The 72,089-nt window shown below is 33.6% G+C and overlaps 2 protein-coding genes, 1 non-coding gene and 1 pseudogene across 4 annotated transcripts; 1 reads left to right on the top strand and 3 right to left on the bottom strand.

Annotated features, from left to right (window-relative positions):
- Positions 1–10,093: 10,093 nt before the first annotated feature.
- On the bottom strand, positions 10,094–10,200 carry LOC148763075 (small nucleolar RNA R71). Its single transcript, XR_016026126.1, has one exon. It is a non-coding gene; the product is annotated as a small nucleolar RNA R71 (small nucleolar RNA).
- Positions 10,201–16,435: 6,235 nt separating this feature from the next.
- EMB2656 (ARM repeat superfamily protein) lies at positions 16,436–25,922 on the top strand. 2 transcript variants are annotated; one of them, XM_088805987.1, is made up of 13 exons: positions 16,436–16,909; positions 16,996–17,199; positions 17,335–17,480; positions 17,579–17,853; positions 18,805–18,890; positions 20,645–20,792; positions 20,874–21,286; positions 22,106–22,620; positions 22,729–22,789; positions 22,909–23,187; positions 24,530–24,791; positions 25,117–25,462; positions 25,590–25,922. In XM_088805987.1, the coding sequence occupies exons 1-12, from the start codon at positions 16,538–16,540 to the stop codon at positions 25,449–25,451; spliced, it is 3,096 nt and encodes a 1,031-aa protein (XP_088662113.1). In that variant the 5' UTR covers positions 16,436–16,537; the 3' UTR covers positions 25,452–25,462; positions 25,590–25,922. The 2 variants fall into 2 exon arrangements, with proteins under 2 accessions (XP_088662113.1, XP_017975069.1); XM_018119580.2 differs by having other exon boundaries at positions 18,793–18,890.
- A 6,163-nt stretch (positions 25,923–32,085) lies between these two features.
- LOC148763074 (uncharacterized) lies at positions 32,086–45,399 on the bottom strand (annotated as a pseudogene).
- A 213-nt stretch (positions 45,400–45,612) lies between these two features.
- On the bottom strand, positions 45,613–46,086 carry LOC148763073 (uncharacterized). The gene has a single exon (XM_088805417.1). It carries the CDS (start codon positions 46,084–46,086, stop codon positions 45,613–45,615), a length of 474 nt encoding a protein of 157 aa, XP_088661543.1.
- Between the last annotated feature and the right edge of the window lie 26,003 nt (positions 46,087–72,089).

Below are 72,089 nucleotides of genomic sequence, written 5' to 3'. Positions count from 1 at the left end.
GAAAAAATGAATGAGAAGAAAAGATTTTATAGAGATTATAAATAGAAGTTGAACAAGGGATGGAAAGAAAAAAAAGGAAGGAGAATAAAAGATTTTGTAGAGACTAGAGAGAGGAGAAGCTAAATGCATAATGAAGAAAAAAAAAAGGAAGGAGAAGAAAAAATAGGGATTACTAGAAAAAAGAAAACAAGAAGAGTAAATGTGACATTTGGTATTTTGCTCAGAATATAATTATTGATAATGTGATTGCAGGGTATGTAATTGCTGGAAATGTGATTACTGGAAAGATAATTTTGTAACATTTAATATAACATGGGAAAGTGTTGATTGCATGAAATATGATTGCTAGGAAGATTATATTGTAATGTTTGGTTTAGAAGTATTTTACTAGGAGTGTATTATAAATTTACAAAATTACCTTTATATATGAAAATATAAAGTTGAATAAATTTACATTATTTTAATGTAAGATTTTAAATTTTCATTTTTATCCTTTAAAATGATAAATAATAGGGTAAAATACCCCCACTCTCTAAGTTTTGATCGAAATTACACGGAAGTCTATTAGTTTTCAAAATGAACACTCCATTTCAAAAAAATATCTTTCGCTAGACATATAAATCAAACCATTAGTCAACCGTTAATGTATCCATTAGTTTGACGACATGGCAATATTAAAAAGATAATTTTACCTTTTATTAATTTTAAAAATTACTATTATATAATTTTATTAATTTTTTTTTAAAAAAAAACCCCATCGAGCTCCCTAGGGGAGCATTAAAGCTCCCTTAGGGAGCCTGATCCCCGACTTGGGGCTCTTAAAGGAGCAACAAATTTGGTGCTCGCTTAGAGAGCCCAATCAAGGCTTTGGTGCTCTCAAGGAACACCGATCTGGTGCACTCCATAGGTGGTCGACTAGTGCAAGGTGTCACATGGGGGTTCTGCAGATGCCCCAAACCATGCGACCTTGGGCTCGCCCTTAGCTTGGCCTCCAAACCCAAGTCAGCCTAATATGCCTAACAGTTGATTTCTCAAGGCCACAAGGACCAAGAGGCAACACAATAATGCAAGATGCTATGCAGACTTACCAACCCACCCACACAAGGCTTCCGGGCCCCAGTGCGCACCCCTCACCCGCACATAGCACAGGCAGCACGCACCCAGCACAGACAGCACGCCCCCCAGCACAGGGTAATCGGTTGGCAGACACACAGCACCCTCACCAGCACTTTGGATAGTGCACACTCACACCAACAAGCAGGAAATGGCCCCAGGCCAGCAAGCACACAAGCAGCAAAGAAAAGAGAGGAGAGTGGGAGAGAAAGTTAGAGAGATTGAGAGTGAAAAAGTGTGTATTAATTCCCAAATTTGTTATACAACAATTTACAAAGCCTATATATAGTGTGTTTCCCTTCAAAATTTCCCAAAATTCTCCTCAAAAGTCAAGGCAGCTGATGGGATGGCTTTTGGCGAGAAACTCTAAAATTTGGACACTGTTGGGCGGTTCAAGCAGGCTAATTGCTACAGTAGGCGGGTTTGAGTGTTGGGCCCCGCATGGGCAGGTTGCTTGGGCGTTGGGCAGGCAGGCTGGACTGGACCGCGCACAGATTGTCTGTTTGGGTTGTGCGGGCTGTCTGCTTGGGGCTGTGCGGGCTAGCTCGCCTAGGGGCCTGTGTTCTGCGCCCCTACCAGCTGCTTCATCCTAACTAGCACACCCTAGAGGGGTTCATCTCCCAACGATACTCCCTCATGTTTCATCACTTTGCCACACCTCCGAGCACCATCTACGGGTCTGAACTGCACCACGTGATACCCTCCCTCACCTAAGCTGGCAGCGCCCTCGCTGCCGTGAGGAATACGTCAATCCAGTCTCGAAACTGCCATCAATCTTCCACGAACCACTATCTTGTTTCACCCTCAGGCAGTTCCCTTTTCACCTCATGTGGGCTCTGACCGGTCCTTCTCGACATTGTTTGTGGGCTTAGCGCTGTCCTTCAGTGCGCCCCGCGTTGCCACTCTGCTGGCTCGGCCATTCGAGCTCCCTACACGCTGACTTTGCCCACTTGTGCGCCCAGGGGGTTTCTGTGCCTCTATGCCCCACTCTGCTCCTCCTGCGTGTCCCACTGCTTGGGCTTGACAACCACCTGTCGCCACACTCAAAACTGGGGCCTAGCGCTCCCTCCCAGTCACTGATGCGCTGCAGCCTGTAGTCATGCCCTGCTGCTGAGCCACATCTCTTCGGTGCCTCACCCTAGCAAACCCACCTCGGCTATGCTGGACCTCGTTATGCCCCTCAGCTCTATCTGCCTTCGTCGGGTGGAAGGTAGGCATATGCGGAAGGCCCTCCTACCTCACGCTCGACACCCTTTTTACCGGCGAAGTAGGCCGGTCTGGATCCTTGGTTGGCACCTTGCCATCAGACCCTTCGTTGATTCTCGGACCCTTTGTTGTCCTCAGCGTGTGCCTTGCCTTCGGGTGTTCTAGCTGCGCGCTCGTCCGCGTGGTGCCCCCTCGGCTCTCCTGGCCGTGCGCACACTCATCGCGGGAAACCCTACCTCGCGCTCAGGTGACTGTGTTTTGTCTCGCCGCACCATCCGACATTAGCTTCTGCCTCGCACGCCCTCGACGACTGCGTTTGCACGACTTGCCCTGCTACGTGCCAACACTGCCTGTCCTAGTCGTCTGCACGCCCCAGCGTGAACTAGCGACAGTAGATTTTCTGCGGGCCATGTTGCTCTCCCTCGAGCCAGCACGCCTAGTGAAAGGTGGGCGTGACACTGGTGTCCGATGTATCCCCGAATGTCCCGCCCCACAAATGCCGTGGCATTCCCTCAGCGACAGCTTCCTCAAGCCCCCATGCTGCGGCTCACGCGACCTGTTGACTTTGGCTCACCCCAATCTGTCACTCACTTGGATTCGCCTAGCCTCTCCTGACTTGGCATTCTCCCGGACTAGCTGCACTGTAGGGTCGTGTGCCTGGCCTTCCTTGATGTGCGGTAGCAGCTCTGCGCGCACCTTACTACTGGCTGATGGTGTGGCCTCCTTGCTCGACTCCCTAGTCACTGGATTGGCACCACCCAACTCATGCTCCGACACTTCCAACACCTCATCCAGGGCCTCAATTATGCTGTCTGGGGTGTCCTCTAGACTCAGTACAGCAGCACAGATTTGCTCACCCTTGGCAAGCTATATGGCAGACAGTGTTTTAGTTGGTTGAGCACGCCCCCATCGAACTGGCACTAGCACTACCCCTTTGGGCCTACGATGCATATGCAGTCATTGTATGGCACGAGAAGGGCCTGAATCTTGAATCTGCTCCAGGAAATAGAGCCTCATCACAACCTCATAGTCATCCATCTGGATCACTTCAATATCCTCTGTCTTGTGCCACTCTCCTAGTTGTACATCGATTACCTTGACAATGCCTTTCGTGAAGACCCATTTGGAGTTAACAGTCTTCACCCAACTTTCGGTGCTATCAACTTTTATGCCTAACTTGGCGGCAACTTGTTCCTCGTGTCCACCAAGGCCTCCACTTGCTGACCTGCCATCACCATGTCTGCATACATGAGCCCCTTGGCTCGCTTGCCACCTTTGCGTACTACTTCCAGCTGCATTGACCCCAATTGGACTGCCTCATCCCCTTACTGTTCTTCCTCCTTCAAGGCAATAGCCACTAGCTTTGCTCGCTGTGGGCAGTCTCTCACAAAGTGCGGGCCTTCACATAAGAAGCAACTCTTGGGTTTGTCTTCCTTGCTGCCAGAAGGCTTCCCCTTCCATGACGATTGTGGCTTGCTATTGTCACCGTCCTCACCTCGAGACTGTTTTCCCTTGTCCTCCCAACCCTTGCCTTTATCCTTTGGCTTGGCTGACTCGGTTCTGTCCTTGTCCAGGCGAGAGTAGTCGATCAAGCCCTCGGCCACTACCATAGCATGCGTGAGGTCCTATACACCCCTACGCTGCAGCTCCTGCTTAGCCCACAGCTTCAAGCCATCCATGAAGGTGAAGAAGGCCTCCCTCTCGCCCAAGTCAACTTGCAAGGCCAACTCACTAAACTCCCGAACATCACCCTTCTGGACCAACCGACGTAGCTTCCCCCTCGCCTCATCCATGGCATACTTGGGGTAGAATTGCTTGCGTAACTCGGTCTGAAAATCGACCCAAGTGCGTACCGGAGCTCCCCCGAGCCTATCGTCGCATCGGTGCCTCCACCACAACAACGCGGTGTCGCCTAAGTACATGGATGTCGCGGTCATCCGGTGGTCATCCGTGCTGATCCCGGTCACCTTGAAGTACTGCTCTAGCCCCCACAAGAAGTTATCGATCTCCTTGGCATCCCTCTTGCAGCGGAACTCCTTGGGCTTTGGCACCTCAAGCCTCACCTCCGAGCGGGCAGCAACCTCGTAGCCACCCTCAGCTCTTGCCACACGGACTTCTGCCCTCAAGTCCTCCAACTCGTGCTGCAAGATCTCCACCATACTCTCAAGTTGAGAATTCCGCTCAGCCACATTCTCAAGCATCTCCCGCACCATCTCCTGAACCTTGCCCTTGAGCTCCTCATCTAGGCCATTAAGCTCCTCTAGGTGCTCCTCCTGCACGTCCAAGCGATCCCTCATGTCGCCCACTGTCAATTTCACCCTTGATAACCTCGCGTCCAAGGAGGATATGAGGTCTCGGGAGCAAGACTTCCCCTTTCGACTAGCACGGGTTTCTCTACCTTCGGGCACCAGTTCTGGCAGATTAGACCCACTGGTCGTCATCCTCTCCACTTAGTTACCTTTGGTGCAGCTTGCAAACTGTTGGTACACTGCTCACAAACTGACCCCCAACAACACTACTCGGCTTGCAACAGACCCAACAACACTGCCTGTCTCTCCCACTGCCTGGCTCGCAGCTGATGGCCTAATACCACCTGTCACGTGGGGGTTCTGCAGACGCCCCAAACCGTGCGACCTTGGGCTCGCCCTTAGCTTGGCCTCCAAACCCAAGTCAGCCTAATATGCCTAACAGCTAATTTCTCAAGGCCACAAGGACCAAGAGGCAACACAATAATGCAAGATGCTATGCAGACTTACCAACCCACCCACACAAGGCTTTCGGCCCCCAGTGCGCACCCCTCACCCGCACATAGCATAGGCAGTACGCACCCAGCACAGGGTATTTGGTTGGCAGGCACACAGCACCTTCACCGGCACTTTGGATAGTGCACACTCACACCAACAAGCAGGAAATGGCCCCAGGCCAGCAAGCACACAAGCAGCAAAGAGAATAGAGGAGAGTGGGAGAGAGAGTTAGAGAGATTGAGAATGAAAGAGTGTGTATTAATTCCCAAATCTGCTATACAACAATTTACAAAGCTTATATATAGTGTGTTTCCTGCCAAAATTCCCCTTAAAAGTTAAGGCAGCTGATGCGATGGCTTTTGGCGAGAAACTCCAAAATTTGGGCACTGTTGGGCTGTTCAGGTGGGCTAATTGCTACAGTAGGCGGGCTGAAGTGTTGGGCCCCGCATGGGCAGGCTGCCTGGGCGTTGGGGGCACAGGCTGGATTGGGCCGCACATAGACTGTCTGTCTGGGTTGTGCGGGTTGTCTGCTTGGGGCTGTGAGGGCTGGCTCGCCTAGGGGCCTGTGTTCTGCGCCCCTGCCAGCTGCTTCCTCCTAACTAGCACACCCCATGGGGGTTCGTCTCCCAGCGATACTCCCACATGTTCCGTCACTCCGCCACACCTCCAGGCACCATCTACAGGTCTGAACCTCACCCCATGATAAAGGGACGTTGTAAGCAAGCTTTAGAGAAAGAAAACATTAGAAAAAAGGAAAAAATGTATTTTAGACATTCATATTTAACATTAATGTTGTTTAGACGTTTGGGATGAAGTATCCATTTTGAAAACTAATGAACCTCTATGTAATTTTGATTAAAACTTAAGGGAATTTGGGTATTTTACCCCAAAAAATAGCATGGAAAAATAACATAATATTAAATATTATTTATTAAAATATTAAAATATGTGAAATTATAAAATATTTATTTTTAATAAGTTAGTTAACTTTTAAACAATTAAATTAGTTAATTTAAATTTTTTTATAAATTAATTAGTTAATTAGTTAATTTAAATAATTAATTAATTAGTTAATCAATCAATTTAATTAATTAAAATAGTTAATCAATTAATATTAATTACATATTTATATAATCAATTATCATTTCTAATTAATTCATATGCTTTTCATTTTAAAATTTATATATGATTTATCAATTATACATTTAATATCTTTTATTCAACAACTAAAATTAATTTGTTTGACATGTAAAACTCCACGTTTCTTTTTCGTTTTCCTTCTGTTTTTCTTTTTTTCTCTCTTTCCTTCTTGTGCCCCTATCGTTAGATTCAATAGTACATTCCTTAGGTAGTGTAAAGTCTATCAATAACAAAACACCCAACACATAGCAATTCCCCAATCAAAACTCCATTAATAGTAAACCAAGACAAAAAAGAAAATAAAGACATAAAAACAGTATTCAATCAGTGATGAACAATTAGATCTAATAGACAATCTGAAAGATCTCAACTTCAATCAGTGACAAAAAATCAGATTTGATATCTGTAAGATCTGGGAATATGAACCACAGATTAACTAGCCATATTCCTCTTGAACCATAAACAGTAGCAAATCTAATACAAGTGAGCAGCTAGGGTAAGAAGAAGAAGAAAAAGAAAAAGAAGAGAAGGTCAGGCTATGGTAAGAGAATTTGGGGAAAAAATATGCAACTTTCCCTTTGAAAAAGAAAAGTTACTTTACATCCGTGATGGAAAGGAATCACATACGTTTTGCCCATTGTAATCACATTACAATGAGAAGACTTTACAATGTGTTTTAAACAAACAAACGCTCTAAAGTGTATACATTCCTTTAAAATATAAAGAATGTTCCCCACATGTAGCATACTAAGCACCCAAAGTGTGCCAATAAAGGATAAAGAAAATAGAGGAGTAAGGGGGTTTTAGGTTGTGGTAGGGTTAGAGAAAAGACAATATATATTTATTTAGTTAAGGAGGAGAACAAATAAATATAACTTCTTGTTATAGAATGTCAAAATTGGACTTGGTTAAATTGACATTAATGCTCTTGGTTGTTCAAAGGAATTGCCTAAGTTCATTCCCTTCAATCCCCTTGGAAACATACATATCTAAAACCCAATTTAGGAATCAAGTATCCATGGGATAATACTCGCACTCTACCTGAAATCGTGATAAGTAGTATAATTTCTACTCGAACCCATCTTATCCCAAACTTAAATATAAGATACTTGAATCATATGTAATTGGGTTTAATACCTACGAATACCCATATATGACTTACATATTGACATTCCTAAATCATTTGATCCATTTTATAAAATAGTATCTTTAATCAAGCCACTTTTATCAAGTCTTCTATTTTTTAAGGGTTGAGGTCACAAAATCACATTTTGCCATTATCTATTAAAATTAATTGGTACATTTGATAAAAATTAACTGTGATAGAAGAGAAATTAACAACCCTATTTTAATGCACCTAAAAAATCACTTTTTAGGATAATTTTAATATGTTCTAAACTCTACTTAAATTTTGACACACTCACTACATGGATGGAAGAGAAAAAAATGATGATTGGAAAATAAAATTGAAGTTGTGTTTTGAAATACAAAAAATGTTTTATGATAAAATATGGACAATATTTTTTTTTCAATTTTTTTAGGGAAAACAAAAAGACTTTTTATATTTTTTTATAAAAAATGTGAAAAACATATAATTTTATTTTGACACATTTTGGGGGCTTAAGTAGTTAGATTTTTGAGATTTTAGATTCTAATTATAGTATTTTAGATGTTTTTCCTAGTTAAATTTGATTACATGTTGATTAGTTTAATTTAAGTATTTTTGTTTAATTTTATGTTATTTTGTTTTAAAGTACTTTAAGAATAGTTATTGTTGATTTCTCTAATTGTCTTTGTAGGAAATTTGATGAAAAACTACACATGTATGGTGATGGCTTTATTCATATATACTACAGTAATTCAAGGATAACTTAAGCTACAAAAGTTCAATTGATGTGATTCTTGCTCCATTAGAAAGCTAAGAGACTGGGATACAATCATATTTACCATTTTACCCAATTCAGATCAGATCGAGGTGAAAATCATATTGAAAGAGGCTAGACTACTGTAGCTCGACACAAGGTAACACATCAAATGAAGGTCATGGCCTTGAGTTGCTCAAGGTTGCGGTGTTGAGGAGGCCAAGGCTGTGGCATTGAGGTGAGTGAGGTCGCGGTGTTAGTTGAATGTGCATCCCCATAGCGCCACCTGAGAGCAAAAGGGTGCAAAGTTGAGGAAGTAGCATTGTAGTGCTATAAAAGAGGTTACGACACCACAATGCCAAGGACAACAAAGCTGCGACGTCAGGAAATATTTCAAAAACAAATTCTTTTGTGGAATTTAGAAATTAGGGTTTTTGGAGCTTATTTAAGAGAATTTTTTCAAAGGGTTTTATAGGAGGACGACAAATAATTATTTTGGAGAAAAGAAGCCAAAAACAAAGTAAGAGTTTGAGAGAGAATCAAGATCATAAAGCTTCAACCATTAGGTGCTTTCTTTACTTTTGTGTTGCTTTTAATTTCTTTTACTTTGATTAATGGTTAATTTTCTTTGGATGATGTTTTTATTTGATATTATGAACTAATTTGCTTTTCTAAGACTATGGTGGATTTCAACATGTAATCTGAATATTTATTTCTCTTTTATTTATTATAAATGGGAAAGTTTTGTTTATTCAAATATGTTCTTAATACTTTTAGTTGTCTGGCCAACAATCAACTGATTTGTGAATCTAATTGAGGCTCAACAAAGTGATTTTAGATTGGACTAAGATTTAAATAGTGTATGTGCACATCACTACAGTGATCTGATTCGCAATTAAGGTAGACATACGCCTAAATGCCATACATAGCCAAATTAAAACACTAGCTTAATGAATCTTATTTAATTGATTACTATAGATAAATAATGACTCAATTAAGTTAGATATTTGTGCAAGCATCTCAACAGAGACTTGTACATAATTTTGGATTCTAGATTAACAAAACCATCCATGAAAGTAGATAATAAGAAAAGCTAGTGCTAGATGAAATGTTGAATGAACCCATAATCCTAAGTTAATCTACTACCTTTCTCAAGTGAATTTCTACTTTCTGTTAATTAGTTTAGGGTTTGATTTCATTTAGTTTTAATTAATTTTCTATAAAATGAGTTACGTGAATAAGATTGATTTGTCATAATTTTGGTACTTAGTGAACAAATAAGAGCAATTCTCTATGGGATACGATTTTGAACTTACTGTTTATATTACTTGTTCGATATGTATATTTGCTTGTACTAAATTGACAACAAGTTATTGGCATCGTTGCCAGAGAATTTGTTTTTCCTATTTAATTCACTAATATTAAAATTCAACAGATTAATCTTAATTTGAGTTTTTCTTCTTTTTTTTTTTTGTTTTTCAGGTTTAATTTGTTATTGTATGAGAAGAGCAAAAAGCTTGGAGATTGTATATTGTGACCTAGAGATCGAAAAAACATTCCGAAGACTTCGATGAGAAAATTAACAAGTTTGTGCTCAAATTGACACAATGGTTGATCAACAAGCTTAGTAGAAAAGTCTAAGAGCGAGTAATGGAAGAGAATTGTTATTTAAGAGATTATGTTGTTCCTTTAAGACAAGGGATTCCCTCAAGCATTAGAAACCCGACAATTCAAGCCAATAATTTTGAGATTAAGTTAACCATCATTACCATGATCCAAACTTCAATCCAGTTTGGTGATATACCGATTGATGATCCAAATGCCCACATTTCGAACTTCTTGGAAATATGTGACACCTTTAAACACATTGGAGTCATAAACGATGCAATTCATTTGTAGCTTTTCCTTTTTTCATTGAGGGACAAAGCTAAAGTGTGGTTAAATGTGCTCCCTACTAGATCCATCACAACATGGGATGATCTTGCTCAGAAGTTTCTTGCTAAGTTCTTTCTTTTGGTTAAGTCAACAAAAATGAGAAATGATATCACATCATTCAAGCAGCTAGATTCTAAATCATTGTACGAAACCTGGCAAAGATACAAGAATTTGGTTCGCCATTGCCCTCATCATGGTTTTCCGAAGTGGCTTCAAGTGCAAACATTCTACAATGGATTGAGTGGTCATATTCGAACCACCATTGATGTTGTTGTAGGAGGAGCTCTAATGGAAAAATCAATTGATAAGGCATATGACTTGTTAAAGGAGATGGCATTGAACAACTACCAGTGGCCAACAGAGCAATCAATGCATAGGAGAGTTGCTAGAGTTCATGATGTAGATGCCATTACAACATTATTAGCACATGTAGTAACTTAACTAAGAAACTTGATTCTATTGGTGCTAACTCAATTCAAAGTCTTTTCGTAGTTTGTGAGTATTGTGGAGATCAGCATGTGTGTAATCAGTGTCCAATCAATATAGAGATAATTCAATTTGTGGGGAACAGACAACAGTTCAACCCTTACACCAACACCTATAACTTTAGGTGGAGAAACCATTTAAACTTTTTTTGAGATAATAATCAGGGATCATCTTTAGCTTCAAGGCTGAATTTCCCTTATGGGTTCCTACAGTAAGCAAGAAAGCTTATCCTAGAAAAGAAACCATTTATGGAGGAATTGCTGATGCAGTTCATGGCAAAGAATGATTGTTGTCAATTTTGCACAAGTAAGTCTACGTATTGAACAAGTAATATAGACAGCAAGTCTAGATTATCGTTCTCATAAGGATTTGTTTCTAAAGTTTCACTAAGTACTAAAATTATAAAAAGTAATCCGAAAATTGAAGAAAAACTAATTAAAATAAACATTAAATTAATCAACAAAATTTTAATATATTGATAAAGTAATAGACTAAAGACTTCAGATTATTGATTCATTCAACACTTCATCTAATACTAGCTTCTCTTATTATTTACATTCATGGGTAGTTTTACTAACCTAAAATCGAAAGGTATGTACAAGGCTTCGTTGAGATATTTGTATAAATACCTAACTTAATTGAGTCATTATATGTATATAGGAATCAAATAAATAAGATTCATTAAGCTAGTATTCTAATTTGGCTATGTATGGCAATTGGTGTATGTCTACCTGAATCACGAATCAGATCATCTAAGTGAGTGAACATACACTATTCAAACCTTAGTCCAATCTAAAATCTCTTTATCGAGTCTCAATTAGATTCACAAATCAATTAATTGTTGGCTAGAAAATCAAAAACATTAAGAACATATTTGAATAAACAAAACTATACGCATTCATAGTAAATAAAAGAGAAGCAAATATTCAAATTACATGTTGAAATTCATCACAATTCTAGAAAGATAATTTAGCTCATAATAACTAATAAAAATAACATCCAAAGAAATTTAACCATGAATCCAAGTAAAAGAAAATAAAAGAAACACAAAAGTAGGAAAGAAACTAAGTATTGCAGTTTTGCAATCTCAATTCTATCTCAAATTCTCTTGTTTTCTTGCTTTGTTCTTGGCTCCAAATCTCCAAAATAGTTGATCATTGCCTCTTCCTTTAAACCTTTGAAAGATGTCCTTTAAATAGGCTCTAAGTAACTTAATTTCTAAAATTTTGTCAAATTTTTATTTTTGGAAACTCAAGATAACACTACGGCCATGATTTCTTGGCCCCAAAGAGCCAAGACAGACTTTGGCAGTGTTGCGACGCTACTTCTTCAATGTCTTGGCGCTATGCTTTCGGGTTTTTGTATAATATGTCCATCTAGCCTACTGCCATGGCCACAAATTTCCAGTGCTGCAGAAGTGGTTCCTTTAGTGCTACGACCATGCGTAGCTCAGTGTCGTGGCCTTAGTCGCCTTGCTGGCTTATGCAAAACTACATTTGTAGAGCATCGTCTTACGCAATTTTCACCTCAATATGATCTAAATTGGGTAAAGTGGTAAACATAAAAGTTTTAGCCCAATCTCTTAACTTTTTAATAGCTCAAGAATCATGTCAATTGGACTACTGGAGTGAAAGAAATAGACCGGAGCCTATTTCGCTAAAATGAACTTAGGTTGAGCTTAAGTAACATTTGAAAGAAATAAACTCAAATGGGTGACCAATCGCACCTTGGCAAAAGGATTAGTGGCGACTCCAAAATTTTTCATGTTGAGCAGTCAGGTTCTTAGATCTGCAACACATCACACACTATAGCAGTCTAACATAGTGTATCCCTTTATAAGATGCCTTAGAATATTTATTGAATTTTTTTCGTCTTTCTGTAAATGCAATAGAGACATGTGGATTTGCAGTAACAATAAAGCAATTTTAATGCATCAATGCACCTGTTAAAAATAAAGTAAATTAGTATCAAATGTATTATTAACCAAAACAAAATTAAAGTAGGTATTATTAAAAAAATATTATTAAACTATTTTGTGTTTTGGTAAAATATATTACTTATTTAAAATAAAAAGTAATTTTGTCTCATCATCTATTATTTGTGTTAGCTTTAAAATGATTATAGTTTTGATTATGAAAAAATGATCAAATTTTCTTAAACATTATTTGAATGATATTTGACAAATTCTTGAAATGATTTAGCTCCTATACATTTGTTCTTACATGATTACAAGCTTGATTGTTTTAGTTGTGTGAATACTTGAAACTATTGAATTATCACACACTTGTTCTACTAATGTCTACAAGCTTGAATGACTTAATTGTATGAGTGTTAAATTTGCTTGAATGATTTCTATTTATGATCCCTTTAACATTCATCTTTGAGATGTTAAAGTTGCAAGATAAGTTCACAAGTGTTGAAGCTTATATCAAAGCATTCAAAGATGGTTGATCTTCACAACACCAAGGTTGTTCTCAAGCCATGAAGTTCACTCTCAACTCAACATTTGATCACAAGGAAGAAGTAAAGAAGTAGCTAAAGTTAAGTACCAAAATGTCAAGGAATCCTGAAGAAACAAAGCTTCAATCGATCTTAGAGTAAGGTAAGCTGATCTTGTGGCGATAAATCATGCAAGTATGGCTAAGTGTGTCTCTCATATATGCTGCAATATTTCAAGCATAACTCTCACTAAAGAAGTCCAATTGACATGATTTTTAAACCATTGGAAAGCTAAGAGACAAGGAACAAAATTTCATGTTTATCATTTTACTCAGTTCAGATCAAATCAAGGACAAAATCATATCGAAAGACGTTGGATTGTTGTAGTTTCTGCACTAGGCAGCATGAAAACTTGAAAAGATAGCCATAGTCGACCCCATAAGGTCTCTAGCTAATCTTAAGGAAGTGAGCACATGAAATCCAAGCTTTAATGAAGCCATAGTCGGCTACACGAAGCCAGATTTCAAAAATTCAAGCTTTTTGGAAGAGGATCGACTAAAGAACTTCTATACTCGACTGCAAAGTGATTGTTAGACAAAAAATTCAAAATGAAAATAGCTAGTTTTTTGCTCTAATCACCTTTAATGGCTCCAAGACTCTTTCAACTATAGAAAGGACCATTAAGAAGCATTTCAAGTTGAGGTAGAAGAAAGATCATGGTCTTGAAAAGAAATAGAGAAACCAAGCAAAACTAAGCTTACTTAAACTAAACTTTCTTTATGCTTTCACTCTTATCTTTATATCCTATCTTTATACCCAATGTTAGGCATTTTTCCTCCATTGTACCCACTTAGCAAAATCTACCTATTAGAGGCACTCTTGCTATTCTTGTAAAGGTTATAACTTAGCTTTGAAAAGTTATTACTATTATTGTAAAGGTCTTAGCTTAGCTTTGAAAAGTTATTTTGTAAAAGTTATCACTTCTTGTAAAAAAGCAAAAATCTCTTTGTGAATTGTGTATGGGTTTGTGGTGATCTTGTTAAAACCATGGTTTTGTGGTGAATTCGTTAAAAACCATGGGTTTTGTAGTGAACCTGTTAAAACCATGGGTTTATGGTGAACTTGTTAAAGCCATGGGTTCGTGGTGAACTCGTGAAAAAGTCATTGTAAAGGTTATCATTTCTCATTAAAAAACAATAATTATTTTAGTGGATTGAAAATTCCTTGGTGAACTAAGGGAGTGGATGTAGGCATTTGACAAAACCGAACCACTATAAATCCTCATGTCTTCATTTTCATTTTTATCTTTGCTTTAAATTGTTGCACTTAACTTTGCAAAACTCATTTTACAAATTGCTTATGCCTTGATTTCATACTCATTACAAAATTGGTTTGTGTCTTTGTTAAAACCGTTTTTCAACCATCACAAATTGTACATTCCTTGTTGAAAAGATTTTTTGAAATGTTTTTCTCAAAGTTGCCTTTATTTGATTTACATTTGAAGAATGTTTAAGCATTTCAAAGTAACCATTTATCTATGATTGATTAAGTAGCTTTATTAAAACTTGCATATACATCAATGTTTTTGTTGAAATTCCTCTTATAAGTTTTCAAAATAAGTTTTCTAGTCTAGGATTAATTTTTAAGTCTTTATAATCAACCACAATATTGTTTGAAAGACACTGGAGTTGATTTGAGGAAAGAATTACAATCAAGAGAATTTTTATAGTTGATTACAGCTAATTGTTTTACACTTTTCAAATTTTTTAAAATCTAATTCACTCCATTTTGGATATTTTCATTGGGCTAACGTTTCTAACAATTTAGATTTTTTTTTTGTTTTTTACTTTAAAAAATCTAAAATTTTAATAGAGGATATTTTTGTCATTTATTACTTATTCTTAAAATTATTCCTATCAACCAAATAATGTAATAAGTCATAATAGCAATTCTTATCTTATTCTATTTTCATGAATCAATCTACATAATAGTTATTCTTCTCTTATTCTTTTCATATGGAATGGCAATTCTATTTTCATTATATTCCTTCTTACGAACCAAACATACCAAAAGGGGAAGGTAATAGATATTCCAACATTTTAAAAGATTTTGATGAATAGCCATTCTTTGGAATGACTATTCTTTCCTCCAAAAATAAAACCAAATTAATGGAGAAAATTTTTTAAAGAATAAAGGGGGAATGGCCAACTAAAACATGCAGTAAGTATTAGTTATTCCATGCTTAATGGAAGAGCATCTAAGAGTTGAAAGACTAATATGCCTTCACTCATTTGAGAGAATTACAATTAAATACTTATAAAAAGTTTCTTTCTTTCTCATTATTCTCTTTTTCTTTCTTTCTCTTCCTATTCGTACTTTCCCCTTTTTTCTCTAATTTCCTCCTTTCACCATCGAAGGGCGGTAGTGGCTTTAGGACTAGATCTGGAGCACTTCGACCAGATCCAATTAAGAAAACCTTGAATTTGGTGTTCACGACTAGATCTGGTTACGAGAAGCTCTAGATCTGGTGCTTTCCAACTAGATTTTCGTGGTTAAATTTGGTATTCCACGACCAAATCCAATTAAGTAAAGTGTTGATCTGGTGCCCTAGTGGCCAGATTTGGCCACAAGGAATGTAAAATTAGCGCATTGTTATGCCAGCCAAAGGCGAAGAAAAGAAAAGAAAATAAAAGAATTTAAAACAAAAAAAGTTTAAGTTTTTAATTATACGCTATAAAAAGTTAACATTTTAATTAAAAAAATGATTAAAATGATTAATATTTTAATCATAATAATGTTTAAATTATAAATAAAATAATAATATTTTAAAATGATACTAATTAAATTTATAAATAAAATATTAATATTTAAAATACGAATTATTAACATTTTAAATAAATTATAAACTATGAATATTTAAAAAATAAAATAAAAATAAATAATCACATATTATAATAAAATATATTTTTATCACTTATTATTTTATTATTTCAAAATTATTTTTACCAACTAAAGGTTACAATAAGTCATAATAACAATGTTTATCTTATTTGATTTTATTAACCAAACTATATAATAATTATTTTTATTTTATTCTATTCCGAAAGAATAGCTGTTTTGTTTTATTCTATTTCACGTGCTTAATATTTTCAATAAATTATAAATTATTAATATGTTATTTGTTTTTAAAAATAAAAAAATCATATTAAAGTTTTAATTAAACATTTGTTAATACTTTAATAAATTATAAAAAATTTAAATATTTTAAATTGAAATCATAAATTGTAATAAAAAATATTTTTATCTTTTTATCATTCATTCATTTATTGTTTCAAACTATTTTTACTAATAAAATATTGAAATAATATGATAATAAGTAAACCAAATTATGTGAATATAGAATAATTATTCTAATTCTCTTTATTTCAAGGAAAAAACATAATAACCTGCGCATTACCTTTCAGCTTTTCTATTCGCTGAAGAGTAATAATTAAAAAATGAGCCGCTCCTTTAATAAACTCCCGCTCGAATTCAAAACCAAAAATTCAAAAGGGCAGATGCAGAGTGCAGAGGAGAGATGAATGGATAGACAGAAAGACAAGGAAACCGAAAATGAGAGAGCAAGAAATGGCTGAGACACAACTGATCGGCAAAATTGCCAAAATCTTCGACGAGGCCAAAAACTCCAACGCCACCCATCACCGCAAGCTGAAAGAGCTCTCAGCCGTCCGATCAAAATCCCCCTCCCTTCATCAATTCTCTGCCGCCTTCGCCAGAACCTTAAACCCTCTCTTTCAAATCCAAAAGCGAACGGCCTCCGTGGAACGCGTCGTACGCTTCGTTTCAGCCTTTGCCAGCGCCCGAGACCCCAATGACGCTGTCGCTAGCGATGAGTTCTTGGAGGGCTTTTTAAAGTTTCTCTTGGTTGGCGCTGCGGCCGCTAATAAAACCGCCCGATTCAGGGCTTGCCAGATTATTTCCGAGGTCAGCTTGTTCAAATTCGACTTTTTTAGGATTTTGTGTGTGTGTGTTGCTTAATGATATCAATGGATAATTTATATTTTAAACAGATCATACTGCGGCTGCCTGATGACTCAGAAGTGAGCAATGAACTATGGGATGAGGTGATAGAGTTAATGAAATCTCGGGCGGTGGACAAGGTTCCTCTGATCCGCACACTTGCTGTTAGGGCGCTTTCACGATTTGCGAATGATGCTGAAAACAGCGATATTCTTGATTTATTTCTCGAGGTCCTTCCATTGGAACAGAATCCGGTCAGTCTCTGAACTTATTTTGTTTGCTTTTTCGATGGATTTCCTGATTTGGCATGAAAATCTTAACTTCTGTAAAGGTTTTTAAAGCAAAATAATGAAAATTTCTTAAGAATTCTCGGGAGCTACTGTTTACAGGAGGTTCGTAAGACCATTGTGTTATCCTTGCCTGCTTCCAATACAACTTCCCAATTAATCATAGATTGTACAATGGATGTCAGTGAGTCAGTACGCAAAGCAGCATACTGTGTTATAGCTAACAAATTTCCTCTTCATAGCCTCAGGTACTGCTGCATCTTTATCCCATACTTGTGCTGTATCCTATGTCTTTCATTTAATAAGTTCTTACATCTTGTTTTGTTTAATTTGCTTGGTCTGTTAGCATCAAGCAAAGGACAATAATTCTTCAGAGAGGACTTGCTGATCGTTCTTTGGCTGTTTCGAAGGAGTGTTTGAAGTTAATGACAGATCAGTGGCTTGCTAAGTGCTGCAATGGAGATCCTGTAGAACTTCTCAAGTATCTTGATGTTGAAACCTATGAATCAGTTGGGGAGTCTGTAATGGAGTCTCTTCTTAGAGCTGGCTTAGTAAACCTGGATGATGGGCAAAGTATGCGGCAATATGTATTACCAGCATCAACCAATGAAAGAATTGAAGGTTTGTGGAGATTTTGGATATGCTTGCTAAATGAGTAATGATCATCTTTTTTTTCACTTTTACAATTCCACAATCTATGTAAAAACTATAATAATAACCCTGGAAACATGTTTGTGGTGGTTGAAGTTGCCCTGCAAAAGACTTGGATGTAAACACTTTCTATTGCTTAATATGATCCTTTTGGATGTGTTAAGTCTAGTATAAGGTAGCCTTGGGTTACATCCCTGGCAGTTTTTATAAAATAATTTCATTTATGAAAGACTTTTAACAAACGTCTCCGTATTGTTTTGTGGAAAATGGAGAACGATTTAGCATTGTGCGGACTTAGGTGGTTCAATTCCTCCCACATGACTGGAATGTGTTCTTCAACTGGGGGGTTGGGTAAGATGCAGATGTTTTGGCTTTGGATTGCAGCCTTCTGTGCTACTCGTAGTACATTTTGCTTGTGCAAAATTTGAAAGGATTGAGTACAGAGCAGGTTTTTGAATTATGTAACCAAAAGAATTATATAAAAGTATAAATTGGGCATGATATTATTTTCCCTGTGTTTTTTTTTTCTTTTATTTGTAACAAGTTGGTTATTTAATTTCCAATTTTTTGTTGTTCCAAAATTTAAAGAAAAGTCCTGCTTTTTTATTTCCATAATAAATGCATGAAATCCAATATGTTTGGCATTTTCTGAGTTTTTCCAATACAATGATTAATAACGAAGAATTATGTTTGTACTTCCTTTGAGTAGCAGTATGTTATTCTTAAATTTGTACCTCTTCAGCTGGTTATTAGTTTACTTCAATGATTGTTTCTTGGATTTCGTGTTAGGAATGTCAAACCAATTTGCCATACTTATATTGCTTAGATTAACAGGGAAAGCATATCTTGTAACACTTCAGTTTATACAAGCAAAAAATTCTATCTTGATTTTTTCTGATACTATTCTAGGAGATTTAGCAGATTTTTCTGCAAGCATCCAACTAATGGAACCTGAGGTCTCTCTTTATTGGAGGACAGTATGCAAACATTTGCAGATGGAAGCACAAGTAAGCTTGTTATTCATCTATATCTTTGACTGTTTATTTATTCTTTTCCAAAATTATAGGACATATATTTAATGAGTACTTTCTTTTATTTCTTCTGGCCTATGTAATCACTTTTAGAGTTCCCTTGTCGTGAGGGTTTGAAATTGGATGACACAGGTTACTGCTTTGATAAAACTTAGGACTTTTATTTGATCACAATAGGGGCGTTTTATGATATTCCTGGATAAACTTCTGGTTTTGGGATTAATACAAGGTGTTTTTAATAATAGTATATTAATATTCTCCTTTTTGAACTTATATAGCATTTTTAATACTTAAGCAACTGGTTTTGAAACAACTCTTTGACAAGTGGGAGTGTTAATGTATAACAAATACTTTCCAAAGAATATGCTTTGACTTAAACTCTTTACATCAAGAAAAATGGCAATAATTTTTAAACCATGTCTTTGTTTACATTGGTTGTTGAAGACCAAATACTTTTATCATTTCATTCAAAGTACTCTATAATGTTAAACTTGCTAGCAAGAGAGTACTTGGTCTGGCTCTGAACAAGCATTTCTTCTTGTTCCTTATATGTACAATGTTTCATCTAAGGACAATATATAATTTTGTTATTGTCTTTGACCATTCAATGATTTTTAACCATAGGCATGTTCTTTCATCTGTTCAAGTTATTTTTTTTTAAATAGTTCTCTCTACTCCCAAATTTAATATTAAGAAACAGTGGTAGTGAAACAATGTTGTGACAGGTAACAACTAAGATGGTCATTTTATCGTATTTGAAAGTTATTTTTTTTTAATGTTTACAGCTTGAATTGTTAGAAAATCATTCTACAGAAATGTCTTGCTGAGTGCATTACATGACTGTCCTTGTATTAATATTAAATCAGCTTTTGATGATTAAGAATCTTTTCGGGAAAAGGATGATTTCGATGAAGATGTTAGTGGGAATCATATGCCAGGATTCACAAATATTTTTATAATTTAGAATTTTCATTTTACTTGGAAAACACTACTTACAAAAACATAGAAAATGCGCTGAGAGTGCTATAAGGCATCTACTCAGATTTGCTATTGAATTGTAAGTTTTGCAAAGAGAAATAAAAGAAGAATTGGGGTGTGAAATGGTACAAAATTCAAAGTTTTTAAAAGAATTTCTAAAGGGGCCAGCTTTTATTAATCATAGCATGAATAGAGTCTAATGTAATATTTTGACAATCTTTTTCAGGAGAAAACCTAAAGCTTGGTAACTTTCTAGCATCTGATATGCCTGTTCAATCTTTGTAATTAGCTTAATTTGTCAACATAAGTACAAAAAAGGACCTGAAAAGATGTAGTTTTATTATTTGAGATCTCCTTGAGTTGAAATGAGAAACATGTCATTAAGTTATGACTATAAATCACGTTTTGTGCTGTCAACTGGATCCCCAAACAACCTTTACCATATTTTCTTTTGTTGTCACTTAAAACAGGTTGATGTTTTATACCTGAGTCTCAACTTAGCCATGATAGCTCTTGCATATTGAACTTGCTTTTGCAAATTTATTTGTATTTTATTTATTTTTTTTTATAAAATTCGCAACATAAGAAGATTTTATTTAGTTTTATATCAATATAAGAATGAAGGATGGCATGCGATTTTCTTCACAGTTTTTAGACCTTTGATGCTGATGTTTTGTTAACAATTATTCTTAGAGTTAATAACATTGCATAAACTTTCACGATAATATAGAACATAACACATTTTTCAACAGGCTAAAGGTTCTGATGCTGCTGCTACAACAGGAACTGAAGCAGCTGTATATGCTGCAGAAGCTTCAGACAACAACGATCTCTTAGATAAAAGTCTTCCTGAAACTGTCTTTGATTACATAGATTTGGTCAAGGCTCATATTGATGCTGGTGGGTTAGGTTCTTTTGATCAACAAATGTGTAAAGTATTTGTTCAACTTTATATATTCTAATTTGACCACATAATTTCAGGGGCAAATTATCACTTTGCATCTCGACAGCTACTATTGCTCGGCGAAATGCTTGATTTTTCAGATGCTACAATCAGGAAGGTTGCTAGCTCCTTTGTGCAGGACTTACTGCATAGGCCTCTTGAACATGAAGTGGATGATGAAGGCAACAAAGTTGTGATTGGAGATGGCATAAATCTTGGTGGCGGCCGAGATTGGGCTATTGCAGTGGCGAGGTTGGCAAGGAGGGTTCACTCTGCCACTGGTGAATTTGAAGAAGTTATTCTTGGGGTTGTAGAAGAGCTTGCACGTCCTTGCCGGGAGAGAACTGCTGACTTTATGCAATGGATGCACAGCCTTGCTGTTACTGGTCTTCTCTTGGAAAATGCAAAATCATTTCATTTTGAACTGCTTCATTCTTTGTTGCTTCCTGGGGTATGGATGTGGTTGAATCTTTCTGTTCTATTTTGATTCCACTTTATTCATAATGAAATGCTAAAGTCCTACGTTAAATAGCCTCATGTCTTCAATGATGCTTTTCTATTCTTACCTCTTAATATAATATGCATGTGCTTCAAGTTTCTATATTACCTGTACTTGGGGGTGAGTGTCGGATAAAGGTACGTGTCCAACACGGGTATGGCCAAATTTTTCTAAGTTTTCCCATATATTTGGAGGGTAAGACATCCATACCAATGTCTGTTGGATATGTGTTGGATACGGGGTACTTCAAGGAAAATGAAGAGTTGGAGTAACATAGTCAATTTTTGTTGCTTCCTGGGGTTTGGACTTGGCTGATTCTTTCTGTTTTATTTGGATTCCACCTTGTTATTCATAATAAAATCCACAAGGCCTACATGAAATAGCCTTAGCTCTTCACTGAGTATGGTTTTTTATTCTTACCTCCTAATTATATGCATGACAAGATGCATAGTTTGGTTTTTTCCTTAAATTCTCTAGGGCATATTTTATATTTTATATTAATTTGTTCATATTGTCATGTGCATTTATTTTCATTTGTGAAGTATCTATTTGAGGAAGGGTAAGAATATAAAGAGCAGAACTTATAGCAAATGAAAGTCAGCTTCTCTGCATTAACCTTGATGCAAATGTGCTTAATATATATTCCATGTACATGCAATTGTTATGAGTTTGCCTAGCTTTTAGATGTTTTAAATTGCCTAAGTAAAAATAATTGTCTAAAAATTTATTTTTTGGAAGGATTTAACAATTGATATGGACTATAAAATGCAGGCAAAACATGTTCACTTGGATGTGCAGAGGATAGCTGTCCGGTGCCTAGGTTTGTTTGGGTTGTTAGAGTATAAACCAAGTGAAGAACTACTAAAGCAGTTGAGGATCTCCTATGTTAAGGGCCCTTCTCCAATTAGCACAGTTGCTTGTAAGGCATTATTTGATCTTGGGATGTGGCATGGTCCTCAGGAAGTTGATAGGGCCATGGGACTTAACTTTTCTACACAGCTCCAAGAAGATAACATGCCTGCTAGTCCTGTAAACTTTTCTGACACAGATGGAGATTTGAATATTCAATTACTTGATCTCTTATATGCTGGATTTATGACAAATAATTGGGGCACAGCTCAAGAAAATGATGAAAGTGAATCAGTCCAAGCTGTTCTTGGAGAGGGATTTGCAAAGATCCTTCTTCTAAGTGAGAAGTATCCAAGTATACCAGCCTCTTTTCATCCTTTGCTCTTATCCAAGCTGATTATCTTGTATTTCAGTGACAAATCGAAGGACCTACAGAGGTTGGTGGATCTGAGCCTCTCTCCTCTCTCTTTTACTTTATAAAATTATTCTCATCTTCTTTACAATGATGGCCATTACAACACGTTTTTCTTTTAACTGTTGACTAGATTGAAACAGTGTTTATCTGTTTTCTTCGAGCATTACGCTTCCCTTTCAGCAAATCACAAGGTAGGCAATACTAAATTCTGGATATTATGTGTTTTTTGTCAACACAGACACAGAAGTTATATGTCCAAAGTGTCAAGACTTGTTTGTTGATGATGATAATTTTAATTTTGCAATCACAGAAGTGTTTGTCCAAGGCTTTCATTCCAGTCATTCGTTCTATGTGGCCTGGTATAAATGACCATTCTGGAGGTTCTTCTTACATGGTGTCCAACATGCGTAAGCGTGCAGTACAAGCTTCAAGATTCATGCTGCAGATGATGCAGACTCCCCTATATGTGAAAGAGACTGAAGTGGAGGATGATAATGGTTGTAAGACATCACAACAAGTCATAGATGGTTCTGAACAGCCTTCAGTAGAATGTGGGGAAGAGGGACTTGCAATACGCATAGCCACAGAGGTAATTGTTCGCAACTGTAAATTTATTTTGTGGTTTATGATTGCCCTTAAAATGCTAAAGGATGAATACTCAAATTATTATGTCTTTGCTTGATAAGCAATGTCTATAAGTTATGATTGTTACATTGTAATAGCCTTATAGGTAGTCTTTTCTTTTTCTTTTTGCTTTCCCCTTGGGATTCTACAAACGATATGCTACCTTGTCCCATTAAAGTTTTCACATAAAAAAAAACTAAAATCTTTAATTAATTAATTAACTGGACAATTAAGAAAGAACTTGTGTTCATATTACTAACATTGTTAAAGTTTAGTAGTTAACAACTGGAAGTGAAATTTAACATTTCCCAATATAATGATTTATAAAAATTTGTCATTTTGTATCCATGACAATTTCAACTGGCTGGAGGGAATTTTATTTTTAGTGGTTGAATTCATATCAGTCCTCTAAACCAGATTATTATTAAAATCCTGTTTTCTTTTACGCCTTGAATAGACATTTTAACAAAACTTGCAAGAATGTTCTCCATCAATCTTACTTTGGGTTGTGGTGCTGGTCTTTCCACCTATTTTTCTGAATATCCAGTATCCTTGATTGCAGAGAGAACTAACAACTGTTATTAACCCCTATTTCTTGAAGTCCTATACATCTAGTCATGTGCTGTTGGTGAAAATTACATCATTAGTACTCTAAAACCAAGTAAATTCCTCTGGAATGGTTTTAGTGCTCTGTCGAAGAGATTAATATCTAACTAGTAGGTTCTCAAATGATTATTCACCTGCTACAGCTTGTTTTCTATGGCCATACCCTCATCAAAATCAATCCTTTGATAAGATCTCTGACCAAACCAAAAGTTGTTACAACCAAATAGCAACTTAGTGCCAAGCAGACTTCTATTTAATGACTTTAAAAGGGCGATATTATTTCTTCAGTCTGGATTTTCTTCAGTGCAGTTTTAAAGTATATGCGATTATCACATCGCTTTAGCCTTCCCTTCAAAGGGCTGAAGGGTGGTGAGAATAAAGTAGACATCAAAGCTTTTGACATTTTCATTGTGTACATATATTATAGGACAATATTGGAAATCAAGATACTTAATTTCGGATGGAGTACATTTACTGTGCTTATATTCAGAAGATTCACTTCAAAGCAATTCCTATGTGCTGATGATTTCTGCTTCTCCATGGATGCAAAAAAATTTTGTTATTTTGTTGCATTGAAAACCATGGATGTGTTGCATGGAAGATGGGTATGCCGGTTGGCATAAATCTTTGAGGAAGACTACCTCATTTTTGAACAAACTAATTTGATACCTACTAATTTGTTACTCTTATGCCTTCCCAAGGTGGTGAGGTTCCAAGCGAAGAAGACACCAGCGGAGAGGTCATATGTTGCAGCTCTATGTAAAATACTTGCCTCTCTCCATTTCCGCTTATCAGAACAAGGGCCAGTAAAGATAATGCGGAGGCTTTTGAGTCGTGCGTGTGAATGTGTGCTGGGAGAGAAAGATGTTGTAAAGGAGTTGAAGCAGATGGCTGAACGTCTTAAGGAACTAGATAGACATCCTGATCAGGATTTGTCTGAAGACGAAGCTAAGTTGATTTTTGGTGAGTTTCTTGCACTCACAGGAAAGATATTAATTTGAGGATGTCGTGCTCTGCATGTCAAATGGGAACTTTCTGTTCGAAATATTATACAAAATCTGTCTGACAACATAGATGGCATAGTCTTGTGTTGAAGAATACTTTTCTGGAAACAAACTAGTAAAATTGTCCAGAGCAAACATGAATTGTGTCCAATTTTGGCCTGCTTTTTGTTCTTTTCTTTTTTGGGATAAGTGCCTGCTACTTGTTTTCTTTCTGTTATTGTTGGGTGGGCATGTGTCGGTCTTTTAACACCAAACTAAATGTGTGCCCTCTCAATGTTTTGTAGGAAGGTTAGACCTTGAATTCGACTTAGATATGGATGGTTCCACTTCAGTTCCACAAAGCCCAGCCCCACGCTCAACTCGGCCAATTCGTGTAAGGAGACGGGTGAGACGTGAAGAAGTTAGTTCTGATGAAGAAAAATCACCTGCCTCTTTCCAATCTGTGGTTCCCACCGTTCCTGGCACTATAGGCACTCGCTCACAAAGGGCAAGCAAGACTGCAGCACTGGCCAAGATGACTGCGAGTAAAGCTGCAAGGACAGAAGAAGATGGTGATGAAAATGAAGACTCAGATGTCACATCTGAGGATTCTCAAGAATCAGATGAGCTCACTGACTGAAACCAGAGCCGGTTAATACTCCTTACCTTATAACCCCTTGTCATTTATCTGTTGCTGCTATGATCTTGTTCTGAATATTGCAATTAGGCTCCAGATTTTTGTATTGATTATATGTGGTGCGAGTGTTTCCAATTCCAGGTTCGGGTTGGGGCATGCAACTCGTGGAATTAGCATACAAGTGCATTTGCTCCTCTGATGCCTCTCATGCAAGTTCATGAGCTATGTTTACTTCCAGGTATTTCTGTTTCTTCAGGTTCTATTGGCTATATGTTCTTGGCATTAAGCCTTGCTGGTTTAGCGGGAGAAGAGCTACATGTTATTGGTTTCTTGGGTTAAGCCTTGGGTGGTTTTTCCTCAAATGTCCATTAAGCCCAAAAGTATTTTAGTTTCGAAATGTCCATATTACCCCCCCTACGTTCATGAAATTAACACCACTCAAATATGAATCTCATTGCTAAAACTTTCCATAAAGATTTGGCTTTTGTGTGTCATGTTTTGCCCTTCACTCGAATTTGTATGCAGGTTCGTGATAGCCATTAAACAAAACCCATAATATAATAAATATACAAGTGTATTTTTTTACAGTAATTAAAAAAATATTAATGGTATTATTGAAGGGTAAACAAAGAAAGGAGACAATGATTAAGTACTTGTACAGAGAAAGAGTAGCCTATGTTTTGTGTATAGCTGTTTCTCGGTAAACAAGTTATTAATCATAGTATGAGTGCAGAATGAGGTAGAGTTAGAGATGGAAAATAACGAGTCAGATTGTTGGGCAGTGAGTAATAGGTAACTATTCCAAAAGCATATAGCCATTCCCACACAGATTTATGTCCTTATGCGGGAGACATCTTGTGTCAACATGTTCGCCACATGCCACGTGATCAACATTGCACCATGGCAAATTATCATCCATATTGGAATCAAAAAAGAAGAAAAGAAAACATACATTAATTTCAGAAGTCAAAGTCTGTCTCTTCACGTGTCAAATCAGTTGAAACATTTATGTTAGATTCTGCTTAATTTATCTGGTAAATTATTGTAATTGTTATATTTGAATGTTTGATTTATTAATTAATGTATAATTTTTTTATTTAAAGAGTAAGATTTAAATTTTTTTAATTATAAAAAAAATCACTTTCTCCAAATTGGAATAATTTGCTGGATAATAAAATGATATTACACCTAAGCATGACACAACTCACAATAATTAGACCAGTGGAGCTTCCAATAGCAAGCGCAATAAAAATGGAATCCACCGTTGGTACGACTTGCTAAAGCCTCGGAAAGCCTCAACGGATATCAACGCTCTTCCTTCTTGAATTTCAGCTCAACCTGATGACTACTTCTTCCAGGAAAAAGTAGTCATATCAATAAGAAATCAGGCCCAAACTCGCATGGCCTAAAACACAAATTACAGCACACATCAATTGAAAATCAGAACATAAAACTCATTGTAGAAGGAGGTGAAAGAGTCCTAAGACACTGACCCCTCACTTCATAATACTAAAATAAGATTCACATTAAGTTTACCACATCAATTCATTGACACATCCACCGAACACACATGTAGACACAACAATTTTGCAGTTCTAGAAAAGATATTTTATGCATTTTTCTTCGACTACATTGCAGATATAAAAGAATAGTTGGTTTCCAATTGAAATAAAAAAGATTTAAAATTCTTCATGCACAGACCCCATAGAACAATTCTGTATCTTGTTTTGTCCATTTTGCTCTGGGTTCTCTGTCCATGTAGGACTGGTAATTTAAGCAGAAGGAACTCGATTGAGCCCCGCCGCTCATTTGATCGTCTGCGAATCCCTGGTCTTGTTCTGAAGCAATAGAGCTTTCTTCATTATGAGCATTTTCCTCAGGAAAAGTGTTTTTGGTAGCTAAGCATAAACCAAAGACAGTAAAAACAAAATAACATATCAAAATAACTAATTTAAATAAGTTCTAGAATGCTCCTGCAGCCCTCTGTTTGGTATTTGTTGTCAACAAAAGAAATATCATATGGTCAATGGCTACCCAAAGCATGGTTAGGTATTGACAGCATAATTTTAACATACTCTTAACAACACTTCCACTGAAACTAGCATTAGTATATGAGAAGAAACCTACTGGGTGGGAGGAAGAGAGAGAGAATTGCGCTGTTACGATGCCAAAAAATAAGTTGGCAATTAAAAATGCAACGTATTGATTGAATTGAGAAGCATTACATGAAAAGTATTGAAAATGGAAGAAATAAACTCAAAGTTTTATCAGGATGCAACTATAGTTAAAAGATTCTCATATCTTTGATTGGTCAACGGTATAATAAAGCAGGAAGAGTAAAATAAAAATAAACCAGAGAAACAATAGGAAATTGAAAGATGTGAAAACGTGAAGAATAAAAATAGACTTTGTTAAGACAAAGAGCTTTTACAATACTAAAAACTGGATAAAGATTAGAGGATAAGATAAAAGATTAGGACTCCACTAATTAGAATTTGACTCAATCTTCAACAATTCTCCCACTTGAAGACACGATTGCATCATTTGAACAACGAATTGCTTCAAGACCCAGAGAACTCTTAAATCTGTTAAACTTCTCTCTTGTCACAGACTTGGTCCACATGTTTGCAGGATTCAAGTCTGTGTGAAGTTTCTTCAAGATAATCTTGCCATCTTCAACCACATCTTTAACGAAATGATATCGAATATCAATGTGCTTTGTACGTGAGTGGAAAGCTGGGCTTCTAGCCAAATGAAGAGCACTTTGGCTATCACTGTTAACACAAATAACCTCCTGTTGTTTCGTCATCAATTCCTTAAGAAGCCTTTGCAGCCATATAGCTTCTTTGCAAGCATGTGTTGCTGCCATGTATTCTGCCTCCGTTGTTGATAAAGCAACAACTGATTGTAGTTTTGATTCCCAGTTGATTTCTCCTCCTGACATGGTAAAAACATAGTCGGTAGTAGACCTCCTTCTATCTTTATCGCCAGCAAAATCTGCATTAACAAAACCAATGCACTACAGTTTCATGTGTCCAAAACACAATGAGACATTTTGAGTGCCTTTAAGATATCTGAGGATCCGCTTGACAACCGCCCAATGATCACGACCTGGATTTGCCATATACCTGCTAACAACTCCCACTGCTTGTGCGAGGTCTAGTCTTGTACATACCATGCAAACATAAGGCACCCTACTGTTGATGAATATGGTATTCAAGACATCACTGCCTTTTCCGCTTTAGTGGTAAGAGATAATTTTGAAGACAATTTAATATGAACAGGAAATGGGGTACTTACTGGTTTTGCATTATGTATATTGAAGCGCAACAGAATTCTTTCTATATAACCCTTTTGAGATAACTAGATTTTTCGGTCTTTTTTTTTCTCTAAGTACCTTCATCCCAAGAATATGATTCACAGCTCCCAAATCCTTCATTTCGAACTCCTCAGCCAATTGAGCTTTTAGTGTAGACATTTTTTTTAAAACTATTGCCTGCAATAATCATATTGTCTACATATAATAACAAGATACAAAAACACCCATTACCTTCATTATAAATGTAAGCACAATGGTCAGCCTCACATCTTTTAAAACCCAAGCTCACAATGAAGGAATCAAATCGCTTATACCAATACCTAGGTGCCTGCTTGAGACCGTAAAGCGATTTGTTCAGTCGACAAACCAAATTTCTCTTATTTTCTTCAACAAAACCTTCAGGTTGCATCATGTAAATTTCTTCATTCCAGTCACCATGCAAGAAAGCGATTTTTACATCTAGTTGTTCTAATTCAAAATCATAAACAGCAGCAAGAGCTAAAACAACTCTGATAGTAGTCAAATGAACAATTGGAGAAAATACCTCATCAAAGTCAATACTAGGTTTTTGAGCATACCCTTTTACCACAAGCCTAGCCTTATATCTTTCCACATTCCCATCTGAATCCTTTTTCAGTTTGTAATTCCATCGACGACCAATAGGTTTTTGATCTTTAGGTAACTGAACAAGGTCCCAAGTCTTGTTCTTATGCAAGGACTCCATCTCCTCCTCCATGGCACATCTCCATTTGCTTAAATAAATGGAGTCATAAGCCTCTTTATAGGATGTAGGCCCATGTTCTTCCTCCAATGCAACATAAGCATTAACAAAATTAGTCTGAGGCTTTAAAGAAGTGATATAGTCATCGTACATGGCTGGAGGCTTAATTGTCCTTTGAGAACGTGCTGGCATTTCATGAGAATATACAAGAAAAGGCTCTTCATTAGACAATTCTGACTCAGATTCGTCCTAAGACATTTTCTCTTGAACAGTGTCATCGAAACTTGGCTCTTGCTCAATTATAATCTTCTTTGGTTCTTGCTTTTCAATTGTGCCTTGAAAAGCATTTTCATTGAAAATAACATCTCGGCTAATAATGATCTTGCGAGCAGTAGGATCCCACAATCTGCACCCCTTTCTACTTGTCTCATAGCTAAGAAAAATACATCTTTTCGAATTCTTGTAAACTTTAGTTCTTTGTTCCTTGGGAACCCAAACATAAGCATCACTTTTAAACACATGCAAGAAAGAATAATTTGTAGGTTTCCCTATCCAAACTTCTTCTAGAGTTTTTGAATTAAGGGACATTATAGGAGAACGATTAATTAAATAACAAGCAATACTTATAGTTTCTGCCCAAAATTTCTTTCCTAGCTTTGCAGTGCTCATCATACATTTAGCAAATTATAGAAGAGTGCGATTCATCCTTTCTGCAACACCATTTTGCTGTGGTGTTTTTCGCACTATTTGGTGTCTTTTAATTCCATGTTCACTACAATAGTCATCAAACTCATTGGAGCAAAATGCTCCTCCATTATCAATTCGGAGACATGTAAGTTTCAAAACCTTTTGATTCTCAACCAGTGCTTTGAATATCTTAAAATTCTCAAAAACATTTGATTTTCGTTTAAGTATAAAGATCCATGCCTTGTGCGAGAAATCATCAATAAAAGTCATAAAATAAGAACATCCACCAATGGAAACATCAGGTACTTCACAAGTGTCAGTATGGATTAAATCAAGACAATTTTGACTTCTTCTTGTAGACAAAGAGAAAGCCAATCTATGTTGCTTTCGATACAGACAATCCTCACAAAAAGTTTAGAGACAGATTTAAAACTAGGAAAAAGCTTTTGATTTGAGAGTACTTGCAGTCCACGATCACTCATGTGCCCTAACAGCCTATGCCAAATCATAGAGAGATCTGACTCGACAACAACAACTTCTCTAACTAAGGTTTCACCAATCAATTTGTACAGATTATCCTTCAATTCTCCTTTGGCTACCACCATGATGCCTTTGATCACCTTCAAGTGACGATTCTCCCCAATGAATTTTATACCAAGCTTGTCAAACATCCCCAAGACAGCAAGCTTTTCTTCAAGGCAGGTACACATCGAACATCATAAATGGTGCGAATACATCCATCAAACATCTTGATCCTCACTTCTCTAACTCCCACTACTCGACATTCCCCATTGTCACCGATGTAAACTATGCCACCTTCATATGGTTTATAAGTGTGAAACCATTCCTTGTGTGGAGTTATATGAAAGGATGCTCTAAAATCAAGAATCCATTGACTCAAGACTATTGTAGTTTCTGATGTTGCTACTAATGCATCTCAACCTTCTACTATCGAAGTGCCTTCGCCTATATTACCATGAAAATTACCTGTCTCAAGATTTTCACTTCTTCGATGTCTGCAGTCTTTCTTCACATGTCCAGACTTTTCGTAATTTCAGCACTTTGTCAACTTTTTCTTGCTTTTAGACTTGGATCTTAATCTTTCTTTTTCACTAAGGTTTCTCTCAGTGGATCTATCGCGAGCGTACATAGTATTACCAGGATTAGATTGAGTCGATTTACTCCTCATTTCTTCTGTTAGTAGTGATGCTACAATGGAATCCACATCAAGAACCTTCACATGACTCAAATTCATAATTAGATTATCCCAAGAATCAGGCATAGAACAAAGTAGGATACTTGCCTTTTCTTCAACATTTATTTCAACATCAAGGGCTTGAAGCTTACTAACAAGTGCATTGAACTGGTTAAGATGTTCTTGCATGGAATCTCCATCTCTCATCTTCAAATTGTACAGTTGACGCCTCAAGAAGATTTTGTTCGTCAAGGACTTGCCTTCATAAATGCTTTTGAACTTGTCCTACAGACCTTTTGCAGATGTTTCTGTTTCTACATTGAACAAAACATTGTCTTCCAAGTCCAGTTGCAAATTTGCCAAGGCCATCTCATCATTCTCAATAAATTGCTTATCAGTCATGTCTTCTTTTGTCAAAAGAGCCACAACACAGCCATCCTTCATAAGCACTGCATGCATCTTCAATTTCCATAGTGCAAAATTGGTTCCATCAAAATGTGGAATCTCAAATTTTGTTCCAGACTTCCCTACCATCTGGAACAACATGAACAAGAAAAAAAAACCCCTGCAACTTGGCTCGGATACCAAATTGATAGAAAACGATAAAGTAGGAAGAGTAAAATAAACCAGAGAAACAATAGGAAATTGAAAGATGAGAAAACGTGAAGAATAAAAATAGACTTTGTTAAGACAAAGAGCTTTTACAATACTATAGACTGGATAAAGACTAGAAGATAAGATGATTAAAACATAAAGTACTTGACTTAATTTATAGAGGAAAGTAACGTTATATGCTATATTTGTGTAATCGTGGCTTCACAATTTTAGGACTCTGTTACTAACCACCCCACTTTATTAGGACTCCACTATGCTACTAACAACTCCCATTTTATTAGGACTCCACTAATTAGAATTTGACTCAATCTTCAACATCTTCTGCATTATATGATAGATTTAGTTAAGGGAACGAGCAATAGAAATGAATTAACAAAGATAGTATAAATGACTATTTTAATGTAAAAGTCCTTTTCATAGTTGGGGTGGAAGCATAGTAACTTTTACTAAAAAACAGAGTAATTACCGCTAGTTGCTCCTTATAATTTGCAACTAGAATGAAATTCTTCAAAGCCACCTTTGCAAAGTCAATTTCATCCTCTGTGGTGTGAAGTAAAGGCTTATCCACTACAAAAGAAAAAGGAAATGATTAATAAATAGATAAAGAATAATGTCTCACAAACTTTAATTTGTAGTAGTAGTAACAACCAAATCTTTTCTTTTTACGCGTCAAATGAGAAAACTTCTTGAGCCGTTCTTTTGTTGGTTGATTTGATGCTTCATTCATTTTCTTATGCTTTTCAACTTGTTTTTCTTTTAGTTGTCTTACGCTTCTGAAAAGGTTTTCCATTTTCAGACTTGGGTTTCTTTGACATCCTATAAGTTCTCTTCTTCCGAAATGCACTCTCTGCATTATATTCATCATCACCATCATCTCTATTCTCATCTATAGTAGAACTAGTGGGAGGTTCAGTGGCTGGGCCGTCATCATTACAAGTCCCATCCTCATGATCATCAACAAGCTAAGGACTAGTTACTTGCTTTCTTAACTGTTTTGTTGCTTTACCATTTTCATTTCCCCTATCACTAGCAGAAGATTGTTTAGACTTTTGAGAAGGATTTGGTATTAGAGAGGCCCTCTTTTTCCTGCTATTAGAGCTCTGAGAACCAATAGGGGAACATAATCAGGATAACATCGGATAATGCAATTTCAAAAAGAGTTTTATCCAAGTCAAAGATTAAATATAGGAGAAAGTTATGCATAAAAAGATTTATCAATTTTCCAAGCATACTAGGAACATCTCCAGAAAGTGTAACACCTGGGTTACAAGCTTCTGTGAGGTTTGTCAATTCCTCATTCGCTGGGAACTCAGAGGTAGAAGGATCTGGAGGAATAAAAGCACCTACATGCATGGGTGAGCAATTAGGAATTGAGTTCTCCATGCACATAGTTTCAGAAAGAACAAACGAACAGTTGGAGGATGCATAATAATATCAACCACAGCAGGTTGAGATGTGACCACACTAGTTTGTAACCTGGTCTTGGTTTGAATTTTCCAGCATGTCGTCCTAAAAGTAAAAAAGTATTTGATATAGACACACAAAAACACCCAGAGATTAACATAGGAGCTAGTTTAGCACATACCAGAAGCAATGGTTACACTGGAGATGATATCTAGAGTCTCCACATCAATTAAGAGATAAGGCTATCACCACAACACAAAAACACAAGTATAAACTATTGGTATATATCCTTGAGTCAATTACATTGGTCAAGGAATATATATTATCATTTAATGCATACTTAATTGCACAACAATATGTGATAGAGGTTTTCATTCATGTTAGTACAAAAAATAAGGAATTATTTAAGTATTAATTGGATGAAGCTCATGGAATATAAAGGGTCTTGTAGAGAATTGTAATGTTGATACAATTATAAGATCTTTATGCATTAAAGCCATGTTCTTAGTCATTGTATTGTCAAGACAAGGCATTGACAATGCCCAAAGATTGGTAGCTGTTAAACTTCCTTACTTGAGAAGTAAGCAATCGATCTCATAGATTGAAATATATGGAATACTTGATGATAACATGTGGGTGCTTGTTAGAGAATAAGTTCACTGAAGATGACCTGCTATGAGGACTCCATTTGGTGTTTCACTTAAGTGTCAATGGAATATGTTCTCATGTGATAGTCGTGCAACTAGTTCTCAAGCTTGAGACACTAGGTCATCTTGTATGGGGAGTGACATACTTTAATTTTACCTTTATGGGTTTGAAGGTGACCAAATGTCTAAATTGTGTGCTTTTGGATATGGCATGAAGCATGCAAAAGTGAATGAGTGATCAACTAGAGGATTCATCACCTTAAATGACAAGAGGGGATATATCTCATTTGTTCTTAATTTAAGATTAACTTATATAAACTATTTGGTCAAAGCATATAAGTTTGAGGAAAGTTGATTTTCTAAATTCATAAGGTTAATCATGAATTATAAGAACTAATACGAAATGTCATAAGTAAACACTAAGCCATGCTTAATGACATATTTGGGATATATGATGAAAAGACCATGTTGCATTGAGAGACTTATCACTGAAGGACTTTGTCAAATTCTTTTATGACTTTCTAACATTTGGGTAGTCATGATGAGTTTTTAGATACCGCTCATAATTTATAAATATAAATCAACTATTGAATTGGTATATGATTATGATTTATATTTATTACCAATATGTTAGAACCCTAATGGGTCACATAGATTAAGTGATATGATTGAGATTAAATAAGGATAATCAATTAAATTGAATTTTATTAAAATAGACCAAAAAAATGAAAAATAATTAAGTTCATAGGGACTTAATTGAATAAAAATATAAATGCTGTGTATAAAGTTACAACTAAGTTTGACTATATAAATATGTTATGTTAGCCAGTAAGAATACTAAGTCTAAAGCCACATTTCTTAGTTGAAACATAAGAGGAAGAAAAGAAAAAATAGTTTTCTTGGTCTGACAAAAATTTAGTATTTGACTAAGCTTTGTTTTGGCCTTTTGTTAAAAATATAACTTATGAGCACAAGTAAAAAAAAAAAAAAATCTACCTTGATAAGGTCTTATTTTATCACTATGTTGATTACTATTAGAGGCTAAATACTTGGGCAGTTAAAAATTTGACAAATCTCAAAGGTGAAGAAACAAAGATTTCGATTGCAAGGTTTCAAACTGTCTTCTGCGACAAGCACATTAAGAGTTCTTGGTTTCTTGCTTCATCACAAGCAATCTTAGAATTAATTGGCTCTTAGGTATATGATACTTGAAATTATATGATACTTGAAATTATGAGTGTTCATAATTAATCTTAAAATACAACTATATAAGGTGGTAAATGAAAACAAGAAATTCAGTAATTTTTATTCAAGTGTTAATCTTCACCTTTGATCCCGTTCTTTCATCATCAATCTGAATACCTCTATTATTATTAGAAGATTGGGCAAGCAATTGGTCGAGACATTCCAACCCAAAAAATATATCTGCATTCCAAAAGTAACATCAATGTGTTAACTTTTCTTTTTCTTTTTTCTTTTTTTGGATGGAACTAATTTGTCAAATTGTACTGAATGATCTATAGCCAAATAAAGAAAAATGTATTGCATACACAGATACCATTGTTAATTCCATGTGTTTTTGATGATAACAAAACATTCTCATTTATTGATGTCTGATTATATTATTTAAATGTACATGACAAAGTTTAAAACCTTTAATATTTGTTGTTTGGAAGCAAGTGAAGAAACTTGCTTAATTACAAGATTGGTTAATCAGTTAAAGAAGTAAAGAAGAAAAGACCTAGAAAAGACAACATGTCTTTAACTAATTAAAATAGAGCCTTAATCAGTTAAGGCCAAATTGGGTGCTATTCGAAAAACAAAACATAGAAGTCTTAATTAGCTAGCACAAGGCTTAACTGATTAAGCAAGTGTTGGACAAAGTAAAGTAGAGGTGTGCTAATCGATTAAGGTGTGGGGTTAATTGATTAGAGCATAAGACTTGAAGAATCTTCAAGTACCAAAATTCAAATTCAAAGTGAAGGCGATCGTTGGATGGGGCCAAAATGAAGGAGTGAAAATTCAAAGAATTTTTAATTGATTAGAGCTAGTGGTAATCTGTTAAAGCTAAAAGAAGTAAAGTTCCAATTAGTTAAGGAAGAGTTAACCAGTTAGAGGAAGTCTGCTGAAGAGAAGAAGCCTGAAGATAGAGTTCTCTTAATCTGTTAGAGTGTCTTGTAATCGGTTAGAGCAGAGAACACAACAATAAGACAGTGCTAAGTAGAAAAGTTGTAACTGGTTAGAGCTGCCTTTAACCAGTTAACGGAACATTGTTTACTTATTTGAAAAGAGTCGCTAGAAGACAAAATAACAACTAGTAACAACTAGAAATTGTCTCTAACGGCTATAATTAGTCTCTCAAGTATTTAAAGCCTCTCCAATAGTCAAAAATCACATAAAGAAACTACCAAGAGTGATTTTGAGCTAAAAACATTCAAAAACCTTCTCTTAACACTTGTATTCCACTCCTATCCTTGTGAAGGTGTTTGTGCTAAAGCTTGTATAACTTATATAAGTTAAATGGTAATTTGTATCTTCTTTATCTTATATTTCTTGTTTACTTATAATGTGTGAGACACTTTAAAGAGTAGTCTAAGCTAGGATAAGCTTAGGACTGCCTTGTAAAAGGGTTGGAGCTTGGGTTAGAAGCTCACCTTGTAAAAGCTTGGTGGAAGTTGTTAATTCCACTAGTTTTAGTAAAGTTGGATTGAAAATCCTTGATTAGGAAGATCAAGGTAGTAGATGTAGGTTAAGTGGACCGAACCATTATAAATATCGTGTTTTGTCTACTTTTCTTAACCTTTCTTTACTTGGTGTTTACTAACCTTCACAAGTTCCAAATCATCTATCCTAAATCTTCCCAAAGGTTTTCAAAATATTTCTAAATTTATCTTCAAAATATTTTTAAAGTGCTATTCACCCCTTTTAGCACTCTGTTTGGGACCAACAACCATGAAAGAGATATAACATTTTTTCAGTTACCTCCCTAACTGATATTCTAAAACTAGAATGTGAATCATGACAACCATTGGAAATGGCAACTTGTGAAAGCAAAGAATCTGTGATAGCTACTTGAGAAGAGGTCATTACTTGGTAGCTCCTACAGTCACTTATAATGCTATTAGGTTGTACGATACTAGTTGCATTGGAGCCCATTGATGCTAGAATAACAGTCTCTTCCTTCAAAACATTAGGGAGTTTTGAAGGTATTGAAGTAGAAGTACCTTCTTTACCTTTAGGTCTAGTCTTGGGTTGAAACTTGCCACCAACTCGACTTGCCACAGAAATTAATGTCATTACACTATCAGTCAAGTATAATTCTCTGAACGATACAAAGTAATCAAAAACATCAACTCACCAGTACTTGTTACTTGGTTTGCAACATCATCAAAAGGGTCCAAATCAAAATCTACCTAAAACCAAATAAAATTCAAAAGCCAATAAAACTTACGAATATCTAGTTTGTCATAAAGAAACTCAAACACGAAAATCAAAAAAGACCATAACATCTTTTGTCCATATATTAGGAACAGAAAGGCTATCATGATTATTGACAGTCACCAGAATATTAAAGTTTGGTGCCTCAACGAAACCAACATCATTTGTTATGGTAATAGCAATTTGGGATAAATCCTTATAATTGTTTTTCAAGGATACTTCAGTTCTAGATGTTACTGATGTATCGACAGACAAAACTACACAATTCTACCTTTTTATTACAAGGAATTAATGTAACCTTTTCCTTTCTAGGCTTTAGTTTGGATTTGGGTTGAAACTTAGCACCAACACGAGTTGTGAAAATGAGTTGTCAAAAGATTCAATATTTTATTTAAACTGCCAAAAAAATAGAACAACTCACAAAAAAGAATGAAAAAAGAAATTGCTGAAGCTTTCCTTACCTTGGATTACTTTTTTTTTTTTGAAAGTAAAGAATTTCATTAACAAAGGCAACACAGTTACCCTTCAAAGCTGTACTTTTGACCAAGCAAATTGTTTCCTGATTACACAAAAAACCCAATCAAGGAGTCAATCATAGGAATCCAGGGGCAACATCCCCTTAAAACTGAGAATCTGCACAATTGAGGCACCATGACTCATTTACACACTGACCAACCTCGACAAAAAACCAAGAAAGACCAAAAACAAACCTTGGATTACGAGAGGCTCATTTAAAAATATATAAGAATCATCCATATCAAAATCTTAATTGTAATTTCAAGATTATTCTTTTGAAACAAGTCTCTAGTCTAGAAAATGTTGGCACAGTAACACCCTCTAGATGCCCATAAGAAAATGAAATTGGATATAGAAAATTTCAAAATTACACAAATGAACCTCCATTTAGGCATTATCAATTGGTTTCTAATTTTAAGATAGCCAAAAAGAGCACAAGGTTACCCTTCATGCCAGGAATTGTAATTAAGATAGAACTCCGTTTAACTAAAAAAAACAACAAACAATTGAAGATTTAGTAGTAAGAATAGGAAAAGAAGAACAAAGGCTATGGAGAAGGTGAATTCATGTAAATTTTTAGTTTTGTACCAGAATGGAAGAAGTGAGGAGTTGTTGGAGGAAGCTGTAGTTAGCATGGTAAAGGAAGCTTCAGTCACTCTTCTGTCGACATGATACGACAGCAAGGGGTGAAAACTTAGAAAGCAGAAATGGATCAGAAGACTAAAAAGATGGGAAAAGAAATAGAGAGTAAGAGCCACTTATCACCAACAAAATTTTACAAGCATACTATTTTGTATATAATAATTTAATGAATCATTAGCAATTAGATATTGACCAATGTTATGTGACAGGAGTTATTAATTGACATATAATTTAAAAACTTATTTTAAATAATTAAATAATATATTTTATTATGAAAAAAATAAAGTGGTTTTATGCAAAAAATGAAATATATGTATCTCAATTATAATTGTCACAGCTCAATTTTCGGGCCATGACTAGTGCAAGGGCCCAATGGGCATAGCCCACTAAGCCAAAGCAAGCCTCTTTTTGTAGTCCTGTCCATTATTTCATCCATCACACCTAAAGTCACATTTCATAATTTTCAACTATAATTACTTTAATAGTGTGCTTGGACAATCATATGATTGCCTTTATATTAACCCAAAAAAATGTCACCCATTGCCAACTCTTAATGCTAATCATCAATCCAAATATACATGTATTGTTCATAACATGAACCTTAGTAATTTACAACACATGTGAATATACACGAGCAAAAGACTTTTGACTACCAGTAGAGTGACTCTAGGTACGGGTACGACTACTGAATGCCATGGTACATACCAAAAAGGCGAATACAAGTGAACACCTCAATCTAGGTCCCAACTGCCTTTGAATTTGAAAACATGAAGTTAAAAAGAGTGACTATAAACCTAGTGAGTGAACATAGGAAGGGAACAAGTATCAATATAGGAAGTTTTAAAAAACATAATACACTTATGTTGAAAACAATGCAATTTAGCTTAATTTCTTGTTAAAACCCCTCAATTCAGCCCTTGATTATTTAGTGCCTTAGTATTGAAAGATCCATGATCAACAATGAAGTTAAAGAGTGAAAACTTGGTAGAGTCCAAGCAAGACAAGCATAGCAGAATGAATTTCACTGCAGCGAAAAAGCATTCTCACTGCAATGAAATTCAGGGTAAAATTTTGAACCACCACCCGAGAGTTTCTCGCTGCAGCGAGAATGCATTTTCGTTGCAGTGAAAATCTGGGCTAGTCAAGCCCTTAACACTTGAGAGTTTCTCGTTGCAGTGAGAATGGAATTTTACTGCAGTGAGAAACAGGGCAATGAAATTAAAAGAATCCTTGTCACAACGAAAATCTATTTTTGCTGTAGTGAAATCAATTGGAAAGCATTTGTCAAATTTTAACATTCAATATTCAATGCAATCTTAATATATTTTCTATAACCTCTCTATATATAACATATATAAACATATATACAACTACCAGCATCACCCCAACTCTCCCACAGCTCATGTGCACTCCCACACTGCACATTACAATATCATCATCAACATCATGTGCTCTCCTGCACCGCACATGGCATAAATCATCGGCATGTGCACTCCCACACCGCACACGCACGGTTATAATTATCACACAATAGTACCATTCAATGCATAACATACACATCAACATAATGTAGGAACGCATGAACTAATCACATTGCACATTTCACAATATAAAAACATTTCATCAAAGGCTTGTTCTCTAGGTATATTTTAAAGCAAAAAACAAATAAAATTTTCAAATGATTCATTCAAACGGATATGCATTTCCCAAAACAATTTAGATGCAAGTTCACTCACTTGTCTTTGTTGGTTATTTAATTGACTCCAACTTCCACTAATGCTCCAAGTGAAGATGTGGGGTCTCGTGAGAACCTATCACACATAATACATCACAACCAACTCAATTGACATGAATATTATTTCAAAAGCTATTTTCTAAATCAAACTTAACTCACTACTCACCTTGGTGGTTTTGCAGTTGGATTCCTTTTCAAGAGTTTTCAAGCTATTATGAAGAATCTCTCTCTCTTTCTCTCTCTAAAATATCCAACTAGTGAGAGAAAGTGTTGAGAAAAGACTTTTGAGGGTTCTTGAGGTGTAGAAGTGAAAAAGCATGAAAAACCTTATGACAAGGTACATATACAAACATAAGATTTGGGATTACCATGAGAAAATCATGAAGGTTTCAAGGGAGGCTTCCATGGGAGATGGAAAACGTGAAATGGAAAAGAGAAATGGGAAGAAGAAGAAGAAAAAGCTATTGGAAGTAAGGAGAAAGTGTTGGAGAATTAGATATTTATGCTTAAAGTTGACTAAAGTTCCACTTATTTACAAAAATGCCATTGCATAGTTGACTTCACCTTCTTCTTTCCTTTGGTTCAGACTTTTTACTCTTTTAACACTGAGACAAGGTCCACAATAAACTGGGGGTACTCAAGTTCATGAAAACTTAGAAGTTTAGACTCAAGACCTAAAATGACCATTTTGCCCCTATTATGGAAATTATCATTATTTCAATTTTTTTCATTATTATATATCTTATTCATTTATTTCTTAGGCCTACTTAGACCTTAATAATATTTGAAAAGCTGACTTTTAGGAGCTCACCAAGAAAAATGACAAGATTACTCATAATCTGCGTCATCGTGTCTACCTCCACTGAGGTTTCACATTCATCCTCAATAAAATATTATTACTCAATTGTTATTTCTTCACGTGTGAGATATTTTATTTCAAACTATTCCTTTCACCCTTTATCACTTTTAAACATTCTAATTAATCTCAATTGGCATCCGATAAGTTTTATTAGCCACCATATCGAAGTACAGAGTATTATAATAACGAAGCAAATTACAGTTATATTAATAATATTTATATATAAAATATATTTTAAAAAAATATTATTAATGATTGGTCATTTGATAAAAAAATTTGTAAATAATGATAATAATAGTTAAAAAAATATATTTTAAAATATATATTATTAATGATTGGTCATTTGATAAAAACTTTTGTAAATAATGATAATAATAGTAAAATGAATAACTTTAAATTAAAAAAATTATAAATAATAATAGTAATAATAAATAAAAAATAATTATTTTAAAGTACAAATATTTTAAAAATCTTTGTCATTGTTCCAATTTTATTAACAAAATTTCATATTAAATTTTATTTTTTATTTTTTCACTTTTTATTATTTTGAAATAATTACAATATTTATCATTATTTTATTTTATTTTTTAATTATCTTTATTTCTTGAGCGTCGAGCTTCAACCAAAAACATAATGAACTTCAAGCTTTAACAACCCATGCTTCCTTTTTTTTTTTTTTTTTTTTATGTATAAAATCCTAAACTTTCGTATTTTAACAATGTATAAAAACCTAAACTTTCACACTTTTTTTTTTAATCCCTTCCTCTCATTCCCTATCACTAATTTTTATAGTATGTCTGCCATTCCCTCTCTGTTCCCCCAAAAATTTTCTCCCTATATTTGGTATGTCCATGGAGGAAGGAATAACCATTATAGAGGAATGACTATTCCTTAAAATCACCCTAAGCCTTAGAATAGCTAATACCACATCTCCCTATGGTATTAGCTATTTCATATCCATGATAACAGAATTCAAACATTTTGAACTAAAATATCCTTACTTTCTTTGAAAAATTAAAAACCGAAACTTATAAAATTAATGCTTTGAATTAAAATATTAAAAAATTTAAATATTTAAATTATAATAATATTTAAATTAATTAAATTATTTATATTTTAATCATAATGACATTTCAATTGTAAATAAAATATTAATAATTTAAAATATTAATGATTGAATTATAAATAAAATATTAATATTTAAATGATCAATTATTAATATTATTATAAAAAAGAAAAAAAGTTTAAGTTTTTAATAATATATTATAAAAAAATATTTTAAATCTAAAAATTGATTAAAATTATTCATATTTTAATCATAATATTATTTAAATTATAAATAAATATTAATATTTAAATGATCAATTATTAATATTTGAAATTAATTATAAATTTTTAATATTTAAAAAATAAAATAAAAAATAAATAATCATAATAACATTTAAATTATAAATTAAATATTAATATATTCAAAAATTAAATATTAAAATATAAATAAAATATTAATATTTAAATTATAAATTGTGAATATTTTAAATAAATTATTAAATGTTAATATTTTAAAAATAAAATAAAAATAGATAATCATAATAACATTGAAATTATAAATAAAATATTAATATTTTAAAATATTAATTTTTAAATTATCAAGTGAAAATATAAATTAAAATAAAAATTAAAAAAAAAGAGAAAAAAAACAAAATATTATACTAATACTTGATAATAAATTATTAAATTATTAAAATTTTAAAGTTTTAAAGTTTTAATAAAGATAAAAATTAAATGATTAAAAAAGAAAAAATTTACTTAATTTTGTCTTTTAGTATAAATTTTACTAAATTATATAAAGAGTATTTTTTTGATGAAAATAAATCTTATTATAATAAATAGTTTAATTTTTCAATTATATATTAAAAAATATTTTGAGTTTAAAAATTAATTAAAAGTATTAATATTTTAATCATAATTAAATTTAAATTATAAATAACATATTAATATTTTAAAATTTCAATGGTTAAATTATAAATAAAATATTAATATATAAATTATCAAATATTAATATTTTAAATAAAGTATAAATTATTAATATTTAAAAAATAAAAATAGATAAAAATGAATAATCATAATAGCATATAAATTGTAAATAATATATTTATATTTTATAATATCAATGATTAAATTATAAATAAAATATTAATATTTAAAAAATAAAATATATAATAATATACATAATAAAGAGTATCTTTGTTTTTTATCCTCTATTCCTTTCTGATTTCAAAGTTATTTTTACTAACCAAACACTGTAATAAGAGATAATAACTATTCCTACTCTATTTCTTTTCATTGTATGAAATTAAATAATAACTATTTTATTCTATTCCTATCTCATTCTATTATCCCAGAATAAATATTTTGTTACATTCCTAACTATTTCATGATCCAAATTAATGTCTTCTTTTCCTTAGAAAGTCATATGCCCTCATTGTCTTCAAAATCGACCAAACTTCTCTTGCTTTTGTTTTTTCTTTCAATACTTTTTGTGTTTTAGGTTTTTTTTAACTGATTTTTATTATTGATGATTTGTGATCTCTATTCGAATTACGTGTTTATGACTAAGTTGATAGAACTTATTTAACAAAAGTAGAATATTCTAAATCTAAACAAAAACCTTCGAGGCAAAAGAAGGATATAAATTTGTTGTGAAAATAAAGACACAAAAGATGGTCTTTCATTCAATATGTGCTCTGTTATGGAGCACCAAAACAGAGACTTAACAAGCCTTACACACTTTTAATACATGATGATTACACAGTGAAAATATTATTATAAATAAGCTTATACATGAGCCTACATCCGTATTAACATATTGACACTTGTTCTAAAGAGATTAACAAGTGCACACAACCATGGAATGGATCCCTGTATACTACCGCGTTGAGTCTTCAAACTAGCAACAACACATAGTTATGTGCACGAAATACAAGTGGATTTCCACATGTCACAAAGTCCACTTGTCAGACAAAGCATTAACTTCAACATTCCCTCTTAATGCTTGCATTTACAAACTTCAAATTTTATGTATGATACTTGAACTTTGCCTTACATTGGTCATTGTATCAACAATCTGCTCCCCTTTGTTGCAGTGAATAATAGCTATCTCACCTTGATTTTCTGCATTTATCAATGCTTGGTACTTGACACAATGCTCATTAAGAAAGTTCTCGTTAAAGGAACTTAGCTCTGTCATAGCCAATTGACACCTTTGATAGATGTCCTGGATCGATCTTACTCCTCTAACAAAAGCTTAATCAACTATCTCATCTTCATCAACTTGACTTTGGTTCCAGTTCCATTCACTATTTTTATCAGATGCAAAATTTGTACTGATAGATATCTTACCAGAATAAACCAAATATATCTTGTAAGCCTTTGAATGTAAACTATAGCCTGCCAGAACTCCAATTTGAACCTTGCGAAGAAACTTATTTCGATGTTCGTTTGGTCTACATCCATAACATATACTTTCAAAGACTTGGAGATGCTTAACAGATGGTCTCATACCATACCATACCATACCTCAGAAAGTGAAATAGTCCTTGCACGAGCAAGAATAAAATTAAACAAATAAATTGTAGTTGAGGTAGCTGTAGCCCAGAACCTTCTTGGAAAATTATTTGCAGCACCAAAATTAGTTATCTGCTTCAAATTTCCATAATTATAGTCGCTAAGTCTTTTATGCCACATGGTTGTCAAACTTGTCTTTACTTCACAAATTTGCAAGCAAGTCTCATTCCGATTTACAGGAAAACATTTTTGCTTCATGGGAATTATCATCAAATAATCACCACTGGGAGCATAAATAGTGCAACATTTATCTTTGAACAACAACACATAGTCATGCTCAAGCATTTGACCCACACTTAACAAATTCTGAGTAATTTCTAGTACCAAGAGAGCCTCTAAGACATACTTGGAGCCCGTTGTAGTTTGTATAACTGCTAACCCCTTTCTAGTTGATTCCAAGAACACACCATTGCCAATCTTTACTCTTGAACGGTAATGATTATCAAGTTCAGTAAACAAAGTTTCATTTGGGGTCATGTGGTTAAAAGAACCACTGTCCAAGAGCCATTGGTTAGCACCAATGGCATTTACATCATTAGATTGCACCATGAATAAGACTTTTTTTCTGCTAAATCTGCTTTATCCACTGGTTCTTGTACTTTAGCTTGAGTCTCAGCCTTATTCTTGCATACACTCTGAGCATGTCCCAACTGGTTGCAACTTTTGCACCTTACATTGGGTCTAAACCAACAGTTGGGCTCAACATGACCCTTTCTTTTACAATGAGAACAGAGTTGCCATTTCCCTTTCTTCTGCTGGTTTTTATTCACCCCTTTTCTCTTTTTCCTCTTGTTCATCTGAGTCCTTCCTCATGCTTGACTCTCCCACCGTTTTCCCTTTCATCCTTGCAAATAGGGCATTTTCGGTGATGCTGTCACTCCTTATAACTTTCCTTTGCTCTACAGCTTGGAGAGCATAAGCAACATCAGAGAATGATAATTTAGAGAGTTCTTTTGATCCTTCTAGAGAGGCTATTGTTAACTCAAACCTCTCTGGTAAAGATACAAGAGCCTTTTGAACGACTCGTCTTTCAGATAAATCTTCTCCCAATAATCTAATCTGATTCACCACCCGCATGAGCTTGTTGACATAATCTTTAACTTTCTCTAAATCCTTCATTCCCAAGGTCTCAAACTCCCTGGTTAAGTTCATAATTTGAATCTCTTTAGTTCTTTTTGAACCTTCGAATTGATCTCTAAGTTTGTTCCAAGCATCCTTAGATGTTTTACACCCCATTATTCTCACAAGCATTGCATCTTTAACAGCTCTTTAGATGTATGACAATGCATGATAGCGTTTTGCAATCTCTTCATTTGAGCAGCTGTTGCATTTTCTTTCAAGGTAGGAACATCAGGTCCTAATTCAACTGCGTCCCAAAGGTTAAGACCTCAAAGATAAAAATCCATCTTGGCAGACCAAATTGCATAATTTTCTCCATTAAACACCGGTGGACCTTGATAACTGAAGGCAGTGTTAGAAGTTGAAGTCATGGTGACAAACTAACTTGCGGTTGGTCTGTTGAGAAAGTGTTTTGGATTCTTTCAGTAGTAAGGTCCCTTAAGAACTTAACAAATCTCTGATACTCTGTTGTGAAAATAAAGACACAAAAGATGGTCTTTCATTCAATATGTGCTCTGTTATGGAGCACCAAAACAGAGACTTAACAAGCCTTACACACTCTTAATACATGATGATCACACAGTGAACATAATATTATAAATAAGCTTATGCAAGAGCCTACATCTGTATTAACATATTAACACTTGTTCTAAAGATATTAACAAGTGCACAAAACCATGAAATGGATCCCATGCATTCTACCATGTTGAGTCTTCAAACCAGCAACAAAACATAGTTATGTGCATGAAATACAAGTGGATTTCCACATGTCACAAAGTCAACTTGTCAAACCAAGCATTAAGTTCAACAAAATTAAAGCTTCCTGATAAATAGTCCTGCTCCATAACAAAACCCTAACTGTGATCTTTCTCTTCACAGAGATCAAGAATGACATCCATAATCGTAATTAATTAACACTTGTTATTTACTAATTAAACTGCAATGAGTATAGATATCCTATAACTTACTTGCATGCAAGTTCTCCAAAATTAAAATTGCCTATGACCTCAGAATATAACAGCCAGGAATGTTATAATACTCAATCATTTCACAATTGATAACATCCTACAAAAGCTAAAATCCCAAAATTTATTATTAATAATCATAAGATATTAAAATCCCAATAAAGTAATATAACAATCACAAAGCAATTATACCATTCGTCACCGGCGACGCAGAAGAAAAACGATGACATTAAATAAAAATTTAAAAGATTCATCTTTTTCAAAACCACAAAAATCTTTATATAAAAAAAAAGAAAAACACCAACCAAGAATAAAGCAGATCAGAACTTTCTCATAAAATTTCTAGAAATTTCTTTTAACAATAAATCACCAGCAACAGATCAAATCTAAAACTTTTTATCGTAACCTGAGATTTAGGGGAAGTAATTTGTGAAAGCTTTTAAAGCGGAGAGACGAAGAAGATGATGGATTTACCAGCAGGAAGGAAGGCTTAGGTTTTGTAGAAAGAGAAGAAACTGACGGCAGTAAAAGGCAGAGGGAAGAGAAGAAAGGAGGAAAGAAAGGAAATAGTAAGCATCGAAAAAGCCAAGGCGGAGGGCTGACAGAAAGGGATTATGGTGCGAGAAGATGAGGAGTGACAAGTGACGGAAAAAAAAACGAAAAGGTTGTTATAGCCTATGAGGAAACTACGTCGTTTGGTGAATAGGAAGAAAGAAAAAAGAGAAGGAAAATAAGAGGGTTGGATCCACCCCGAGCCCAACCAGCACCAGACTGTGGCCTAACTTGTTTGGGTCAAACTCAAAAACAATTGAAGTATATTTTTATCCAAATAAAAAGACGTTAGATCACCTCATCATTGTCCATTTCTTGAAAAGTCAAAAATACCCCCTAATCATGTTGACATATCAAAGACAATGTTAAGTATAGAACGAATATGTAGGTAGGATTTATTACACTTTAAATAATAATAAACTTTGCTATATAAATTATAAATATTATACACAATATTTTATATATTAATATTATTTAATTATAAATAAAATCAATATTATTTTGTTGTTTATATAATATTATTAAATATATTATTTTGTTGAATATTAATTGCTTATATATCAATATGTATAAGTTATGTATTAATTTTATATACCACATCAAACATATAAAAACTTTGTATAATAACATCAAAATATTATTTTGTATTACTTTATCATATGTGTTATAACATAAATTATATATTATAATGTTATATATACGAAGTTTGTATATATAATAATTAAGAAACAATATATTATGTAAACAAATACAATAATTAATAAAGTTATTAAATATAATCATATAAATAAAATTTATTATAAGTTATAGCTATTATCTATGTTATGTTCTCATTTGTTTTTTTAAAAAAATTGTGTTAATAGTTATTTTCACTTAATCACAACACTTTGATTTGTTCTATTGATGTAAGCATAAATGAAAACGTTAATAATTTTGAGTTATAATTTTATAATGTTAACACAAAACAAAAAGTAAATATGTTTATATTAAATATATATATTATATTATGTAAATTAAAAGTTTTATTTACATAATAATGATAACTAATAAATTTTTTTATCATAATAGGTATATAGTAATGTGTGAAACCCCGATCTTAGCTTAGAGGATAATATAGGAAATTCTTAGTAAAGCTTGTAAAAACTATGTTTTGAACTCAGACCTAGTGTTTATATCTTGTGAAAATGTTGGAAATTTAAAACCAAATTGATTTGATGAGTATATGGATGAATGGAGTCCATTTGGACAAGTTTTCAAGTATTTTCAAAATTACGGAAATGAGGTATTGAGATATGAAGGATAGGTTGTTAGTCTTGAATTATATTATGTTTTAATTTGGCAGAAGTTATATGATATCTTGGTTTTAATGTCAAGCTTTTGAAATTATCTTAATTATATTTTTCATCCCCTAAAGTCATACATTTGTTTGAAAAGCCATGCATGATTAGAAAATATCACAAAAGCTTTCAAACAATGAATCTTCAGCTAAGAAATTGTAGAGCAAGCATGTTTTGAATTAATATTTAATTATAAGAACAAGGCAAGGAAGAGAGAATTGAAGAAATTTGCCAAAAAATCAAGGAATCTTGAAGACACAAGTTAAGAGTCGATTCTACGAAAGCTCAAGTTGAACTTAGAGAAGCTCAAGTCAATCCAATGGCAGAATAGTTGAAAAATAAAAGAAGAATTGTGAAATAGAGAAGACATAGTCGACCCTATAAGAGGCATAGTCGATCTTGAGGTAGATTGCAAAGCACAATTCAACTTTTGGACAGCCATGGTTGATCTTGGCACAAGTATAGTCGACCCCAACGAGCTTGATGAGTAAAACATAGGACAATTCAAAGACATTGTCGACTTTGGCCTCTTTATAATCGACTGTTTTAGCCCAAATTTGTAAAATACATGTTCTCGGGAATTGGATCGAGTAGAGGAAGGTTGTACTTAACTATGGAACCCTAATTTGAGAATTTTGAAGAACATAGTTAACCTTATGAGTGTTGTAGTTGACCCTCAAGCCTTAGCAACGACCATATTCAATCCAAACTTGTGTTTTGATAACTTTATTTTATAAAGTTATTTGGTTTCAATTTTGGGTAATTTTGTCTAAGTTTTTGGGATTTAATTTAAGTATTAGTTATTTATAATCATTAATTTAATTTAATTTAATTATGTTGGGTTCAATTGTGTAAGTTATTTTATAATTTTTTTTAAAGTTTTGTTATTCTTTAAGTTAAGTTTTATGTTTTTGTATGTGCGCTTTGAAAAGAGGGCCTATTTTGTGAAGGAGATGCATTTTAGGTGTAGACTTCAATTGCATATGTAGTAGTTTTTTAAGCATATCTCCTACTACAGAAGTCCAATTTCAGTGATTCTTGAATCATTGAAAAGCTAAGAGGCAGATCTACAACTTTTATTCTTACCACTTTACTTAGTTCAGCTTGAAAAGGGGTCAAAAACCATGTCAAATTTGAAGTAATGTAGTCAAGCTTGAATGAATATTGTAAAGCTTTGAGCGCTACGGCCATGGAAGGAGTCAGCATCGCTGCGCCTGATTGAGAAAGATGCTTCAAGGCACCTAATGATGAAAGAAGAGTTCTTAAGCTATTTGACTTCTTTTTAATCTTGGACTCAAGTTTTATTTAATTTTTCTTTCAAGAGCATGTTTGAGGGACAATTAAGCAAGGTTTTTCTGAAGAAAAAGAGACATTGGACCTAACAAAGAAAGCAAGGAAGATTGGGGGTTTGAAGACTTGACAACTATTAGTGTTCTTTCTTTTCTTGTTATCTTTATACTTTTTTGTTTAGTTTTGAAGGTTAAATTTCTTTTTTAGATGATGTTTTAAAAATTGAGTTGAACTAAGTTTTTACTTTAGAATCACGATTGAACCCAATGCATAGTCTCAATTTTTAATATTATTTATTGCTTATGATTGATAGTGTTTGAGTTGTTTATTTCAATTTTGTTCTTAAAGCGTCTGATGGATTGGCCACCAATTAGATAGATAAGGTGACCTTAAGGGAACTGGAAGAGGGAGTTTAGAGTAAGCCATGGATGAAATAGCATCTTTTAAATTTCAATTGCATGTCATATGTATTGAGATTGTTGGTTTGATTGACTTGTAGGGTAGAAAACACTTACATGTCATATGTAGTCATAATTAGAGTCTAAGCTTAATGAGATTGTTGGTTGGATTAATACACGCAAGTGCATGTGGCCGTACAAGTAATATAAAGTAAGTCGAGTATCGTTTCTCACAAAGATTAGTACGTATTTTTACTAAGTACTAAATTTATAACATAATATATCTTATCAAAGCACTTGCTTTCAATTGATTAATTAAACTAAAAATAATTAATTAACAAATTAATTAACAAAGAATAAATTGTCACTAAAAGAAATTCTTACTCAAAACTTAGGATTATGATGTCTTTCAAAACTTTATCTGAATTAAATCATTTTTCTTAACTTAAATTAATGGAATACATGGCTAACCTAGAATCCAAATTATGTACACGTCTTTATTGAGATCATGCACACTTCCTTTCTCCAAATCAATCCCATATGTCTATGCAAATTAATTAGAAAAAGTTCATTAAGTTTGTGTTCTAACTTGGCTGCCTAAGATATTTAGGCATATGTCTATCTTAAACATGAAACTATCACTTAACTCCGAAGTGAATTGAACAAAGGCTATTCAAAACTATAGTTTATTCTAAACTCCCTCTGTCGAGTAGTATAGTGGTGAGGATTCCTACCTATCATGTGGGCGACCAAGGTTCGATCCTTGACAACGGAGCCAAAAACTTGTCAGTTAAAATTGTACTATGCAAGTATATGTATCGAAAAGATAGTATATAAGCAAGTAGAGTATCGATTTCATAGAAAATTGATCTAAAATTTTACTAAGTACTAAAATTATAACAATTTAATCTTATCCAAACAATTAAAATTAATTAATTAACTAAAACTAAATAATCAAAATTCAAACTAAAAAGAAAAATCAAAGTAATAATAATTGGAGTAAAAATAAAATCAAACAAGTATAAGATTACGATATCCATCACACTTATCTAAATCTTAACTCTATTCCTTAACTTATTTCAGTGGGTTGAATTGCTAACCTAGAGTCCTCAATTATTTATAAGGGTTTTTCGACTCATCTTATAAAAATATATATTTTAACCAAAACACTATATCCCTATGTGAATTGAAATTAAACGGACTCATTAAGTTCAGGCTCTGATCTGGCTACATAAGGCCTATAGGTATACCCCTATCCTATATGCAAATGAATTAACATGATCATATACTATCTCAATTTTAGTTTACACTAAAATCCTTTTCCTAAGTTTGTTTAGGTTCCTAAATCAATTTAATTGGTGATCAAGCAATTAAAAGCATTAAGAACAAATTAGAATAAACAATTCAAATACCATTAAAGATAAGAGATAACTCTATGATATAGAGTTATTTGGGCTTGATTTTGATAGTAATTTAACTTAGTTCTTATAGTAATGCACAGAAATTAGTAGATTTTATTTAATTATTTTATAATATTTAATTTAGGTGAGTCAATCTAATCTTAGTTAATTTCATGCTTAATTTGGTGTTAATGTGTTTAAGATAGGTTATTATTGATTTAATTGTGCTTTTGTAGGTGTTTAATGAAAGAAAAATTTTAATGGAAGAAGGAGAGCAATTTCAATGTGTAGACTTCCACTGCATATATCTTACTATTTTGACTATAACTCTCTCTACAGAACTCTAAATGAGATGATTCTTAGATCATTGGAAAGATAAGAGAAACAGCTACAACTTTTATGTTTACCACTTCACCCAAATCGGTTTGAAAGATGGTCAAAGATTATGTTGAATTTGAACCATTGCTGCAGTTCTAGAGCAATTACTATTTTTACTAATTAATGGGTCGTGGATATAGCTTATGTAGTCTAATGAGGAAATCTTGATTGGAATTGACCTTTTTCTTTACCCAACTTGACCTAACTTCAAAGTCTATAAAAACAACCTTTTAGAGAACTTTTAAAAAGAGGAGAACGAAACACTAGATTGACAGCTAAGAGTCAAGCCACGAAGTTATTAAAGCTAAGAAGAATTTGAAGGATTCAAGGAGATTTGGAGATCAAGAATACAATTCTTGAGTTTTGCTGTCTTTTTTATTCTCTTATTTTCTTGGTTTTGTTTTTAATGTTTAAATTTTATTTGATGATGATGTGTGACTTGATTGGGAACTAATTCATTAATCTAAAATTATAATTGAACTCAATATGTAGTTTGATTTATTTATCTCTCTTTTACTTATGTTTGATGGATTTAAGTTGTTTATTTTATTTTGTTCTTAATGCTTCTAGTTGCCTAATCACCAATTAGATTGAATTGGAAACCTAAGTTAAACCTTGACAAAAGAGATTTAGGTAGACCTAGAATATAATAGCTTATGGTTGAATACACTTAGTTGATTAGGTGGTTTGATTTGAATATAGGGTAGATATACACCTATAAGCCATACGTAGCCAAAATTAGAACATGAACTTAATGAATCTTTCTTCAGTTTAATTTACATAGACATATAGTAGATTAATTGAAAAAGGTAGTTTTATGAGAAATTCGACAGAGACTTGTAAATAATTTAGGACTCTAGGTTAGCAACTTAATCCATTAAACTGAGTTAAGAGAGAGAGAGACAATATTCAGATGAAGTATTGAGGGATATCATAATCTTAGGTCTGGTAGTCACTCAAATTTAACAAACTTGTTAATAAATTTTAGATTAGTTTTATTTTTAGTTTGTTAGTTTATTACGTTTAAATTTAAATTTTAATTATTTGGATAAGATTAGGGTGTTATAATTTTAGTAGTTAACAATAGAAATTAAAACAATTCTCTGTGGGAATAATACTATATTTCATTATTATATTACTTGTTAATGATACGTGCACTCGAGTGAGAAATCAACAAGTTTTTGGCACTGTTGTTGTGGCCCTTATAGATCTTTTTTTTAAAACGAGGCCACAACTTCGAGCCTAGTGATCTGCAACCTACGTCAATTGATGTCGGGAGGCCTATGGGAAGTCGTGGCTTACCCTTTTTTTTTTATTTTCTTTTGATTTTTTTTGAGTAGAGGGAGGGCTTTAATGGTACTTGCAAAATAAAAAAATAATTTGTTAATAATTTAATGGAATAAATAAAAATAATTAATTAAATATAAGAAAGTAAGTTAAAGTGCTTGGGTTGCCTCCCAAGAAGCGTTTCTTTATAATCACTAGCTTGACTATGGAATCTTTTTCTGCACTACTTTATAAGGTTCGAGACTTTCTTTGTTGACCTTGACCGCTCTAGTTAGCCCACTATAAATTTCTACAACATCATAATGATTAATCTTTGCCACCTTGAAGGTTTTCCCCTAATATGGTTTAAGATTCCATGTGAGTTCAATTGCAATCTTAGAAAAATAAATTTAGCTCATAATATCTAATAAAAACTTCATCTAAAGAAAATTAGTCATTAATTCAAGTCAAAGAAAATAGGAAAAACACAAAAGTAAAGAGAGAAAACTTATAGTTGGAGCTTTGTGATCTTGATTCTCCCTCCATTTTTTTTTGTTTTCTTGCTTTGTTCTTGGCTCCAAATCTTCAGAATAGTTGCTTGTTGCCTCCCCCTTAAAATCTTTGAAAAAGGTCCCTTAAATAGGCTCCAAGTAACCAAATTTTCAAAATATTGTCAAGTTTTTATTTTTGGATAATTGACTAGCATTGCGGCCTTGATTTCTTGGTGCTGCAGCACTCTGGCCTCTGGAAATATATGGTGAGTTTCCTTTCACCAATGTTGCAGCTGTCTATCAACTTCGAATATGATTTTCATCCTGATCTGTTTTGAATTGGGTCATGTGGTAAACATGAAAGTTTTATCTCTATCTCTTAAATTTCCAATGACTTAAGAATCATGTCAATTGGACTTCTGGATTGAAAGATATGCTCCAAATACCGCATCATATTCAGTCCACGCATATTGCTGCAATGCTCCGATTTTGACAAATATTTTGATCACCATCTGATCAGAACTGGGCAAAGTGCAAAACATTAAAGTTGTATCCATTCCTCTTATAATTCTATTGGTCTAAGAATCACCTCATTTGGAGTTTTGTAGAGGAAGTTATGGTCAAAAGTCTGACGCTTATGCAGGCATACTTCTGGGTTTTTCAACACTTTACTTTCCAAAATTAAACTCAATTTCCTTAATTCCAACAAAAACATAAAAACTAATAAATAATGGCCAAATTAAAGTAAATAAACATAAAATTAAAATAAATTAATAAAAATAAAATAATTATAAAAATAACTAAATTATAATTAAAAATTAAAGACTTAGCTAATATTTAATTACAAAATTGGACAAAAATAATTCTATAAAATAGAATTATCAAGTTCCATTTAGAGACCTAAGACATTTCAACTAGTGATCAGCCAGTGAAAAGCATTAAGTGCAAAATTGAATGAACCATGCAATTTCCATGATTACCAAGTAAGGAAAAATTAAATGTTCAAACTACATAATGAAATACCCCATAACTTAGAAAACAAATTTAGTTCATCATTGTATTTACAACAAACATGATTAAATCAAGAGGAAAGATCATTTTTACAGCAAAATAACAAGAAAGAAATGAAGAGTAAAGAAATATCAAAGCTTCTTTCGATTCTTGATCCTCGATTCCTTCGATTGCTTCTCGTTTCTCTCGTTGAAAACTCTTTCCTTTGCTCTAAAAAATGTTCATTTCCTTTCTGAACCCCGTTCCTTAGCTGTTGAAAAAGACCTATTTATAGCCTCTAAAAACCCTAATAACTCAATTCCCGATTGACTGAATTCTCATAATCCACGTCAGAGCATTGCGACCTTACTTTAGAGGTGCCATGGTGTTCCTAGCTTATAAAATTTTTTTGCTTTCTTCCATTCGGCTCCAAAGCGCTCTTCTTTGGGTGCTGAGGCACTAGCTTCTCTTGTTTTTGTATGGCTGCCATGCAGCTTCTCCTGAGTGCTGTAGCCTTGAGCTCTACAAGGCCGCAGCGCTGCTCCTCCTTATGCTACCTTGGTGTAGACTGCTATAGTGCTTCATCTTGCAATACAATTTTATCCTATTGAAAAACTAATCTAGGTGAAGTGGTAAATATGAAAGTTATAGATCTTCCTATTATCTTTCCTATGGTCTAAGAATCACATTAATTGGATCTCTGTAGCTAGAGTTATGTTTAAATTACTTAACATATTTAGTGAAAATCTGCACTTAGTCTCCATTGCATAATTCATCAGCATTCAACTTTATGCACTTGAAAACCTACAAACACATGGACTAAATCAGCATTGGCCTAAAATAGGACCTTCAATATGAAAATATACTAGAATTACATGAATTAGACTAAACTCATATGCTTTAAAGTAATTAACCAAAAACATAAAAGTTGTCTAAAAACTACTTAAAACACAAGGACTTAGCTATATTAATACATAAAAATGTGGCTAAATAACTCTCTATAATAGAATTATCACAACCCCAAACTTAATATTTTGCTAGTCTTTGAGTAAAAACTAAAATGAAACGAAGTAATTGAAGACATCCACGATGAGAATGCACCAAATCATGGATCATCTTTAATTTTCTCATAAATTACCTTGTCTTCCAAACTCAAAATCAAACGTAGATATTATCTAAGTTCATGTTTCATCCAAGTATATGCTCATTTTTCGAATTGAGTTTCCGTGTGTGTGTAAAGTTTCTTATAAGGCAAATCATGCACTTCGAAAAAGATTATGTTCATGCAAATCTCAGAAAGCTTAGAATTTCATATGTTTGTTTTTCACCCCCATCTCCACTAATGTAGGCCATCACTTAGCTATGGATCTTTAGGACTTTATTCAACTTGTAATGTTCGACTAGGGTTAAGGTATGATATGGGATATATTAAGGCTCAATTCACCTTAAGCACATAATTATTTGAGGATCTGTATAGCCTTATCTTCCTTCACCAATTTCCCCTCATTCTTTCTTTTTCACTTTCATTCATCAAGCATAATTTTTTCTCATAATTCAACATTCCCCCTAAACCTGTTTTCTTTGATTTTAGTAGAATGGATCCTTCACATCATGGTTGGAAATTGTTCTCACTCATCTTTTCTAATTGTTTTTTTACTTTTTATCCATATATATATATATATATATATATATATAAATCCTAAAACAATATACATGCTTAGAAATGAAGGTAATGGAATTAGAAATTTATTTTCAAGGTAGGATAATTTATTTTTGGTTGACAAAGAAAAGGATAAATTTAGGCCCAAAGGGGTGTACTAAGGATAAAATTTGACTTGGGTAGATCGAAAAAGCCCAATCGATCCAAAGGTGGCCTAAGTAATTTCCTAACTAAGTATAATCTAGAATTTCACCTCAAGGAAGGATCAAACAAATTCTAAAATCCTAAAACATAGTTCAAAGATTCACACTTACATATTCATTTTCTAAATGTACATCATGAAACAATATAAGAAACATAGTGCTTAAATATAAAAATCACATTCTAAATTGATGCTATGCATAAGAATTCCACACATTACTAATATTCATGCTTATTTAAAGTAAAAAGAATAATAATCCAATTAGTTTTCATCATTGGATAGATAAATCAATTGTTATTGGTGCGCAACTCTAGCTTAATATTTCAACACGTTCCTAATACTAACATGCAAATGGACTAGTTTAAACAAATATATGATAAACAAAAGAAAACATAAAAATTCCCCTCAAACTTAAAGTGAACATTATCCTCAATGTTTCTAAAAGCAAAGAAAGAAAATACTCCCCCAAACTTAAAGACAAAGTCAATCCTCATCCTTTTTCGTAGCAGCATCGTCATCCTTATCTTGGGTGGGATCAACGTGCAGTGTAGGGAAGGTAGCCATGTCCATGCTAACATGCTTAGCATATGTCCTCATCATTTCCTTAATGGCTTTGAGACAATTTGCTTGATGGTCCAAACGACGCTTAAGCTGTTCCATTCATTGAGGCGTGGGGAGATTTTGAGAATGCCACGATGGCTGAAGTGCCGCAAATGAACTTCGTCTAATGGTGGTTTGCTCCTGCATGTAGAACCTTTTGATGATCCCACCATCCAATAGAATATTAAAATGTAACAACTCTTCATTGGTTGACCAAACAACTTCAGTTTGACGACACAAGGTAGTGGTCAAAGATGGATATCATAATCCATCATGTGGCGATTGTGTTAACATGATAATGTTGTTGAAGATCAATTGCCCAATGTCCATAGATTTGTCAGTGATGATTGCGTACAACAGGACCGCTCAATCCTTGGTCGCATCGCTCAAGTGTTTTACAAAAAGCATTTTTGCAACTAAGAAGTGATACCACACCTTGTAGTCACTATCCATGGCATTAACTTTGAATGAAATTGGAACACCCTTATGCACTTTCCATTTTATACCCAAAATACTAATAGACCTCACAACTTTATCCAAATCGACGTCACCATTCACAAATTGGCTGTACTTATCATTCCCATTGTTAGGTGTATTGTAAAACTGATCAATAGTTTGGCCATTGAAAGGTACCTAACGTCCTTGAATGAAGGTTCACCCATCTTCATGTTAAACAACATTGGCAAAGAATTCCCTAACCACAGGCATTATTGTAGCCTCTGGTTGGGTGCAAAAGTTTTCCCATTGTCGCCCATCGATAATATTAAAAATGTTAGGATGAAATGCTTTTTGGACATCGATGTCTCGTTTTGGAGTTGGAACTTTGTGCAATATGGATTGGGTGTGGTGTTTCTCAGCTTGGACCAAAATAAATTTGCTTTTATCAAAGCTATTCCCATTTCCACTCACACGTGTTCTTTTCTTCAGTGCATGATGATTATCTGAATGCCCAAACAACAAGCAACACACTTTTGACCACAACTAGTTAGTATACATGACAAATAATTTATACTAACTATTCCATTTTTCCATAATATGAATAACACTATTCTTACTTACATCAAATTCAAATTCAAAGCGTAGAAAATTAGAGTTATTCATTGTACCCACCATTCAAAAATTCTAATTTAAGCACAAAACTAAAAAATTATGCAACCCATATTCTACATTGTTAAATCTAACATATGCCCATTAATTCTCAGCAAAACCCATATTCAAAACACCAAACTATTTATCAAAAGACCTGAACATTTTACATTTGAATGGCCATTACTCAAGGAAGAATCTTCAAAGAGAATGAAGAAACCAAAAAGAGTAATGGTGGTAGCAACATGGTCTGATAATGATTCTTCAAGCTCAGAGGAAGAAAGAGCAATTTTTGCTTGATAGCAAAAGAAGAAGAATTTGAGGTAATATTTAACTCTTGTGATATTTCTTACGATGAACTCCGAGATGAGTATGATTGCTTGTATGTTGAATTCAAAAAGCTTGCATTAAAATATAAAACTATGAGGAAGAAAGCCATAGCATTAGATGTTAAATTAGAAAAAATAAAGCATGATTATAATTCTACTTTTGGCAAAAAGATATGCTTCAAATTGAAATTGAACATTTCAAAACAGATTTTGAACTCTTGAAGTTAAAACTAGAGAGCAAAAATATAACCTTGCAAAAGGTAATAGATGAAAATGTGGATCTCAAAGCTTCAATGGAAGATAGATTAAAATTGAAATTGAAAAATGAAGAGAAATAAAAAGGAATTACAATTTTTAGAAAGAGAAGTAATGCATCCTCATAACATTGTTATGTGTGTGGCAAGAGAGGTCATTTTTCTTATGATTGCTATCATAAAAGAAGAAACCTTCCTAGAACTAAATTGGTTTGGGTGTCTAAAGGATCTCGTGTGATTGTTAACCTCTAAGAACCCTTTAAAGTATGGGTACCTTTAAAGAAAAATTGAAAATTTGTTTTGTAAGTTAAGCAAGAGCAAAAAGATAATATGTTTTGAAGCTCAACCAAAGTAAAGGTAGCCTTGGTATTTGGATAGTGGCTGCTCAAGACACATGACTAGCAATGAGAAATTATTCATAAAGCTTGATAGGATAATAGTGGTAGTGTTTCCTTTGGTGATGACTCTAAATGTATTATTCAAGGAATTGGAACCAATGGTAACATTTCTCAAACTCAAATCAAGCATGTTTTATTTGTTAAAGGTCTAAGACATAACTTACAAAGCATTAGTCAACTTTGTGATAAAGGCTTTAGAGTTTGTTTTGACTCCCATGGATGTCAAGTAATTGATGTTGACACTAACAAAGTTGCATTTATTGGCAAAAGAATTAAGAACATGTATGTTATCTTTCTTGATGTAATTGAGCCTAATAGTGAATCATGTCTTATGGCCAATGATGTATGTGATAGTTGGTTATGGTATAGAAGATTAGGACATGCTAACATGCACACTATTTCAAAACTCTAAAGAAAAGACTTAGTCTTTGAACGTCTAAAGATATATTTTGAAAATGATAAAGTTTGTGATGCATGTCAATTTGGGAAATAAGTTAAAAGTTCATTTAAATCTAAGAAAATAATCTTAACTTCTAGACCACTTGAATTATTACATGTTGACTTGTTTGGACCAATCACTGTTACTAGTCTAGAAGGTAAGTCATATGGCTTTGTTATTTTAAATGATTACTCTAGATATACATGGGTATACTTTCTTGCTCACAAAGATGATGCATTGCCTACTTTTGTTAAACATTGTAAAAGAGTGTAACGTGAGAAAGGTTTACCATTGTTAATGTTAGAAGTGACCATGGTGGTGAGTTTGAAAGTGATGATTTTGAAATCTTTTGCAATGAAAATGGTTTTGACCATAATTTCTTGGTTTCTAGAACTGCACAATAAAATGGAGTAGTTGAAAGAAAAAATAAGACTTTAAAAGAAATGGCAAGAACTATGCTTTGTGAAAACAATTTGCTGAAATATTTTTGGGCTAAAGTTGTGAACATAGTAGCCTACATTGTGAATAAAGTTTCCATTAAAGTCATGATTTCAAAAACCCCTTATGAGCTTTATAAAGAAAGAAAACCATACATTCACATTTAAGGAGTTTTGGATGTAAATGCTTTGTTTTAAATAATGGAAAACACCGCTTAGGAAAGTTTGATGTTAGAAGTGATGAAGCCATATTCTTAGGTTATGCATTAAACTCTAAAGCATCTAGAGTATTTAACAAAAGAACATTGGTTATTGAAGAGTCAATTCACATTGTTTTTTACTGATGTTGCATAAAGAAAGGTAGTGTTTGATGATGAAGATGCAAATGATATTGAGAAGAAAATGGAAAAGATGAGCTTGGATAACAAAAAAGATGATGGGGAGAGCTCAAAGGAGAAAAATGGAGAAGAACCACCTTTAGAGGACTTGCAAAGAGTTGAAAATCAACATAAAGATTTTCCTAGAAGTTAGAGATTTGTAAGAAATCATCCTTAAGAACAAATTATTGGTGATCCCTCGGAAAATGTCAAAACTAGAAGAGGACTAAGAGAAACTTGTGAATATCTTGCGTTCATATCACAAGTGAAACCAAAGAACTTTGAGGAAGTTGAAAGAGAAGAGAGTTGGATGATTGCCAAGTGATAACTTTATAATATAGAGTTATTTTGCCACATTTTGATTATTATAAAGCTAAGCCTTTGTGTTTTTAAGTAATTTTAGGTAGTTTTTATGCTTTTTATTATTAAGTTTAATACATGTTAGAATATTTTAATTTTAGTAATTTTAGCTCATTTTTATATTAAAAGGCCTAATTTGAGTCATCACTAATTTAGTCCTTGTTTTGAAGGTGTGCAAGTGCATAAAACTTCATGGAGGTGAACCGAGCAAGGATGATTAAGTGTAGAATTTTTTAAACATGTTGTAGTATTTTGACCATAACTCTTTCTACAGAACTCCAAATGACGTGATTCTTCAACCATTAGAAAGCTATAACTTTGATGTTTATCACTTTTCTCAGTTTTGATCAGATAGTGGTCAAAATCCTTGTTGAAGTTGGAGCACTGTAGCAGTTTGCATGGACTAAACATGATGCGGTATTTTGAGCATATCTCACTCCGAAAGTTCAATTGATGTGATTTTTGATCCATTGGAAAGATAAGAGGTAGGGCTACAACTTTCATGTAACCGCTTTACCTAGTGTGAATGGGATGATAGAGAAAAATTGTCAAGAATCTAGCTTTGTGGCACTTGAAAAGTGATGCTACACAGTTTTTCAAAAATAAAACTCTTGATGGGAATTTTGGAAATTAGATTATTTAAAGCCTATTTAAGGGACCATTTTCAAAAGTTTAAGGAGGAGGCAAGAAGTGATTTCTCTAGAGAAAAAGAGCCAAAAACAAAGCAAGAAAGGAAGAAAATTTATGGGAGAATCTAGATCACAAAGCTTCAACTATTAGTTTTCTCTCTTTACTTTTACGTTTTTCTTATTTTCTTTGATTGGGATTAATGGTTAATTTTCTTTGAATGAAGTTTTTATTAGATATTATGAGCTAATTTAATTTTCTAGGATTGTGGTGGATTTCAACATGTAGTTTGGATATTTGTTTCTTTTTTATTTATTATGAATGGGTATAGTTTTGCTTATTCAAATTTGCTCTTAATGCTTTTAATTGTCTGATCAATAATTACTTGATTTGTGAATCTAATTGAGACTTGACAGAGAGATTTTAAATTAGACTAAGATTTGAATAGTGTATGTTCATGTCACTTAGGTGAGCTGATTCGCAATTCGGGTTGACATACGCCAATTGCCATCCATAGCTAAATTAGTGTTAGTATAAGCCTTACAAGCCAATCTGTGGTTGTATGGGGATTGCAATTTTGAGATATTCATGTATGATATTTTGTTATTCATAATAACCTTGAGGTAGTTCTTTATCCATAAGTTTGTAATTTAATTACTTTTTTTGTATTTATGTAGATAAAGCCCATGGAACTATATTTTAATTGAAGACACTTAATCTTTAATTTAAAATGATTAGTAAAAGTTACTTAAAACGATTAAAGATTACAAATTAAAAATGTTTTACTTTGTAATAATATTTTAATTCTAATCCTAATGAGATTAGGAATGGATAATATTACTAATATTGATTAGTAAAGACTTTCCATACATGGAAGACTGTTTCCATACACGGAATTAAAAATGAACTCGAAATTAGTTATACACTAATTTTGAATGCCTCATATGATTAACAATTAGAATAAGACATAGTTGTAATTTTATGTTCATGTGGATGGATGTATGTGGATGATTATGGACTAGGCCCAATATGATTGTGGATGTATGGTTAAATTATATCATGGTATTTATTTATTAAATGGGGTTTGTGCACCTTACCTTTCTCTTGATTTTTAGGGATTGTAAAATTCTTTCCTCACCTAACTCCCCTCGGATGTACCACGAGGTTTCTTTACTAAAATGTAATTAGTTACATATAAGTGTAGAACTAGGATTAGTTTAGGAGTTATTTTACAATTCGAAGATGAAGACCTAAAGACACCATGAAGATACGAGGAGGAAGATTACAACATGTTGTATGTTATCCCCTAGGTTTGACCAAGCTAATTTCCTTCGATGGCTCAAGGAAATTAGTATAGATAAAGTCCATAATCATTCAAAGCAGTATGCATGAGATAGATTTATTTATGCAATTAATAAACGTTATGCATGCAAATATGAGACCTTAACTAAGTTAAAAAAAAAAAAGAAAATCCCTCGGTAAATATTGAGTCACATGTCACACATGATTAAGTTGCCTTCCACCATATAGCAAGATAACCTGGTTGCTCTTTTAATCGGAGACTTGTTGAGCACACTCAAGGTCACACTTTTACACGAGTATGTTTGAGCTATTGGTGGGTCTTACTCAACTAGTTTCATAAAATTCGGATGCTTGGAAACTTGATTATTATGGAAACTAGAGGCAATGGCTAGGTGAAACATATATGATATGTTTAGGTAATATGTTGTCACCTAGATGATCTAGGAGTTGTATAGAGATACAATTGGTAAGCTCATTTACCTACCTATTCCATCTATCATGGCTTGTTGAACACACTCAAGGCCATGACTAGATGGATGGGATCCTAGCCCACTAAGAGAATCCTAGTAGAGATCTCTCGAGGTGATATGGAAGGTTATCATCTTGAAGAAAATAGTGGGAGCAATCAATTTAAGATTTACTATCTCATCTTAATTGATTATAATACATGATTACTCATAAACGTTCTTTAATTGTCTAGGTTGTTAGAATGCAAATACATATTACTTTGCGCGGCATACTTGATGTCATCATGAAATTTGAGCCAAAATGTTTGGACTGGTATATCAAGTTGAGAAATGTTCTCAAATATCTATTTAAAATAGATGTCATTAAGGAAGATATCCTTGCCTTCTTGACAAGGTCAAAGAATGAGAAACTTGTAGAAGTTTAATCTTTGACCATGTATATGATTGAAGTAAATCTATCTACTATTGATTCGTCATCATGGGTATTTGATACTGGATGTGGGTCACACTTATGTAATGACATTAAGGTGCTGGAAACGAGTAGAAGATTAACGAAGGGAGAGGTTCTCCTAAGAGTAGGTAATTGAGCAAAGGTTGTTGCATTGGCTGTAGGGACAGTTACCATACCTGTACCTTCTGGGTTGATCTTGGAATTAAGAGATTGTTACTATGTTCCTTCCATATCTCAAAATATCATATCTGTGTCATACTTAGCATTATATGATGATATGGAATTTTACATTAAGGGCAATTGTTGTTTTTTCTCAAAGAGAGAGATGCATTATGGTGCAGGGACACATTCGAACGGTCTCTATATTCTTGATCCTAAGAGACCCATACTTAATATAGAGGTCAAGAAAGCAAAGAAAGATGATCCAAAACTATCCTACATCTAGCACTGTAGGCTTGGACACATTAATGAGACTCGCTTAACCAAGTTACACAAACAAGGTTACATCGATCCATTTAATTATGAATCTTATGGAACATGTGAGTGTTGTCTCCTTGGTAAGATGACCAAGTCGCCTTTCACTAAAAAGAGTGAACGAGCTGGGGTGTTACTAGGACTTGTACATTCAAATGTATGTGGTCCTATGAATACTAGTGCTAAAGGAGGATACTCCTACTTCATCACTTTCACAGATGACCATTCTCGCTATGGTTATGTATATTTGATGAAATATAAATCTGAATCCTTTAACAAGTTCAAAGAATACAGAGCGGAGGTCGAAGTTAGATAAAAGACACTTAGATAATTGAAGACACATAATCTTTAATTTAAAAGGATTAGTAAAAGTTACTTAAAGCGTTTAAAGATTACAAATTAAAAATGTTTTAATTTGTAATAATATTTTAATTCTAATCCTAATGAGATTAGGAATGGATAATATTGCTAATATTGATTAGTAAAGACTTTCCATACATGGAAGACTGTTTCCATACATGGAATTAGAAATGAACTCGAAATTAGTTGCACACTAATTTCGGATGCCTCATATGATTAATAATTAGAATAAGACATAGTTTTAATTTTATGTTCATGTGGATGGATGTATGTGGATGATTATGGACTAGGCCCAATATAATTGTGGCTGCACAATCATATTGGAACCTAATGGGTCACACACAAAGGTTGCAATTTGGATTAAATTGAAAGTGTGATGATTTAAGTTAGACTTAAATCAAATTCTAGGTTTTAACTATTAAGGACCTAATTAAAAGAGTTTAATTAGGTATTGGTTAAATATTATAATTGTTATAATATTAAAGACTTATTTTGCAAATTTTAATAAGTTAAACCTAGATATAAATATCACATTATAGCCACTCTTTTTTGGGGAGAAGGATTTTTCTCTTGAGTGTTGCACTATTGAGACGTTTATTTTCTTTTGAAAACTTCTCCTTTGATTCTTTGCTAGAAATCAAAGAAGAAAAGAGGACAAATCGTTGTCCACTTGCTAGCACAAGTGACATAAAGCTCTCTCCTTGAGAAGGATCCGTTGTAATAGTGTGTTCATTATTGAAGGCCAAGCGATTGAATGGCTGGGATTTTTTCACATCAAAGGTGTTCAAGTTTTGTTACCAAAAGGAATCCATTTGATTATGATATCACTTGGAAAGGTACATTCTTTTCTGATTTTATGTGGTACATAACTTTGCATTAAACAATCAAGGTGATCCAAAGGTAGGAGGCATGGTTTTATTTTTATTTCAACCCTTTTTTATTCCACTGCATTGATGCTCTAATCATGCCATTCCTAGCAATTAGAACATTAGCTTAATGAACCTTATTAATTGATTACTATAGACATATAGTGACCCAATTAAGTTAAAGTATTTGTGCAAGTATCTCTACGTAGACTTGTATATAGTTTTGGATTCTAGGTTAGTAAAACCACACATGAATGTAAATAATAGGAGAAGTTGGTGTCAGACGAATTATTGAATGAACTCATAATCCTAGGTTTTAATATATTGCCTTTCTCAAGTGAATTTTTAGTTTTTTCAATTAATTTAGTGTTCACTTTACTTTAGTTTTAATTAATTTTTTGAAAAAATTTTATTACTTGAATAAGATTAATTTGTCATAATTTTAGTACTTAGTAAAAAAGTAAGAACAAATATATATGAGATACGATTTTGGATTTATTGTCTATACTACTTGTTCGACACATATGCTTGTGTGCACAAAATTTACAACACCATGCAAAATGAACTTGGCCAATTTGATGGGAATAGGGTTTGGACCTTAGTTCCAAGGCCAACCAACCAACCAATTGTTGGCACAAAATGGGTATTTAAAAACAAGATGGATGAGTTGGGAAATCTGGTAAAGAACAAAGCAAGGCTAGTTGCTCAAAGCTATAATCAAGAAGAAGGTACTAATTATGATGAAACTTTGCTTCTATAGCTAGATAAGAAGCAATTAGACTTTTACTGGGTTGCGCATTCTATATGAATTTTAAACTATTTCAAATGGATGTCAAAAGTGCATTTCTAAATGGAATTATACAAGAATAAGTGTACGTTGAACAGCCCCATGGTTTTGAAGATTTTGAAAAGATTGATCATGTGTATAAATTACATAAAGCCTTATATGGATTGAAACAAGCTTCTAGAGCTTGGTATGGAAGACTTTCAAAATTCTTAATTGAAAAGGGACACTTTAAGGGGAGTGTAGATAATACTTTTTTCATAAAGAAATATAAAAATGATTTGATTATGGTTCAAATATATGTTGATGAAATTGTATTTTGTGCCATTAATGAAAAGTTGTGTGAGAATTTTGCTAAGGAAATGTAGGGTGAATTTGAAATGAGCATGATGGGAGAGCTAAAATTCTTCTTTGGTCTTCAAATCAAGTAATGTGGGGATGGAATATTCATCAACCGAGAGAAATACACTAAGGAATTGTTGAAAAATTTGGTATGATGAATCTAAAATCAATTAGAACTCCTATAAGTCCTTCCGCAAAGCTTGCAAAAATGATAAAGGAAAAGATGTGGACCAAAACCTCTATAGAAATATGATTGGCTCATTTCTTTATTTAACTGCAAGTAAATCTGAGATCTTTTTTTAGTGTTTGTCTATGTGCAAGATTCCAATCATGTCTCAAGGAATCACACTTGACTACAGTGAAGAGGATTTTTAGATATCTTTTGGATACTCAAGGCTTAAGATATCCAAAAAGATAATCTTTTAATCTTCTTGACTACTCTAATGTTGATTTTGCTGGTAGCAAAACTGATTAGAAGAGCACTAGTGGCACTTGTCAATTCCTTAGAAATATGCTTGTTTCTTGGTCTTGCAAGAAACAAAATTTAGTTGCTCTTTCAACTGCTGAGGCTGAATACATTTCACTAGGTAGTTGTTGTGCACAAATATTATGGATTAGGCAACAACTAAATGATTTTGGTATGTTCATGCATGATGTTCCTATCTATTGTGACAACATGAGTATCGTAAATATCTCCAAAAATCCTGTTCAATACTCTAGAACTAAGCACATTGAAATTAGACATCATTTCATTAAAGTTCACATGTTTAAGGGAGATGTTAAAATAGAATTTGTAGATACCTTGCATCAATTAGCCGATATTTTCATAAAACCATTGAGTGAAGACCAATTTTGTAAGATTATGAGAGAATTACGAATGCTTGATGCTAAATGAATTCTAATTGAGATGAATTGAACATGTTTTTGATGATATATTGGGTGATGATTGAGATTATTTATTTTTTAATTGATTAGAAAAGGTTCTAATTAGTTCAAGAGACCTTAGAAGAAAGGTACGATTTGCATTGATTGGTTAAGGCTCTCTTTAATCAATTAGATCAATTTTATGTTGAAGTGATAGGCTTAAATCAGTGAGGTGTTAATTAGTTAAAAATACCCTTAACCAGTTAAAACAGTTCTGGTCATAAAAAATGTTCCAAGTTAGTAGCACTTTAATCAGTTAAAGCTTGCTTTAACTGATTAAAGCACCTTAGATGATAAAAAAAATTATCACATGAGAAATTCTAAAAAATATAAAAAAAAGGAGTGGGAGGTACGGGAAACCACCCACTTAAAACGTGGGCTAACCAGTTACAAATCCATGACTTAAACTTTTCAACTTATTAAAAACCCATATTCAAAAAAACTCTAAACCCCAAACACCTAAATCACTTTAAAATCTGCCTGTCCTTTCTACAGTTCTAAGTTAAATTGAGAAACCCTAAGTCACCAACTTCAACAAAATCAATAGCCAAAACTTCTCTCAATAGTAAAGTTATTGACAAGAGTAAAGAAAATAGGCTAACTGAGGATTCCTTTGTTCAACCGCCTAAGAAAAATGGTAAAAGGGTTTTAGAATCGTCAATTGAAATGAAAGGGGAAAGTCAAAAGAAAATGTGGTCAAAGACAAAAGGACCTGTAGTAACAAAAGGCATTTCTATTAGAAGAGGTAAGCTTTTAACCTCACAGTTTAGGAACCAAGCTCATGCTGATAGGTATAAAATAATAGAAAATGCCACTATATCATGCGAAAAATTTATGGATTGGGGAAGTTTTGATGAAACACCTTTAATTAAAGCTAACCTATCTAAGTTTTTTGATAAGCTTAAAATTAAGGGTCTAAGTGCATATGGAGATAAGTATTATAGCTTTACCCTTGTTAGGGAATTTTACTCCAACATTGCCTTAAATAAAGATGAATTGGTAAACCCTAATGATTTTGTGGAGAATGGACTGAATGTGTTTTTGTGTGGAAAAGAATTTAGTGTCATTGCCTTTGATATTGGAAAGCTGTTGAAAACAGAGAATCAAGTGGGAGAATTTTCAATTCCCCTAAACTATGACCCTTCACCATGTGGGAGTTAATCATTGGAAGAAAAGAAAAATACCTCTCAAAAAGTTATGCAAGTGATATAACAAATGCATAAATGAGGACCTTTCATTATTTCTTGGCATCCACATTGCATGGAAGGAGCAACAGTTTCAATTGTTTTAGCTCTTAGGATTTATGGTTGATGGAATCTGCTATAAATAAAATCCATTTGAATGTTACACAATATATGATAGAGAGAGTGAAAGGAACCTGCCTAAGAGATAAAACAACCTGCCATATGGAAACATCATTTCCTCTCTAATTAAGAAGAAAAGAATTTAGAGTATTAAATACCAAGCTGATTGGACCAAGAGCAAGGATCATGGTATTTTTTTTAGAAGCCTATATAAAATGGGATATAAGCTTGAGTTAAATGAGTGTATCAAAACACTCAAAGGTATAGTTGCTCATTCAAGAATGGATACTCTTTCCACTCCTTTCTTTAGAGTCAGTCAGTCTTTCATTCAAAATGACATGATCTTCAATTTGCTGATAAGAATTGATGGAAAACTAACTAAGCAAGGTGAGAAGATTATGAAAATTGACAAAAAACTACAAAATCTTGAGAACTTAGTCTTCAAAGAAAAGGAAGACGAAAACCTTACATTCAAAGATCAAACAAGAGTTAAGAGCTCTTCAAGTGAGAGAATTGCAATAGAGCAGTTTGATGTTCATGCTTTTGATCTTGAAGATGAAACTAGCAATGCAAATGGTGAAAAGGAAAGAAAGATCTAAGATGAATTGATGGAATTTGAAACAAAAATAGAAATGATAATTGAAAAGGAAAAAAAAACTGAGAAAGTGATAGAGAAAAATGATCAAGAACCAGAAAAAGAAAAAGAGACGAAATTTCAACAAGAAAATCAAAATGAAAGAGAATCAGAAGCTGCAAAAACAAATGAGAAATCTCTTGAAGAATTTGAAGGGATACTGTTTTCAGATTTCATTATTCAAATTCTTAAAGATGTTGTAATTGACCAAGCTAAAGTAAATGAAAATATAGAATAAAAAGAAAAAGAGGAGATCACACCATAGCAAATTTAGAGCAAAGGCAAGGCATCGATCATTAGTTTAGTTTCTAAGAAACCTTTTGGCAAAGGCAAAAAGACAATGGCAACCAAGACTACTATTCTTAAAAGAAGGAAATCTGCAAGATTGACATTGACTACTGTTAAACAACCATCCAAACCTAAACCTCCTCAGACCATCTCCTTAAATTTACCTCCTCATCCTCTACATCTTTTGATTCTTCCTTCACCTCATCTCTTGAACCCTTGAAAATGCCCTTTGGCACTAATGAGTCTTCACCCTACTTGGACTTTGATGAGAATTAAGCTTAAATAAGACCCTTTTTTTAGATGATGACAAAAAGAGGGAGAATTAAAAAGTAGGAAATGGTTAGGATGATATACATAAAGAGGAACCATGAACAATGTGTCTACTAATTTATGCTTTTTATGGGTTTATGTTGATGACTATGACACTATGACACTAATTCATGTGCTTATGACTTATGTTTTTATGGTTTTATGCTGATGATTGTAAATGGACTATTTTGAGTTATGATTAAGGATTAACTATGATGGGTTGTGGTATACCCGTGCTTACTGGTTTTATGATTATATTGGCTATTGTATGTTGATTGATGGTTATATATATTTATACAAGTGAAAATTTCTGCACATACTTACAGATTATATTTACAAGAAATGAATTAAATTTCTTATTTTTCTTAATGCACATATTAAGGGGAGCATATATCAAAAGGATGCAATCCTAATATGCACATGGAATTTATAGTATGAAAAGACATTATCCTCTTAATCTAGAGTGTTTTGTCATCATCAAAAAATGGGAGAATGTTGACTCCATATGTTTTTGATGATAACAAAACATTTTTATTTATTGATGTCTAACTTCACTACTCAAGTGTGCAGGATAAAGTTAATTCACCTAATAAATTGATGATTAAAGGCAAGCTCACTTAAAACATGGGTTAATCATTTAAAGTGGGAAAGAAGAAAAGATTTAGTGAATGGAACATCATTAATTGATTAACGTAGAGCCTTAATGAATTAAGGCAAAATCGGGTACTATATAAAAGCAAGGTAGAAAAGCCTTAATCAGTTAACATTAGACTTAACTGATTAAAAAGGTGTCGAAAGCTAAAGATAGAGGCATACTAATCGGTTAAGGAATGGGGTTAATTGGTTAAAGCATAAGACCTTAACTACGTTCAAGTGCCAAAATCCAAATTTGAATAAAGTTGACCATTGAAGGGAGCTAAAATGAAGAAATTCAAATTCGAAGAATTTTTAATTGGTTGAAGCTAATTTTAATCAATTAAAGTTTAACGAAGTGAAGTCTCAATCAGTAAAATGGAGGACTAACCAACTAAAGGAAAACTACTGGTTGGAGAAATCTGAAAACAAAATGTTTTTAATTGGTTAAAGCCATCTTGAACCAATTAATACATTGAACAAAGCTGTTAGACATTGCAAGTTAAAGAAGGCTTAATTGGTTAAAGCCAGCCTTTAACTAGTTAACGAAATACTATTTATCCATTTGAATTTAAAAAACAACTACTAAAATGGCATCACACATGTTCACAATAGCTAGAAACTATGTCCAATAGAAAAATCTGAGTCTTCAAGTATAAAAGGAAGCTTAAATGGTCAAAGAAGCAAGAAAGAAGCTACTAAGATCATTTTTGAGGTAAAAGCCAAAGAACCTTAGATCAGTAAGGGTGATCACATGTATTTCTTTTTCTTCTCTTTTCTTTGTTGATTAGAGTGTGGGAAGCACTCTAAGACTTATTGTAAGGGATTAGAGCTTGGGTGAGAAGCTCGCCTTGTAAAAGCTTGGTGGAAGCTGCTAATTCCATTACTTTAGTGAAGTTGGGTTGAAAATTCTTGATTGGGAGGTCAAGGTATTGGATGTAGCTTAAGGGGACCAAACCACTATAAATACTTGTGTATTGTCCATTTCTCTCTACCTTTGTTTACTTGGTGTCTTTTAACTTCAACAAGTTTTAAACATTCCCTCTTATAGTTGATTAAGAGCTCTACAAGCTTAAAAGGCTGATTTTAATTTTGTGTTATTCACCCCCCTTTAGCACTCCAATGAGACCAACACATTCGATCATA

Source organism: Theobroma cacao, chromosome 4 (assembly GCF_053813885.1).
Source record: "Theobroma cacao isolate CCN51 chromosome 4, ASM5381388v1, whole genome shotgun sequence".
Classification (NCBI taxonomy): domain Eukaryota; kingdom Viridiplantae; phylum Streptophyta; class Magnoliopsida; order Malvales; family Malvaceae; genus Theobroma; species Theobroma cacao.
This window is presented reverse-complemented; position numbering and strand designations above follow the sequence as displayed.

What these genes read in the sequence shown, in the direction of transcription:
- EMB2656 (XM_018119580.2), top strand. Translation starts at nt 16,538, where the DNA reads ATGAGAGAGCAAGAAATGGCTGAGACACAACTGATCGGCAAAATTGCC. An exon ending in ATTTGCAGATGGAAGCACAA is followed by an intron (nt 18,891 to 20,644) that starts GTAAGCTTGTTA and finishes ATTTTTCAACAG; the next exon opens with GCTAAAGGTTCTGATGCTGC. An exon ending in CCCTTTCAGCAAATCACAAG is followed by an intron (nt 22,790 to 22,908) that starts GTAGGCAATACT and finishes TTGCAATCACAG; the next exon opens with AAGTGTTTGTCCAAGGCTTT.
- LOC148763073 (XM_088805417.1), bottom strand. Translation starts at nt 46,086, where the DNA reads ATGGGGTGTAAAACATCTAAGGATGCTTGGAACAAACTTAGAGATCAA.